This window comes from Aplidium turbinatum, chromosome 4 (assembly GCF_918807975.1).
Source record: "Aplidium turbinatum chromosome 4, kaAplTurb1.1, whole genome shotgun sequence".
In the NCBI taxonomy this organism is placed as follows: Eukaryota; Metazoa; Chordata; class Ascidiacea; order Aplousobranchia; family Polyclinidae; genus Aplidium; species Aplidium turbinatum.
The window spans coordinates 8162999-8234761 of NC_137475.1; the positions used below are offsets into that span (position 1 = coordinate 8162999).

Genomic DNA, 71763 nt, shown 5'->3' on the forward strand with positions numbered 1-71763 from the left:
AATTCACCGTCAGCATTTGGTTGCCCGTAAGCTCATCAGTCCTGAACTGCATGAATCACTGAATATTGCGATAAAATGCGTCAACAACAAGATAAGTGCAGGTCAAAATGTCTTAACTCAGTTTCTCAATTTGAGCGAGAATGTTATTGCAGAAGAACAACGGCAAAAATACTGCTCACATTTAGACGTGCTTCATAAACACATGAAACTTCATTTTCCAGATGTCGTGGACCTCCATGTTCCAAACTGGGTGGTACAACCATTTTCTACCGAACCAACATACATACTGTAGAAGTGGAACTTCAAGAGCAGTTCATTGATATGTAAACAGATGAGTCAAGTGAAATTCAGAAATGATCGATACGATTTGTTTTGGTGCCAGGTTGCTGGCAAATATGAGCTTCTCTGAAAAGAAGCTAAAATGTGGATTTTGTTGTTTCCTACTTCATATATGGTTGAAAAGGGGTTGTCAGCTGTGGCATTGATGCTTTCAAAGCAAAGAAACGCTTGCTAGTTCATAAACGGGATGATCTTCGACTCTATCTTACGAAGATGTCGCCAAACATTTCAAAACTTTGTAAAAGTCGCCAGCTCATTCATCCCATTGAACATTATCATGTATTCATGTAAGTAGTAAATTAGTAGTAGTAAGTAAGTAAGTAGTAAAGTAAGTTAGTAAGTAAGTAAGTAAAGTAAGTAAGTAGTAGTAAATTTCGATGATTAAATTCCTAAAACTAAATTTGTCTATCACTCTATTATCAATGTTTATTTTACTTGACAGAATTATGGGGGCGAAATTTTATTTCAATAAAAAAAAGGGGGCGGTGCACTAAAAAAGTTTGAGAAACACTGGGCTAACATAATATACCTGTACGGCGTGTACGTACAGTATGTTAGCATAATAGCACTGCATACGTCTATTATTTTATCACAGAGGCGAATTACGGAGTAACACTTCTGAAATTTGAATAGCTTCTACTCTTTTTGCCGGCACTGTAGTGTAGTCACCTTTTAGGTACGCTATGTCTGCACGACGAGGTCAAAAAGGAGGTTCCTCAAACGTCTGGCATTTATTTGTTGATAGATTCGTACTTGAACACATCCAGAAGTGTACTGCCGTTGAAACTACGTTGTAGCCTACTACTTTTCCCCTGCTTTGACAAAAAGAAAAAACTGATTCATTACAAAGAACGCAAACAGACAACTTTGCTCACTTTTTGGTGGTAAGCTATGGAACAGGCTGGTAAAGAACAGCATTTGATGTTAACAACCTGAGGCTTCATTACTGTGGATGAACAACTCTTTCCCAGCAAATAAAGATGTCTATTTACACGTTCATGGCATCCAAGCCTGGTCAGAAATTTTGAAGTTTTGACAAGTATGGTCAGAAATTTTGACTAGCTGTCATCAATGGCTTTCCGTATGTTGGTAAAGATGCGAAAGGCTGAATACGGCAAAAAATAACACAACAGAAAACAATTAAAAGTAGACAGAAGGAGGCCGATAAAGTACTGTAACGTTAAGACGAGGTTGTTTCATCCTAGACCTAGAATAACTCATTGAATTGTTGTGGTCTACAAACAAAAAAGGTGAATGTTCGTGTGGGGATAAAAGTTTGCTCGCCAAAACATGGACAGGAGTCAAGGAGTTGCTCTTGGTTCCGGACACTGGATGACTGTAAGAGCTTGAAACATCTTCAGGAGACCAGGAGCTTGACAAAAAATAACGTATGTTTATTTACTACAGCGAGTTAGCATTTAATCCATTTTTCAAATACTAAATACTAACCCTGCTTTTGATGGAAAAATAGCTACTTTTTGCATAGATGACTTTTCTAATTTTTTTTGTTGTTGTCTTCTTCGATTTTTTTTTTCAATTTTTAAGAAATGTGTCTTGTCATTTTTGGAGATGACTTATTTTGAGGATTCGAAGATCTCATTGGTACAGGACCCAACTTATTCTCCCAAAGGTCAAATTATCCTCGCAAAGGCCTTGCTTATGTACTGCAATACTTACAGAATTTAAAAGTTGTGTATGGCTAGTAATAATTTAGGCCTATAGGCTACCAAGGGAGACAAGCTAAGCTAAAGAGAACATTGGTAACTGCTTGAAGCCAAGTTTTCACTCCAAAACAAATGACTCGGTTTTTTGTTGCGTGTTTCACTTTCCTATGGGTTAAATCAGTGTTTCTCAAACTTTTTTAATCCATCGCCCCTTTTCGTTATTGAAATAAAATTTCGCCTCCTAATTCTGTCAAGTAAATTAAACATTGATAATGGAGTGATAAACAAATTTAGTTTTGGGAATTTAATCAACGAAATAGACAGTAACATGATAATGTTCAATGGGATTGGGATGGATGAACTTGGCGACTTTTACAAAGTTATGAAATGTTTGACGACATCTTCGTAAGATAGAGTCGACGATCTCCCCGTTTATGAACTAGCAAGTGATTTCTTTGCTTTGAAAGCATCAACGTCACAGCCGAAAACCCCCTTTCAACCATATATGAAGTAGGAAACGACAAAATCCACATTCTAGCTTTTTTCCAGAGAAGCTAATATTTGCCAGCAACCTGGCACCAAAACAAATCGCATCGATCATTTCTGAATTTAACTCTTGACTCATCATCTGTTTGCATATCAATGAACTGCTCTTGAGGTTTTACTTCTATGTATGTGGGTTCGATAGAAAATGGTTGTACCACCCAGTTTGAAACATGGAGGTCCACGAGATCTGCAAAGTGAAGTTTCATGTCTTTATGAAGCATGTCTAAATGTGAGCAGTAGTTTTGCCGTTGTTCTTCTGTAATAACTTTCTCGCTCAAATTGGGAAACTGAGTTAAGACATTTTGACCCAAACTTTGTTTGAATAAAGATAGCTTTGCAATGAATGAGGTAATCACGCTTTTGCACTTGATGAAAATTATGATTTCTCCCTGAAGCTTTTTGTTTACTTCGTTTAGCCTATGCTATGGCATTGAAAATGTCCGCCAAATATGCGATGTCATTCTTTAAGGATACCACATCTTCAGCTAATGTCGCGTCAGTGCTTGATAGGAATTCGATAACTGAAACAAAAAGGACATAAAAGCGGCTCAAACAAGCTTCTTTTGAAGCCATCTTACCGCGGTATGCAATAAAAGACCTTCAAATTGTTCATCATTTTGGCAACAAAGTGAACAAAATAATCTGTGGTTGAGAGCATGCGCTTTTATCTTGTTGACGCATTTTATCACAATATTCAGTGATTCATGCGGTTCAGGACTGAGATTACGGGCAACCAAAGTAATGCTGACGGTAAATTACACAATGTCAGGAATTTATCTTTTCATCAGTGCAATGAACCCTCGATGCTTTCCAACCATTGCCGGAGCACCATCAGTTGCGCATTGTACAACATTCTTCAAGAAGAAGTGGAATCCCCTTCTCTTCGTAGAAGTCTTTCACTGCATTAAAGATGCTTGATTCCCGAATATGTGTAGGAAGACTAAACGCAAAAATCATTTTTTCTTTTTCTCATATCATGAACAAAACGCACATATCCAAGCAGCAGCGATACATTGTCAGTCAAGGTGGATTCATCTATTTGTAATGAATGGTTTGCGCGTTGGATTGTTATTGGTGGTATGATAAATTCGCCCCCTTCGAGTGTTTTCGCCTCTCGATTGCCCCCTTTGATTTTTTCGCTCCCCTGGCGCTCGAAATCGCCCACGTTGAGAAACGCTGGGTTAGATTGTTATGGCTGCTCGACGCGATTCACGCCCTTGGTTGCAATAAAACACTTCAACATTTTCAAGATATTTTTAAAGCTTTGCCTACAATTTTTTCCGATATCACTTTGACTACAGGGCAATGGCATCATAATTACGCCTAAAGGCAATTACTAATTTTCATTGTTTTATAACAAAACAAACCGACAAAATTGATTCAACATTTTTCACGCTGAAATTTACGTCATTCATTTGTAAATTATCACAGGCAGATCATTCTTTCATTGGGAGCAGCTGACCAGGTAACCAAATGGTCTTTTGCTGGTCTTGGCTAATCAAACTGAGTTGTTCAAAACTAAGCGTACTTAAGCGTTTCTCTATCGTGAAGAAAGGGGCGTTCTTTCCAGCTATCAGCACAAGGCTGAACACTCACTAAGTACAGCGAGCAGTTGCGATTCGTTGACCATAACGGTGTCGCTTCCATGCTAGCCATTCGGACCATCCAATCAACTCTGTTTCTCTATGTTGCAAATTGTATGTTATTGTGATGTAAGCTTATAGTGTGCTGTTATAGAATCTGATTGGCAGATAAAGTTATTTCTCACTTTCTTTTGCCGTTAGTTTGCCGTATCTACATATCTGCATTTTTGTTGTCCCCGTAGTCGTATCCAGGCTTAAGCCCGGTGGTTGAAGATTTAGATTAGTGAACGGGAAGGCAAGGAAGCCAATCTTCCTGTCCACCTTCAGGCATGCCTTTAAGCGTTCTGCCAAAGATAGGCGTAATTACACTGATAACAGTGCTGTGGTAGCAAATTATTTTCGCTAGCCAATTAACAAGCTTTTTTAATTGCATGTTACATAATGCCTGGATTTTGTATGCTTTTTTCTTCTCTATTTAGCTGTACGGTAATGAAAAACTTTCACTGAACTTCTTCAACCATGTAGTGATTATATTGTATAGGCTACGTTGTTCTGTGAATCGGAATTGATTGACATTGAAGCTTAGCAAGAACAGAAAACGCAAAATTTATTTCTCACATCAGTTGTTGTGATCGATATTTCACAAGTGTAGAGTGAAAGTTTTTTTTAGCCAAATGGTGTGTGTTTGCTGTGGTAATACAGTAGCTGTTTTTACGAGCTTTCGAAACACGGTTCCCTAGTCATGTGCAAAACCGCTGTTACCAGACCGAGCGCAAAGCGTTCGGCTGGAAACGAATGTTCAATCTGCACTTTTGCACAATCATGCTGAAGTGAAATTCAATCTATTGCATATTGAAATAGACTTGCATGTAAATCTTGAAATCTAAAAATTTCGGCACCAGTAATACGATTGTTTCTCGTCAGTCGAGTGAGGCAAGAATTCAGCGATAGACACCGTGTTTCGCCCATGAGACTGGGCTCATCAGTATCGCACCACTAATTCATGCCACATAGTCAGGTAGTGGCTAGCGCTGACGCCAGGAAGATCGCTCCTTCTCAACAGTAATACGATTACCAATTGTTCAACTTGTAAGCAATTATCAACCTTCATAGCTGCAGTCGTTTTTTTCAAGGCAAGCATGGCAAGACAGATTAAAGTACAGTACTGCAGGATCTTGCACTTCGTTTGGTGCAATATCAACAGAGCACTCCTGGGTGAGTTTTTTTTCGCGCTGTGTTCCCAAGCTAATGTTGATGTGTAGCAATCATGGCTTGGTAGCAATATGTAACTCGCCCGGTTCAATATCACGCGGCGCAAGTTCGACTCTCGGGGTGTGCGCTTGAGCAACGCATTTTCAGTACTGCTCTCCATTCAGCGGCACCTAGTGAATGGAATTATTTCCCGGAAACAACACTTCAACAATCGGAAAACTTTACTCTGCCAATCTCAGTAACCGGCCCTGTGTTAAAAGCCTCTACAAGTATGCGAAACTACCAGGAATAACCAATCAAGGCTTTGTCAGTACGAGTATAAAGTTTCAAAACCAACCAAACCAAGCAAGCCTTCTACAATAAAAAAGAGTAGCTTGAATTTAGTTGTAGGAAGTTTTGTGGAAGCAAATATTTAGTACAAAAGAACGATAAAATGAGAGCAGCAAAGTTTGAAAAAACTTTTCTTTCAATCAGTCATCACAAATTAAAAATTAAATCTAAAAGATGGGTAGACTACAAACACAATAAAGTGAACTAATTTAAATTTAAGTGAACTTAATCTAAAACAGGTCGTTAATATCTACTTTGTGATGTAATTTATATTCGTTTTATACAAGGCATGTGAGAACACTCTCTCATCGGACTACTACCAATGGTGAGAGAGTTTCCGTGCCTCAGTGACCTCCATATCTGTAGCCTACTGGCGTGAGCTAACTGCTCCTAGAAGGGTCATCCATGCTAGCTTGGTAGAAAGGTAGAGGCCAGACAAGACGTAATCCAAAGTACCCAAATCCCCAACGGCGGAACAGGCGGATGAAGTCAATCAAGCTCAACGACTGTGCAGGCGGATGAAGGATGCAGTATGTCACCAGCTCGAATCGTCTTGGCTTGCCTTGCCATTGGGCAAAGCTGATGGCCTTGTCAAGTTTATGTGTGCTTGTTGAGTGTGCGCCATCAAGTCCACGTTAATCAACACACGCACAGGCGTCTTCGCAAGACTTATTGCGAGGACCACCATCCTCGAAGACGAGGGATAGCCATCATGTGAGAACACATAGAGCCAACATATATCCAAAAATCTAAATTTAAATTATGCTTGGGATTCCGCATAGGCCTAATTGCGTGAGCTCTCTGTAAATGAATGCGTTAAGATTTTTTATAGCTGTTTTTAAAAAACCAAAAACCTATTTAGCTTGCATAGTCTTTATAACATCAAAAACAATGAATCCGATTGATGAATTTTGCAAACTTCTTACTGAAGAAGAGGAAGAATTGATGAGGAAAATGGTTGCAGCAGGTTTTCCAGAAATGAGAGTTGGCGAACAATGGAAAGGATGCACCTTCATGCCTGGGTTTTCGGACGTACCTACCAAGCACATGTACAACAACGTCGAAATTAGGGAGAGTGATGTACTGATCGTGTCTTATCCTAAAACGGGTAAGGGTATTTTCAAGAATAAACTCCGATTTTTGTTTTGCAAACAATTTTATGCACGCTAATTGTTTTCGACAACCGTGTAAACTTGCAGTACTTACTGACTGAAATCGTAATATGCCAGCAAGCAAGTTTCAATATTTAGCTGTCTGAGACCGAGTGGATAAATTCGGGTTTGATTTGGGAAGACCTAGCTTATTTCGATAACAGATAGAAATAAGATCTTCCGCAAAGTAGCCTACTAAGGATAAGGTTAGAATGACTTCCTTTAGTCAGATTACCTAGAGATGTAAAGCGTAAAACTAGCCTAAAATTCCTGAAAAACAAATTTGATTAGCTGTAGACAATAAATAAACAACACTATCAGATTACGTTCGTTACAGTTCTGCACACTTGGAACGAATGAAAAAAAACTACGTCTGCATACGTTGAATCAGTGTAAAACAAAACATGATTTTCTGGCTAGGTATTTACTGTTGGATTCATAGTTACATTCATTTGATTTTTTTGTTTGTTGTATCCAGGCTTACACCAGTTTGTTGAAGATTTAGATTAAGTGGACGGGAAGGCAAGAAAGCCAATCTTTGTGACGACTTTCAGGCATGCCTTTAAGTGTCCTGCCAAAGACACAGCTGCATGCTCTTGAGCGATGTCGAACCAGTGCCCTTTCGATTGCCATTCCAGGGCTCTCACCACTCGGCTATGCACCCGAGATTCATTTGATTGATTGAATATAAAACAATAACTATAAAACAATAATAGCTAGCTGGTATGAAAATAAGCTAAAGTTCATTCGTGTCTTGTACTGACAGGGAATACGTGGATGTCCGAAGTAGTGAGAAAAATACTCTATAAAGACGAATCTTTCCACAACCTTACTCATGTTCTTCCTTTTCCATTCACCTACGTGGAAATAGACCCAGGTGCATACAGTTTTGAAATATTTTTATATATGAATAGTATGAAAGTAACTGTTGCTGTAGCTAGAATACAATAAAGTTTTACTCCAGCATACTGAAATTTTTGTAAAATTTACTTTTTTACTTGATTACTTCAAAGCAAAATTTTTTGATCAAAACTAAATTTGATCAAAATGATATTTATTCTAGAAAAAGTGTTTTTTACACAACTCTTAAAAAAATTGGTTCAAAAAGAACAGAGCTATGACCGACAAATTTTGCGTGGAAACACTACTTTGACACAGTTTTATTTTGAACATTTACTTCTGCTTATATTTAGCGTGTTAACATGCTGAAGATAAACCACTCTTTCATGCAAATCTTTTAGTTGAAAAGTTCAAACTGATCGACAAATTCCCGGTCCCTCGGAGGTTATACTGTACGCACTTACCAATTGAACTAATCAACACGGAAAAATTTGCGAAAGCAAACGCCAAGGTAAGACTTTAAGTTTTGAATGTTGCTATTTGAAGCCTATCCCACCCGTTTTTACCTACAATGTTTTTAACACTGCAGCGTCTTGTGCATTCTTTGTCGTAGCAGCCTATTATAGGGCATTCATCTGGACAAGTATAACCAAGTTTTTATCCGCTTTGTAAGATAGATATTGCATTAATGATTGATACTAAAATAAACTTTTTTGCGTTCTTGTTTACTACATGTATGCTAACGCTGACGACAAGTGGCTCGTCGTGCCCCATCCTGTGAGTAACATCTGCATCCACGCAGATGCCAAACGAAACTTGTCAACAAAGAGCCTCCACCCGGACGGCACAGCTGCAAGGGGCAATGGGCAAGTTAAGACACCCCACCATTATGCAGCTCAACCTAGAAGGCTACACAACAAGCAAGATCAAAGTTGTGGAGCAGCTTGCCCACACCAACCGGGCACTCGTCATCCTCCACCAGGAGACCCACTGCACCTCTGCAGATAGGCTAGCTATTCCCAACTACACGCTAATCGGGTCTACCTTAAGCAGGAAGCACGGCATTGCCACGTTTTTGCATGAGAGCTTGAAGTGGATATTATCGACCAATCTCCACCTGATGCCGAGATTGAGTGGGTATACATTTGTATCTCAGACTACAACATCGTCAACATTTACAGCCCCTCTCGAATCTTTCCACCATCCCTCCCACCGTTTCCTTCCCTCAGTCTCTACGCTGGCGATTTCAACTGCCAGCACATCGACTGGGGCTAGAACAACACAAGCAGCGACGGGGAATTTCTGGCTGACTGGGCCTCTACAAACCATATTGCCCTCCTATTCAATCAAAAGGTACCAGGTAGTTTCCACTTCGGCCGCTGGGGAACAGGGACAAACCCTGACTTGGCCTTCGCGAGTGTCGACAGCTCTCTTCCAGACAGACGTGTGCTGGAGAAGTTCCCGCGATCCCAACACCGGCCGTCCCTCATCATCGCCCCAAAACGTATGGCTCCTGTCCGGAGTTCACCGGTGAAGCGATGGAAGTTCAAAAAATCCGATTGGAATCAATACAGCCTCCTGACCAATGAGTCTGCTGCAAAGTTACTATCGTCTGTCTGAAGCATGCAACGTAGACGAGGCATACCAGGAATTCTGCAATGCCATATGGAGGACTAACTGCGGCAAGGGCCACAATACCACGTGGCCATCGGACCAGCTATACACCATGCTGACTGCTGAGACTCTGTGTGTGAGGCTCCCTATCGCTCCTATCTAGGCGCCGCACCTGGTACTGCTTCTAACACCGCCGCCACCAGTCTATTTGAGCGGCTGGACACAAAAAAGCTTGAGCGATGGAACGAAGCTGTCAAAACCATCGACTTCTCACACTCAGCCGCAAAGCATAGAGCATCATCAACAACCTCACCAGGCGCTCAGCAAACTCCCCCGCCAGTGCCCCGTTTCTGCTAATGCCATCGCTTCCCAGCTAGTGCAGAACGGGGTCTACAAGACAAAGGACCGCAAGGCATCTCGCCTTGTTGCCAAGGAAGTACCTGCCCTGTGGCGAGTGGAAACATCACAAGAAGAAACAATCTCTGGAGATTTTACTCCAGAGGAATTTGTCACCGCCCTCCGCCTAGTGAAACCACACAAGTCTCCAGGGCCGGATAAGATCTGCCCTGAGCTTGCACTCCATGCTGGCCCTGCCCTAAAGTCCTGGTTACGTAGATTCCTCTCTTCTCGCCTGCACCACCTCACAATCTCAAAAATCTGGAGAAGAGTTTTAGTAGTTGCGATCCCTAGACCCCACAAGCAACCAGAGGATCCAAGGAGTTATTGTCCAATATCCCTCCTCTGTGTTCCTTTCAAGATCCTCGAAAGACTGATCTATGCCCGCGTCAACCCAATCATCGATCCGCTCCTTCCAAAAGAGCAAGCTGGGTCTCGGTGCGGAAAATCTACCGTAGATCAGGTCACACTTTTGACCCAAAACATCGAGGATTGCTTTGAAGCAAAAAAATAAGGCCGGCGCTGTCTTTCTAGATCTCACAGCTGCCTATGACACCGTATGGCATCGTGGCCTTACTTGCAAGCTGCTTCGCCTGCTTCCTGACCGACAATATGGTTCATATGATTATGGAACTTGTCAGAAATCGAAGCTTCACCCTCACCACCGGCAACTCAAGGCAAAGCAGACTGAGACGTCTAAAAAAAGGCGTCCAACAGGGATCGGTCCTGGCTCCACTTCTTTTCAACATCTACACTCACGACCTGCCAACTACTGTCTCCGCAAAACACGCTTATGCGGACGACCTGGCAATTCTCCACTCCACAAAGTCGTGGGAAAATCTAGAACACACCTTGAGCCAGGACATGAAAACTCTCTCAGCTTATCTTCAGAACTGGCGACTGAAACTCAGCGAAACCAAAACTGTGGCAGCAGCTTTCCACCTCCATAATCGGGAAGCTGATCGTGAGCTACACGTCCAGAACAACGGAAAAGCTGTGTCCTTCTGCCCCGAGCCAAAGTATCTTTGGCTGATACTGGACAGATCACTCACATACCGCCACCATTTGGTGTCACTGCGCAAGAAACTGACATCCCATGCTGCGGTGCTCAAGCGCCTGGCAGGCTCTAGCTGAGGGGCAAGGGCTGGCAGTAGTTAATCATGCATGTCTATTGCCTCATCGGTATCACCGGAAGTAGCACCAAAGGTGGACCCAAGGGTATTGACGGAAGTGGTATCCCCGGGTATCACAACAGACAGGGTATCACCATCTGATTTCGGCGCGTGACATCATTCTATGAAAGTATTTTTTTAAATATGATAAATAATAATTGTTTTTGAAATGAGTACCTTTCTTATTTTTCGAATCTGTTAAGAGTGATATTAATGAAACCGTTTTGTTCTTCACAGCTGTTGGTGGTTAGGCGTAAAACTCTCATAAGCAGTTTTGTTGTGGATGCACGAACTCAACCTGCTTCCTGAAGTAGACTTTTATAAACTAGCCTAGCAAGCAGCTGGTACAATGCACTCTTAGTCAGTTAACATTATCTAGTTTTTCTTGTGTTGTTAGATTGTCAGAGTATGTTAGTAAAGTTTAGATGTGATAATTTGTACTGAAATATGTTAGCAAAGTTTAATATTGAGTTGGATATGGAATAATTAAAGCTGAAACATAGCCCCAAAGTTGATTTTAATTAGATGTTGAATTGGTATAAAAACGTCAAGAAGGTTAGAAAGAATAGCGATTTTGAAAGAATAGCGGTTTTAGTTGAGTGGTTTGTATTAAAAAGTTGATTTTAATTAGATGTTGAATTGGTATAAAAACGTCAAGAAGGTTAGAAAGAATAGCGATTTTGAAAGAATAGCGGTTTTAGTTGAGTGGTTTGTATTAAAAAGTTGATTTTGATTAGACGTTGAATCAGTGCAGAAAGAAGGTTAGAAAGAAAAACAGTTTTGGTTTAACGGATTACATTCAAATTACGTATGAGCGTTTGTAAATGACCTGATTTTAATTATTTTTCATCTTTGCAGGAAATAATCTATTGTTAAGTTGCGGGAAATGTAGGGCCTATTAATAATAGGCTACTTATATTTGATTTTAACACGAAAAATTAACATCAACACTCCAAAGCGAAATGCGAAATGTTATATATGGACTACGCTACTCTACAATGCAGAAACATGGACACTGTCATCACAAATGGTTAAACAAGGAGGCTGCTCCGCCAGACCGACACTGATTGCAATAGCGAACAGCTCATCTTAAATTGGATACAAAATATAGCCTAATTCGAGGAAATTCTGAAGTTCGTTCAAACGCCAATGAAACTAGATTTTTTTTTTCATTTAGCTACTTCTTCTACTGAAAGAAATATACAAAGACTTTTTAAATCAAAATAAAATACATGGTCAGTACGGGGATCGAACCCGCGACATTCGCGTTATTAGCACGACGCTCTAACCAACTGAGCTAACCGACCAGTTTTTTACTGGAAATCTTGTTGTTTAATAAAACCTATGTGCTGACGGACAATAGGTCTATTGGTTCGATTCCAGGTCTTTCCGAATACTGTGTTGCATTCTTATGGGGAGTGGATCTTTCGAGTTTCATAACTTGTCATTGATTGGTGGGATCTTTTGGTGATTTTATTGGTATATGAGGTTTCACTGTTGTTTGGAATGTTTAGGTTGATTGAACATTTCGTTGTACTTTGATGAATCTTTTAATCAGTGGAATTGTTTTAGTTCATTGTAAGGCAAAACCCATGACTTGACCGAAAAAACTTAATAAATACTGCATTTAATTATATTGAACACTAATAAATACTGCATTTAATCATCTTGAACACTAATAAATATTGCATTTTATCATCTTTTCAGTTAATGTTGGTTTCAGTAAACCTTTATTTCACCAGGTCTTCGTTTCGCTGTAACAGCGGCTTCAGCTAAAACTTTATGGTAAGGTTTGATAAATGTAACTAGCCTGGAGTAATAGCTTGGTCAAAACAACATAACTTTAGGCTTATCATGCAGGAATAAATTTTACACTTTTATTTTAGATGATGCTAATACCAGCTAAACAATCAACATTTCTTTTAAACAACGAGAACACCCAAATGAACAGCTATAGAACAAATTGTTGCAACGTATACTTCTACAATCTGAGGACTGGAAAAAAATCAACAAACCTAGCGCAATCTACATCACAAATTGTTACCTCAAGATAAGCATAAAAAAATACAAACTCCAGCAGAATGAGAGCACAAATTTTGCAACACGTAATGACACCTGCTGATAAAAACACACAAACAAATATCCAAACACAGATTTTAACATTACAAATTTTGCAACACGTAATGACACCTGCTGATAAAAACATACAAACAAATCTCCAAACACAGATTTTAACGTTACAAATTATACAACAGAAACTTGTGATATTTTGTTATAGTTTTTTAAGCTTGTAAAAATAAAATTGCAATTTGTTGAAAATATTTTTTAAGTTTGTAAAAGAAAACTTAAGTTTGTCACTTAACATAATTTTGCATGTGTATGTTTTCATGTGTTAAACTTTCAGATTATAATTTGTTAAAACTATTTTTTTATGTTCAGTTTGTAAGTTATGGAACTTATAAGTTTGTAGTTTGTTAAAACTATTTTTTTTAAGTTGTAAATTATGGAACTTAAACGTTTGTTAAAACTAATTTTCAGTTGTAAATTATGGAACATAAAGTTTGCATCTCGTTAGTTAATGTTTTTTTTTTAAATTTATCAATCATACAAACTGAAAGTTTGTAGCTTGTTAAAAATATTTTTGGTTGTTGGTTTGTGCAATTAAAAGTTTGTGATTTGTTAAAACTATTTTTCAGTTTAATAAAAGTTGAGTTTGTGATTAATTTTCGTGTTTATGTTATTAGAATAAAAGTTTTAGTTTACGATTTGTCAAAACTACTTTTTAGTTTGTAAAACAAAACTTAACTATTTTTTTTTTATTTAAAATAATTTTTCATGTTTATGTTATTAGAATAAAACTTTTAGTTTACGATTTGTAAAAACTACTTTCTAGTTTGTAAAATAAAACTTAACTATTTTTTTATTTAAATTAATTTTTCGTGTGTATCTTATTAGAATAAAACTTTATGATTTATTAAAATTATTTTTTTTTTAGTTTTGTAAGTTGCAGAACTAACATTTTTAATTTCTTAAAATTTTTATCGTGTTAATGTTTTAAAAAGTTTTAGTGTACAGTTTGTTGAAATAATTTTTTTTTTATTTCTCTCAAGAATAATACATCCGCTTATTTACTCTTTTCTTTTTAAGATAAAGTATTTCCAGCAACCATAAGCTTACTCCCAGCAACCTTAAGCGTATTTCCAGCAACTTAAAGCACACTTATGATTTGCAAACTCTTAAATTGTTTTTATAATCTTAATCTAAAAATCATAAAACACTTTGGATGTGTCTCATGAGACTTTTAAATGACAACACTGTTTACTTAGGGTTTCACCTCCATTCGGTTCTGAAGGTTTTGTTGTTGAGCTGTTGGATCCGTGATCGATCCCACGCTTACATTTTTAAAACGGATTAGTGTCTTGTTTATACTATGGTCACAAGTATTTTTTTTTCACATTTTCAACCCCTGTTATTTTTGTTAAACACACGCATGGTTTACTTTGTAGATGATAAAATTTTATACTAGTAGCCTAGTTTTATGAAGCATAATACTTTAAGTGATTTATATTTTCTACCTGCTACAACTACAATTTAATTTCACATTCATTCTTAGCGATTTAGAGATTACTTATGTATATTCTTCCTATTCCATAAGTACAATTCATCTGTAAAGATAATAATTACCTATAACTAACTGTTTTGAAATAACAACACATTATTTTTGAATGGTGGTAAGTTGTATTGCATAAATCAGTCTTAATGCTGTTTTATTAAAAACGTCTTTGGTAGGCTTCATATGCGTTGCATTTTACAAACTCCAGAACCACTCCACAAGATTGTTTAAGAAACAGAAGAAGTCACGGAGTTGCATTGTTTTGATGAAATGCTTTGACGGGTAAAAATTTTGTAGTATTGACGTAAATTTACCATTCAAGGGTTGGTAGTTTATAAGTTTATAACACAAGATTCACTTTAGTTATAACTTAAGATTCACTTTAGTTTCCTTGCTGACTTGCATAAGTAACTAATCAATGTTGTTTTATGAACTTTCATGACAGGTTGCTGTTTCGTTAGGGTTCTTCAGTTTTATAACGCTCAGTGCTTAAACTGTTTTGTAATTATATCTTACCTAATATGTAACCTCTAACAAATATACCAAACTATTTTATCACATTGAAAGATGTTTTTCTAGTAACCCATTGTTTTATACGTTCTATATGCCTCTAACTTTATGTAATGATTTTTCCACATCTACTTATAACCTAATTTCAGTGAGGTAGGTACATTTAAGCCAACAACTTTCTATGAGTATCAATCCACAACTAAATTTTTTCACTTCAATTCATTGCTGGGTGAAAGCACACAAGCAGATCTCGGAAACAAAAGATTATTTTATACCAGTCCTAATACATTGTCTTGTATTACATCCAAACTTCAAAATTTATCTGTTACACTGATTGATTTGTATAAAAACGAACCCATAGTTCCTTAATTCCTATCAAATTCGTCTAACGAAGTGGATCTTACAACTTAATCGCTTCCCTTAATTGGATGACACCCTTTAATAAACTGCTAGCATCTCCTGTTTGAAAAGCTTAGGCACCTGCTATAGCACATAATTTCATGATCACGAGTTTTCACAGTTGAATTATGACTTTAAACGTCTTTGTTTTATCACAGTCAAAACATTTTTTAAATGAAATTGCAATAAACTGTTTTATGTTGTTTAAAACAGACGTAATATAACAATTTTTAGTTTGGTCATGCGTACTGAACACTAAGTTAAGGTGTTGATCTTAAGAATCAATGAACTAAAGTCCGCGTGGGATCGAAATCCCACATCTAGTATTTCGATTTTTGGGTTAATGTTTAGCACTTAATTCTGTTTGTTTTGTTTCTTAACCTCACGTCAGTTGCTTGTACACACGGTTGTGGTTTTTCTTAATCACAACAAGATTCACTTTTTCACATAAAAAGCATAGACATCTAAAAATTTGCCAATAAGTCCCTTTTGTTTGCTCAGATTCCGACATAAATAGATGAAAAATCGCTTTACCTTTGATCTATTTTACTATTTTCTGACAAACAATCAGGTTTTAGCAACACTTTTGCAACAACTTATTAGGTTTTTACGTGTTTTCTAGCTACAATCTACTTATCACGAGTTTACTTATAATAAAAACGGTGGATAAAAATAAAGAAACTCAAGTTAGAATGATGTAACCTTCGTGATTTGCGATAATTTTGTGCCTACAAAATGTCAATGTTGAAACTGAATCAAAGTTAAACACATATAACGAATAACATTTTACTTGTTTGTATACAGAAATACCAAAAGTATTAATTATTTCCAACCATATAACGCCATCCATTCGTTTAGAATCGACATAACCCATTTTTTTAAAACAAGTCTGAACACGATTTATATGAAATTAGCGGTTTATTTTAAATCGATTACAATATCGTTTCAAATTGATTTTGTGGCAAAAATGTTTATTTATTTACATCACGTAAAAGTACGATTTTTTTTTTCATTGTGATATTGTTTGGTAAATTTTTGTTAATATCTCCGCCTCTTGTGTAACTTTAAGTGTTTTACAAGATCTAAACAAAAATCAAGCAGTCTGATGCATTTCATGGTAACTTTTGAACAGGTCTAAACCGGTTTTGATAAAAATATGCTTGAAAACACATGATGATGCTTTATTAAATGATCCACGTTTATCACCACGAGCCAAACCAGTTGCAATAATTTTGTTTCACAACATCAAAAAACTTTGTGTTCGTAGATTTTAACAATTGTTTGGTCTGTAATCGACTTTACCGGTTTGTTTACCATCAACTTACGTTTAAACATAAAAAAATTACTTGAACGTTCTACTTGAATACATAGTACCATAGCATTTACGCGTGATGATTACTTTTAACAACTGCAAACCAATGACGCCAATTTATTCAACAGACCCATTAAGCAAAGATTTGTTTATCATTATCCGCAACTATTTCTATTGTCTTTTCACCATTGAATCAGCTCCTCAGACTTTCTTTTGTCGTATGTTGTGTAATGTTTATTTCTTAAAAATATGTTATTTGAACAATTTTCCGCTTTTATGCTTATCCTCATCTCAAACAGATTGCTTGTGAAGACCGTATATTTTAATAGTTTCCATATTTTAGTAAAGATTTCCATGTTTCATTTAACTCTTTTATCTTACCCCTACATCTAAACTTATTGTTTGGTTCCTCTTGAACTGTCTTTTGGTCACATGTTCCTGGTGCTTCATCTTTATTACCTTATCTCACTTAGAATACACTGGTTTGTGGTTAGTCTATGTAATTCCGACATATACACTTGGTACTAATTATTACTTCCAGACAGTAGATTCATCCTCTTTATCTTCAATTAATCTTACAGTACAACGGCTTTAATCTCTTCCAAACTCCTCTTCTTTAGTCTTTCTCTGATCTTATTGGCTCAAAACGTAATAAGTTTACCAACTAGTCTTTCTGTTTTTACATATTCATGGTATTTTACCGCCACTCGTGTGTTTTTCAGATATAAATCCAAAGGTAAAGCTTTAATTTTGTGTAACATTTTCAAAATAACGTCAAACGATTTTTTAAGACATGTACAAAATATCATAAAATTGTGTTTGAACCTAGAAACAAATAGAAAAAAAAAATGTATATCTACGTAATACTTTTCACTAAACACAGATGCAAAATTGTTAAATCACTCAGTTTTGATGATCACTGTCTGTTACACAACAACAATCTATCTTTTGCTTGAGTAAACGTTTTTTTCTTTTCTTTTAGATAAGTCACAATATCTGTACACACCTTTCCACAGTGATTGTCTACCAAAGTGGTGCTCCTTCCACAACACTTGTTCGAAATGTTTGTGGTGACGTACTTGTATTTAATATGATTGTGATATGCTAACTGTAAGCTATCAAACAAAATCTAAGACACTGTAAAATATATACCAAAGAGTATTTGCAGAAAAACATATTATAACTAGATTATCCTATAAAATTATACCTCTCTATTATATTTTTTATTATATATATATATATATATATATATATATATCATATTATACCTATTAAAAATTATATAGAATATGTTAAAGTAGTTTTCTATTATAGTATATTCTAGTTTTTCTTGACAAATGCTCTTTGGTATATATTTTACAGTGTCTTAGATTTTGTTTGATAGCTTACAGTTAGCATATCACAATCATATTAAATACAAGTACGTCACCACAAACATTTCGAACAAGTGTTGTGGAAGGAGCACCACTTTGGTAGACAATCACTGTGGAAAGGTGTGTACAGATATTGTGACTTATCTAAAAGAAAAGAAAAAAACGTTTACTCAAGCAAAAGATAGATTGTTGTTGTGTAACAGACAGTGATCATCAAAACTGAGTGATTTAACAATTTTGCATCTGTGTTTAGTGAAAAGTATTACGTAGATATACATTTTTTTTTTCTATTTGTTTCTAGGTTCAAACACAATTTTATGATATTTTGTACATGTCTTAAAAAATCGTTTGACGTTATTTTGAAAATGTTACACAAAATTAAAGCTTTACCTTTGGATTTATATCTGAAAAACACACGAGTGGCGGTAAAATACCATGAATATGTAAAAACAGAAAGACTAGTTGGTAAACTTATTACGTTTTGAGCCAATAAGATCAGAGAAAGACTAAAGAAGAGGAGTTTGGAAGAGATTAAAGCCGTTGTACTGTAAGATTAATTGAAGATAAAGAGGATGAATCTACTGTCTGGAAGTAATAATTAGTACCAAGTGTATATGTCGGAATTACATAGACTAACCACAAACCAGTGTATTCTAAGTGAGATAAGGTAATAAAGATGAAGCACCAGGAACATGTGACCAAAAGACAGTTCAAGAGGAACCAAACAATAAGTTTAGATGTAGGGGTAAGATAAAAGAGTTAAATGAAACATGGAAATCTTTACTAAAATATGGAAACTATTAAAATATACGGTCTTCACAAGCAATCTGTTTGAGATGAGGATAAGCATAAAAGCGGAAAATTGTTCAAATAACATATTTTTAAGAAATAAACATTACACAACATACGACAAAAGAAAGTCTGAGGAGCTGATTCAATGGTGAAAAGACAATAGAAATAGTTGCGGATAATGATAAACAAATCTTTGCTTAATGGGTCTGTTGAATAAATTGGCGTCATTGGTTTGCAGTTGTTAAAAGTAATCATCACGCGTAAATGCTATGGTACTATGTATTCAAGTAGAACGTTCAAGTAATTTTTTTATGTTTAAACGTAAGTTGATGGTAAACAAACCGGTAAAGTCGATTACAGACCAAACAATTGTTAAAATCTACGAACACAAAGTTTTTTGATGTTGTGAAACAAAATTATTGCAACTGGTTTGGCTCGTGGTGATAAACGTGGATCATTTAATAAAGCATCATCATGTGTTTTCAAGCATATTTTTATCAAAACCGGTTTAGACCTGTTCAAAAGTTACCATGAAATGCATCAGACTGCTTGATTTTTGTTTAGATCTTGTAAAACACTTAAAGTTACACAAGAGGCGGAGATATTAACAAAAATTTACCAAACAATATCACAATGAAAAAAAAAATCGTACTTTTACGTGATGTAAATAAATAAACATTTTTGCCACAAAATCAATTTGAAACGATATTGTAATCGATTTAAAATAAACCGCTAATTTCATATAAATCGTGTTCAGACTTGTTTTAAAAAAATGGGTTATGTCGATTCTAAACGAATGGATGGCGTTATATGGTTGGAAATAATTAATACTTTTGGTATTTCTGTATACAAACAAGTAAAATGTTATTCGTTATATGTGTTTAACTTTGATTCAGTTTCAAAATTGACATTTTGTAGGCACAAAATTATCGCAAATCACGAAGGTTACATCATTCTAACTTGAGTTTCTTTATTTTTATCCACCGTTTTTATTATAAGTAAACTCGTGATAAGTAGATTGTAGCTAGAAAACACGTAAAAACCTAATAAGTTGTTGCAAAAGTGTTGCTAAAACCTGATTGTTTGTCAGAAAATAGTAAAATAGATCAAAGGTAAAGCGATTTTTCATCTATTTATGTCGGAATCTGAGCAAACAAAAGGGACTTATTGGCAAATTTTTAGATGTCTATGCTTTTTATGTGAAAAAGTGAATCTTGTTGTGATTAAGAAAAACCACAACCGTGTGTACAAGCAACTGACGTGAGGTTAAGAAACAAAACAAACAGAATTAAGTGCTAAACATTAACCCAAAAATCGAAATACTAGATGTGGGATTTCGATCCCACGCGGACTTTAGTTCATTGATTCTTAAGATCAACACCTTAACTTAGTGTTCAGTACGCATGACCAAACTAAAAATTGTTATATTACGTCTGTTTTAAACAACATAAAACAGTTTATTGCAATTTCATTTAAAAAATGTTTTGACTGTGATAAAACAAAGACGTTTAAAGTCATAATTCAACTGTGAAAACTCGTGATCATGAAATTATGTGCTATAGCAGGTGCCTAAGCTTTTCAAACAGGAGATGCTAGCAGTTTATTAAAGGGTGTCATCCAATTAAGGGAAGCGATTAAGTTGTAAGATCCACTTCGTTAGACGAATTTGATAGGAATTAAGGAACTATGGGTTCGTTTTTATACAAATCAATCAGTGTAACAGATAAATTTTGAAGTTTGGATGTAATACAAGACAATGTATTAGGACTGGTATAAAATAATCTTTTGTTTCCGAGATCTGCTTGTGTGCTTTCACCCAGCAATGAATTGAAGTGAAAAAATTTAGTTGTGGATTGATACTCATAGAAAGTTGTTGGCTTAAATGTACCTACCTCACTGAAATTAGGTTATAAGTAGATGTGGAAAAATCATTACATAAAGTTAGAGGCATATAGAACGTATAAAACAATGGGTTACTAGAAAAACATCTTTCAATGTGATAAAATAGTTTGGTATATTTGTTAGAGGTTACATATTAGGTAAGATATAATTACAAAACAGTTTAAGCACTGAGCGTTATAAAACTGAAGAACCCTAACGAAACAGCAACCTGTCATGAAAGTTCATAAAACAACATTGATTAGTTACTTATGCAAGTCAGCAAGGAAACTAAAGTGAATCTTAAGTTATAACTAAAGTGAATCTTGTGTTATAAACTTATAAACTACCAACCCTTGAATGGTAAATTTACGTCAATACTACAAAATTTTTACCCGTCAAAGCATTTCATCAAAACAATGCAACTCCGTGACTTCTTCTGTTTCTTAAACAATCTTGTGGAGTGGTTCTGGAGTTTGTAAAATGCAACGCATATGAAGCCTACCAAAGACGTTTTTAATAAAACAGCATTAAGACTGATTTATGCAATACAACTTACCACCATTCAAAAATAATGTGTTGTTATTTCAAAACAGTTAGTTATAGGTAATTATTATCTTTACAGATGAATTGTACTTATGGAATAGGAAGAATATACATAAGTAATCTCTAAATCGCTAAGAATGAATGTGAAATTAAATTGTAGTTGTAGCAGGTAGAAAATATAAATCACTTAAAGTATTATGCTTCATAAAACTAGGCTACTAGTATAAAATTTTATCATCTACAAAGTAAACCATGCGTGTGTTTAACAAAAATAACAGGGGTTGAAAATGTGAAAAAAAAATACTTGTGACCATAGTATAAACAAGACACTAATCCGTTTTAAAAATGTAAGCGTGGGATCGATCACGGATCCAACAGCTCAACAACAAAACCTTCAGAACCGAATGGAGGTGAAACCCTAAGTAAACAGTGTTGTCATTTAAAAGTCTCATGAGACACATCCAAAGTGTTTTATGATTTTTAGATTAAGATTATAAAAACAATTTAAGAGTTTGCAAATCATAAGTGTGCTTTAAGTTGCTGGAAATACGCTTAAGGTTGCTGGGAGTAAGCTTATGGTTGCTGGAAATACTTTATCTTAAAAAGAAAAGAGTAAATAAGCGGATGTATTATTCTTGAGAGAAATAAAAAAAAAATTATTTCAACAAACTGTACACTAAAACTTTTTAAAACATTAACACGATAAAAATTTTAAGAAATTAAAAATGTTAGTTCTGCAACTTACAAAACTAAAAAAAAAATAATTTTAATAAATCATAAAGTTTTATTCTAATAAGATACACACGAAAAATTAATTTAAATAAAAAAATAGTTAAGTTTTATTTTACAAACTAGAAAGTAGTTTTTACAAATCGTAAACTAAAAGTTTTATTCTAATAACATAAACATGAAAAATTATTTTAAATAAAAAAAAAAATAGTTAAGTTTTGTTTTACAAACTAAAAAGTAGTTTTGACAAATCGTAAACTAAAACTTTTATTCTAATAACATAAACACGAAAATTAATCACAAACTCAACTTTTATTAAACTGAAAAATAGTTTTAACAAATCACAAACTTTTAATTGCACAAACCAACAACCAAAAATATTTTTAACAAGCTACAAACTTTCAGTTTGTATGATTGATAAATTTAAAAAAAAAACATTAACTAACGAGATGCAAACTTTATGTTCCATAATTTACAACTGAAAATTAGTTTTAACAAACGTTTAAGTTCCATAATTTACAACTTAAAAAAAATAGTTTTAACAAACTACAAACTTATAAGTTCCATAACTTACAAACTGAACATAAAAAAATAGTTTTAACAAATTATAATCTGAAAGTTTAACACATGAAAACATACACATGCAAAATTATGTTAAGTGACAAACTTAAGTTTTCTTTTACAAACTTAAAAAATATTTTCAACAAATTGCAATTTTATTTTTACAAGCTTAAAAAACTATAACAAAATATCACAAGTTTCTGTTGTATAATTTGTAACGTTAAAATCTGTGTTTGGAGATTTGTTTGTATGTTTTTATCAGCAGGTGTCATTACGTGTTGCAAAATTTGTAATGTTAAAATCTGTGTTTGGATATTTGTTTGTGTGTTTTTATCAGCAGGTGTCATTACGTGTTGCAAAATTTGTGCTCTCATTCTGCTGGAGTTTGTATTTTTTTATGCTTATCTTGAGGTAACAATTTGTGATGTAGATTGCGCTAGGTTTGTTGATTTTTTTCCAGTCCTCAGATTTGAGAAGTATACGTTGCAACAATTTGTTCTATAGCTGTTCATTTGGGTGTTCTCGTTGTTTAAAAGAAATGTTGATTGTTTAGCTGGTATTAGCATCATCTAAAATAAAAGTGTAAAATTTATTCCTGCATGATAAGCCTAAAGTTATGTTGTTTTGACCAAGCTATTACTCCAGGCTAGTTACATTTATCAAACCTTACCATAAAGTTTTAGCTGAAGCCGCTGTTACAGCGAAACGAAGACCTGGTGAAATAAAGGTTTACTGAAACCAACATTAACTGAAAAGATGATAAAATGCAATATTTATTAGTGTTCAAGATGATTAAATGCAGTATTTATTAGTGTTCAATATAATTAAATGCAGTATTTATTAAGTTTTTTCGGTCAAGTCATGGGTTTTGCCTTACAATGAACTAAAACAATTCCACTGATTAAAAGATTCATCAAAGTACAACGAAATGTTCAATCAACCTAAACATTCCAAACAACAGTGAAACCTCATATACCAATAAAATCACCAAAAGATCCCACCAATCAATGACAAGTTATGAAACTCGAAAGATCCACTCCCCATAAGAATGCAACACAGTATTCGGAAAGACCTGGAATCGAACCAATAGACCTATTGTCCGTCAGCACATAGGTTTTATTAAACAACAAGATTTCCAGTAAAAAACTGGTCGGTTAGCTCAGTTGGTTAGAGCGTCGTGCTAATAACGCGAATGTCGCGGGTTCGATCCCCGTACTGACCATGTATTTTATTTTGATTTAAAAAGTCTTTGTATATTTCTTTCAGTAGAAGAAGTAGCTAAATGAAAAAAAAAAATCTAGTTTCATTGGCGTTTGAACGAACTTCAGAATTTCCTCGAATTAGGCTATATTTTGTATCCAATTTAAGATGAGCTGTTCGCTATTGCAATCAGTGTCGGTCTGGCGGAGCAGCCTCCTTGTTTAACCATTTGTGATGACAGTGTCCATGTTTCTGCATTGTAGAGTAGCGTAGTCCATATATAACATTTCGCATTTCGCTTTGGAGTGTTGATGTTAATTTTTCGTGTTAAAATCAAATATAAGTAGCCTATTATTAATAGGCCCTACATTTCCCGCAACTTAACAATAGATTATTTCCTGCAAAGATGAAAAATAATTAAAATCAGGTCATTTACAAACGCTCATACGTAATTTGAATGTAATCCGTTAAACCAAAACTGTTTTTCTTTCTAACCTTCTTTCTGCACTGATTCAACGTCTAATCAAAATCAACTTTTTAATACAAACCACTCAACTAAAACCGCTATTCTTTCAAAATCGCTATTCTTTCTAACCTTCTTGACGTTTTTATACCAATTCAACATCTAATTAAAATCAACTTTTTAATACAAACCACTCAACTAAAACCGCTATTCTTTCAAAATCGCTATTCTTTCTAACCTTCTTGACGTTTTTATACCAATTCAACATCTAATTAAAATCAACTTTGGGGCTATGTTTCAGCTTTAATTATTCCATATCCAACTCAATATTAAACTTTGCTAACATATTTCAGTACAAATTATCACATCTAAACTTTACTAACATACTCTGACAATCTAACAACACAAGAAAAACTAGATAATGTTAACTGACTAAGAGTGCATTGTACCAGCTGCTTGCTAGGCTAGTTTATAAAAGTCTACTTCAGGAAGCAGGTTGAGTTCGTGCATCCACAACAAAACTGCTTATGAGAGTTTTACGCCTAACCACCAACAGCTGTGAAGAACAAAACGGTTTCATTAATATCACTCTTAACAGATTCGAAAAATAAGAAAGGTACTCATTTCAAAAACAATTATTATTTATCATATTTAAAAAAATACTTTCATAGAATGATGTCACGCGCCGAAATCAGATGGTGATACCCTGTCTGTGGTGATACCCGGGGATACCACTTCCGTCAATACCCTTGGGTCCACCTTTGGTGCTACTTCCGGTGATACCGATGAGGCAATAGACATGCATGATTAACTACTGCTGGCACTTTGCGTATAGCAGCCTTAGCCCTTGTCTACTCTTCAGCAGAGTACCGTGCACCTGTTTGGTGCCGCAGTACTCACTGCCGTAGCATCGACACTGCTATAAACAGCGCCCTGCGCACTGTGATCGGATGCCTGCGTCCCACACCATTGGACAATCACCCCATTCTCGCTGGCATCCAACCCGCTGAGCTTCGTCGCGAAGAAGCCACTCTGTCTCTCGGTCGACGGGCACTGGAGCTTAACCACCTTCTCCACCACAAAATCTCTGCTCTCCAAAACGAGCACCCACGTCGACTGAAATCAAGACACCCATTCGTGCCAGCCGCTCAACTTCTGATCAACAAAGCTGATGAACAAGATATCTGCGGCTACTTGGGTGGACCATAAATCGAATTCTGAATGGAAGTCAAGCGCCGACTCCATTCGTTCATCCTCGACGCCGACACACGCCCCATCGGCCTGACACTACCAAGACAGGCATGGGTGCGCCTCAACCGTCTCCATGTGGGCGTCGGGCTTTTTCACTCAACCATGCACCAATGGGGAACGGTCTCTTCCTCCTCCTGTGAATGCGGTGCCGAGGACCGCAGATCACATCAGCAATGACTGTACCATCTTCAAGCCACCTAACGGAGTGGAAAGTCTGCGTGTCTTGGATGATGAAACCAAAAACTGGCTGCTCTCTAGTAGGGGAAAGTGGTGTAAATTGGACCCTCGTGTAAAATGGACCCCGGCTGATTTGAGACTAATAGCGGTAGGTGACGTCATGAAGATCACGTGACATGGAAGAGGTTAGCAAGACCACGTGGTAGCAGCTGCGTTTGATCTCATTTCTTTTGTGGCGTAGTTACGAAAACGCAAGTAAACTATTAGGGGTGCTTGATCTTATTTTGGTTCATGCGTTATCTCGATATAATCGGAGGCCAGAGGCAGGTAGGAAAATAATTTAAACGTTTCGAGACAACTCCAACATTCACAGATACTCTACCATGACAGTATTAGACTCTCAGTTTGAGATGTTAGTGACGAGCCTGAATGAAATTTTAACTTAGGGTTGTGTAAAATGGACCCCGATAAAATGTGTAATTTGGACCCAGGGGTCCAAATTACACGTGGAGGCAGATAACATGAACTATTTTTTTGGGGTATTAAACTTTAGGTAGCCTATGTTAGCAGATGTATATCTGTAACAGATGTATCTGTAACATATATGTATCTGTAACAGATATCAGCCCTCTACCAAAGCGATTCCGATGTGTAAATCCTGATACTAAACGGCGAAAATCATCAAAAGCTACAATTTTGACAAGTTCTCCTCATAATAAACCAGGGACCTCAGAATACTTCAGAGATCCCTGATAAAAACACTCTGAAAACAAGAGATAGTGATATGACAATTGCAACACCTAAAAGGAAAAGAGGCGGTGCGCAAAAAACTGAACAGAAGAGGGGATGAAAAACAGACAACAAACAAAATTCCATCTGCCTGGTGTGTGGAGATTCCACAGATGAAGACTGGATTCAGTGTAAAAAATGCAAGGAATGGGCCCATGAAGCGTGTGGTGATATTCGAGATTCCAAGTAGGCTAGCCTATTAATTACTGCGACAACTGTTCATAAATGTGTGTTTCTGTTTTTGTAACAAAAACTTGTGCATGGGATGTTCTATTTTTGTGAGTTATCGATGGGTCCAGTTTGCACAATCACACTGTGTAAATTGGACCCCTTATTTGAAAAAGATGAAATTGACTATTTACCTGCAAGTGCCATTGAATTAGAAACTTATAGAGTGATGTTAGGTGCTATCCGAATAAAATTGTATATTAAGTTGTATGTTTTGGCCAGGTATGGAAGGGGTCCATTTTACCCAACCGTTGTGTAAATTGGACCCTCACATGAAAAAATTAAATTTGGCAGTGCTACCTGCAGTTTAAATGATTTAAACCCGATACTTCGTTATGTTGTACCTTTCATGTATGTAAATAAACAAGTGAAGTTTGGAAGAAATTGATCAAGGATTTTCGTTATTATCACAGATTTTGCTTAAGGGGTCTAAATTACACGAGTTTCCCCTAGCCTTCCAGTGTAGTCTGGGAACATCGTGAATCTGAGATGACAAAAGGATAGACCCTCGGCCCGAGAGGCTCACGCGACGACGACGACGCTATCGCTTTTATAGAATTTACAAAGGAACACTAAAAGCTTAAAGGGTTATACCTATCAGTTATAACAACTTTACAATTAATTGAAAAAATGTGAGACAATTCTTCAAACGAAATATGAAGCCTTCTAGGCTAAAAAATCCGATTACTAAATCAAATTTGCTTGCATTCATTTAATTTTACACCAAGTGTGGTATAAAAAACTTTACGTATAGCCTATTTAAAATTTCTAAACTCACTCAAACCACTGTACCCTTAGCATTAGCTCACCATCGTGTGAGCTTCTGGAGACAAGTTTCTACCCCTATAACATCCGGGAAGTCGATTACACCTCCAACCACATCGAAAAGCCACCTGAGAAAATCCAATCTCCGTCCTCCATCCAGGGCAACCCCTCTCCTCCACTCGGTAGACTAAAGCTGGCGAAACTTCCAGGCATGCTGAAAACCTTAATTATCATGAATTTTTGTCATTAACAAAAATTTAAACCGTTTATACTGTACTTGCAGATAATTTATGTCATCCGCAATCCTAAAGACCAAATTGTGTCTTGGTATAAGTTTGCACAGGCAATTCCACAGGGAAAGATAGAACCTATTAAGTCTATGGTCAACGGAGGATGGAATAAATACTTTGAGCACGTCGTCGCAGGTAAGCGGTTAGTTATTTGCAATTTGTTGAAGAATAATTTCAGCCATTTGCTCGACTGCTGTAGCTAGAGCTAGTAAAGACATCCCAAGAGATATAAAAAAACACATGGGCGAAACACGTGTCTATCGCTGTCAATTCTTGCTACAAATCGTCTGCCGAGAAACATGTGTTTACTAGTTGATATTAATAGTGTGCTGTTTCAATTTACGTCTGAGCCGTTGTAGTTTCAATTTTACGTACGGTAATATAAAGTTGGTGCTGTCGGCTGCATAGCCAAGTGGTGAGAGCCCTAGAACGGCAATCGAAAAGGCGCCGGTTCGACACCGCTCAAGAGCATGCGGCTGTGTCTTTAGCAGGACACTTAAATGCATGCCTGAAGGTGGACATGAAGATTGCCTTTCTTGCCTTCCCGTCCACTTAATCTAAATCTTCAACCACCGGGTCTAAGCCTGGATACGACAAACAAAAAAAAAGTTGATGCTAATTTTCAAAGGTGATTTTCCTGTGTTTATGAAACCTGGAGAATGGTATCCTGACCACATAAGGTCATGGTCGTCTCGTCAGAAAGACAAGAATGTCTGTTTTGTCTTTTTTGAAGACATGAAAAAGGTAAGATTCTGAATCTTTTTTATTTGCTGAAACAACCCGATAATTTCACAACTTACTTTGAAAATGATAGTCTGAGGTATGACAGACAAAACAAGCAAATTTGGTGAAAGAAATTGTTGAAGAAAGTAGCCCGCACTTCGAACTTTTTTTTCAATGTTCAAGCGGGTTTAAATAACGGTGTCGAAAGCGACATATTGTAAAAAGAAATAAAAGGCACAAAGCACCAGCCTAAATATTTTAGCTTTATTAATTTTCGTCTCAATTTTTGCTTTGGCCCCCTTGACAAAGAGTGTCATTGGGAGAAAGGTTTTAACATATTCTTTAGACACACACCGGCACATTTTAGCGTGTTATTGTCTAGTAAACCTTGATGAGGAATCCTTAAGCTCATTCATCCTCTTTCGCACTTGTTTCTTTAAGTTTATGTAATCGATTCGTTAGGTTTTGTAGCCTATATAAATCTTTGCAACACATTTTTGATGATTTGGTGATTGTATGAATATGTTCAATTGTTCATCTTTAACATAGGCCTACCCTGTATATTTTAGGACCTTTCAGAGCAAGTTAAACTGTTAGCTGCTTTTATGGAAGAATCAATCACAGAAGAAAGAATTGAAGAGATCTGCCAAGCCTGTGGGTTTGACAACATGAAAAAAGACATGAATAAACGCAGAGGATTTGCCCCAAATTCTGCTAATTTTCAAATGCGTAAAGGTGAACACTTGTATTAAAAGCTAAGGAAGAGTAGCCTACTGGTACGAGATTTTGTGTAAAATAAAGGCATTGATGCTATATGTGTTCATTGGCGGCTTGCTTAGTTTTGTTATTTCCATTATTCAATAATAATAATACTTGGTCTACTGTAATAATAACGATAAACATACTTTATTTTGCGCTCATTGTGACAACATTCAGTACAGGCTTACATTGTTACATGTAACTTACAATTTGTACATATTACACGCTCACACATGCAACGCAACATAAGACTTCCTCTTTTTCTTGTTTTACTTCGTTTTAACCTTTTTTCATCGCCATTTCAAGGGTCGAGGGCTTCTGCTTTTTATTACCCTTCAGTGGCGGTGACTCGGGCTAGATATTTGGGCAAATGTCGAGCAGCCATTGAATTGAGTCGGCAGCAGTGGCCGAGTGGTTAGCGCGTTGGCTCGCAGTCGAGAGCCTGTATGTTCGACTTCAGCCACCCTCACTTGCTGTTGTTTCTCTGGGCAAGAAACTTTACGATAATTTCCTCTACCCAGTGATCGATTTCGAGTAATGGGTAATTGGGTAGTACCAAATTTAAGTTATAAGTAGAGTAGACAACCGGAAACAGACATTGCCGTCGGCTGCAGCGTAGGTCAGGTGTACGTCGGAAGGCGTACACCGATGTATAGCGCTCAAGTCCGCTTTCCCACAATGCAGGATAAAGATATGAAAAACAAACAAACAAAAATTGATCGATCATCCAGTTCACGCAGACCATTTGCACAGTTTGGCTCATGATAAATGGCGAAGTTTCTGATGGCGTAGTTGCAGTATGATCCTCCTTGTCGCACTCGAAAGCAGCGAAGGAAGATATAGACAATAGACATCGAGTCAGCTGCTTCCATTATTTAGGCATCCCTTAAGTATCTTGTCGGAGACACAGATGAGTGCTAAAGCAGTGTCGAACCGACGTCCTTCCGAGAGTCGAGCAGACGTTTTCACCACACAACCAGGCGGCGGACTTCCAGCTATTTTTATGCAAGTGCTGACCAAACCACTGTTTTTTATTTCAAATTGGTGAAAGACTTTAGTTCTTCGGAAATATGACGGTAATAGAAATTATTTCTAAGCGGGGTATTTCTGAGATTTAGAAGACGACAACATAGAGACAGGGTTGTGAATTCTGAACTAAGTAGATTTTTGAATTAATTATAGCAAGTCACGTGCTAATGAAACCAATGAGTTTGAGAGCATATAGGCTTGCCAAGGGAAGAATAAGCACAAAAACCAAATACCTACATTGATGAAGTTGCTAATTTAGCGCTCAAAGTTTAGACGCTAATTTATAGATCTTAGTTATTTCAGACCATACTGGAATTGACTTGCTTATAGGCCAGGGACGGGCAACATACGGCCAGCGGGCCGGATCCGGCCCGCGACGGGATTTTGAGCGGCCCGCAGACAGTTCCCGGTCTTTACATGATAATGTGGCCCGCGGCCACACTCTGCCGCAATCACCCACTACTTGCTTACTACGTCAAATAATACTGACTGTTAGTTATTCTTTAGTTGTTTGTGTTCTTTGACTCTTTGTTTTCGGTTTTTAGTCAAGTGACAAGCATGTTATGTTAAGTCATAAACGGGCCCTTCCATTCTTTTTCTTTGTCCCTTGTAAGAATCTCCTTCAGTCTCAAACCTCGCCTCAAGCCGGAAAAATAGATCAAAGTGAAATTTGGCTAATTAGTGTAATAATTAAACGGGGAACGTATGCAAATAATAGTGAGTGTTAGTTATTCTTCAGTTCTTTGTGTTTTTAGCTTCTTTGTTTTCGGTTAAAATTAGATTATGAATTTACAATAAATATTTTCTCATGGATTTTGCCAAGAAACGTAATGTTTGCTTTGCAATGAAAGTGTTACCGAAATCGACCGCAGATGTCTCACTGACTTCAGCAGCTATTGAAGTACATTACGCTAATTGTTAATCAATTCGTTAAATATATACTGTTTTTGATCTCTATGCTTTAAACTTCAAGTTTACATTACATACGATTTATTCCTTGTCTAAGTAGATAAATACGCGATTTATGTAGCAATTCATGAATCCGGCCCGCCAAGTACTTCATTTTCCCATATCTGGCCCGCCGACTGGAGAAGTTGCCCGCCCCTGTTATAGGCAGTACCAGCAAAGAAATAAGAGCTCACACTTTTGCACATTAACTAATTAATGTATGAATTTATTTTTTGCTGTTCGTGAAATTACTTTTTGCTTCGATTTTAAATTATTTAATTATTTGTAAAAAATTATGATCGGCAGGTTTTCTCATCTTCTTGTGGCCCAGGTCTAGATTTGACAAAGCGACATGAATATTTCGTAAAAACAAAGAGTTCAACGACTTGTTATCATTTTGTAGGTGAGGTCGGAGGATGGAAAGATTACTTTACAGTCAGCCAATCAGAACGCATCGATGGTATAATGGAGGATAAGCTTGGAAACACTGACATCAGATTTACGTATGAACTGTGAGTTCTAGCTCAGTCAACTGCTACGATTTCTTGTATTTGTACTGTACAATAGAATAACAAGAATCTAGGTCAATTGTACATATATTTCACTGTTGCATAATTGCTCAATGCATCATGAGAACGTTTCAAATACGTAGCCTGTGAGAACAAAGATGTAACATTGTAAAGTACAGTAGCTTGCATAATTTAGCTGATGATATTATAAATTGGACGTTCTAGCCGTTAATCATTGTAATTATGCTCTGGGAGGCTTTTAACTTGTCATGTTTGTTTGCAAAAATTGTAAGTTTTCACGATGACCCTATTTACTGTTAATCGTAGGCTATAGCAATGTGAAGCATTGATTGTTTTAATTTTTTTTGTATAACCCGTAATTATATACCGTTGTTTTCTTATGGTGCTTTTTCTCTATATATCCTGTTTTTATGCGCAGGCCGGCTCTTAAGCACTACAAAGCGCTCAAGTGCTAGCATTTTATTTAAATTAAATGCTAGCCTATGCACTAGCTATCATTTTAATCTAATCAATGAAATATGAACTAAATCGCGTTTTAATTGCAATAAACTGAAGTATTGTAGCCTGCAGCATTGTGTTTTCAATTTCTACCAAAAGTGAGTAAATTGAGAAATCAAAGTAAACTAATCAAATCTTTGCTGACAACCGCACTCCCAGCAACCGCTTTACTCTTGCTGCTATAGTAAAGCTGACTTCTCGTCAAAAATTAAGTAGGCAACAGTTTCCATGGATTGAAAGTAATCTGCAAACCTTTAATTAATGTTGAAAAAGAACTTAATTGTCGACTAGGTTATGCTACAAGCCTAATGCTCAACTCTGTTGTATGTTGTGTCTTGCCTGTCTTTAGTACAAAAAAAATTCTCTTAGTTTTTGGAATTCGTCAAATAAGTTTTTAATAAATTTTCTTACTATTCGTACAATCAGACAACCTCCTCATAACGATATGACTACAAAACATGCAGGTCTGATTAACGTTGTCTGCCTGAACACATTTATACTTAACAGACATTTTTTTTATTCCCGCAAAATAAGTCTAGGACTCTAGGTACGCTAATTTATTAGAAAGTTTATTTTTCAACAGCTAATTCGTCAGGCTCCAGTAGACTATGTTCACAAATAAAGCAGGCTATTCGGAGGCTGACATCATCAGCTCATTCTTCATTGTTGATATGCTACTAACCACAACACTAAAGAATGTAACGAATATTGCCTACCACGTTATCAGCAACAGCATTGTACAAAAACAACTACGCGATATGGTTGAAATGAATCTTTTGTTAGGGAACATTGCACAACATTATTGTCAACATCAGCATAGGCCTACAACGCGACCGCATTACACCAAAATACCATCAAGAGAAATTGGAAGATACCACAGATACCAAGCAATAAAATCATGCAAGTAAACATTGGTGGACTTAGGTCACACTAATTGTTAAACGAACTTTATATCAGTGTCTTTCAATTTTTTTTCAATGATTTCGTCAATGTGTTCTGACTGGATGACTGTGAAGTAATGCTTCCATTTCCCAATGTACTCTGCAATGTGAAAACGTGGTTATATTAGTGGGTAAATGTTTTCTTTTATATCTTTTGTTTCTTGGTCGAAATGCCATGGAGAAACTCAAAGCACCAACAACCGCACAAACTAAATGATGAAAATAATGTTACAATGCTCAAAGAGGTGCCGGTTCGACACTGTTCAAGAGCGTACGGCTTGTTCTTGACATGGCACCTAATAGCTTGCCTGAAAGTGGACGCAAAAATTTGGCTTCCTAGCCTTTCAGTCAAAATTCAAAATCTTCAAACCACCCGGCGTAAATTAGCGTTACTGAAAATTATCTCTAAGTACCTTAATATGCATGTGCACAAAATTGCAATGTAGGTTTTATATGCAGCCCAAAAGCACTTGCCTACAAATAAGAAGCAGAAACGAAGGTTTGTGAGAGAGAGCAAGCTTAGCTATTGATGAACAGGAATACTGAAATCTCTTGACCAAGACATTTTGTTTATTCTAAAGACTAAACAACGATATCATAAAGCAAAAGCAATTGTGTTTAGGTTTGTTTAGGTTCATATGGTACATTGGAAGTTGTAATGCAAAAGCCTACAAGCGAAACGCTTTGGTGCCCTAGGGATTAAGCAATTTAAGACACTATCTCTACCTGAATTAGGTTGTAAAAGACGATCCAGTATTGGAAGGACATCGGTTAAACTCATGAGACTTCCAGCTCTCTGCCTTTCATATTTTGATGTGGTAGCAACCTTTGTATTCTGAGTGATGTTGTTTAGTCTTTCGTCGCTTAATGAAACGTTTAAAAAATTTGCCAGAGATCTGGTTTGATTCGAAAGATCCTGAAGAAAGTATTTTGTTTTAAAGATTGTGATGAAATATAAAATTTGGCTTCAATTGTCTTCAAGAGTAACAAGAATACAAACAACGGCTGCATAGCCAAAAGATGAAAGTAGTAGCCTATACGAGGTTTGAAGGGCTGCTGGTTCGACACAGTGCCGGTCTCTGGGGTGTGCAAACCGTGCGATCGCACAGGACCCGCAAATTAGGGGGCCCGAAATTTGCTCAGAAAATGCAGTAATTTTGTGATTTTCAATGGAAAAATTCAACAAGTGAATAGCCACAGAAAAATTCAACAAGTGAATAGCCACAAGAAAACATAGCGACTCAACGGGTGCAACTTATTTCGTACCCTGAAAAGATCAAGAAAAAAACAACAGAGCCGAAGTCGCTAATCGGAGTTGCCGCAAATATTTCTAAATTTCTCTCGATCTTTTCAGGGGACGAAATAGGTCGAAATTTGATTTTGTTACTTCGATTTCAGAGTACGAATTTTGCAGGGGACGAAATAGGTTGCATCCAGACTCAACATAGAGACATAGCTTTATTTTCGAAAAATGCCAAAGAAAGCATGATCTTATTCTTTTGCTATGCCACCGGACAGCACCATTTTACAGTGACATTCATACCCATATTTTTGTTGAACATGCTCTCAGAATGCCCCAAATTCAAAGTAATGTTTCAAAAATTTCTGGAGAAGGCCCCCCAGACCCCCGCTCGCTGGGTGTCGCCTTTGGCGATCACGCCGTCAGGCTTCGCCCGCCGACCGTCAAACCACCCCCCTCCCTTTCAAAATACCTACCTACGCTACTGAATTGGATCATTGTCATTGGGGCCCGCAAAGCATATTCCGCACAGGGCCCGAAATACAGGGCCGGAAAAATAAGACCGGCACTGGTTCGATACAGCTCAAAAGCATGTGGCTGTGTCTCTGACACGACACCTAATGACATGTCTGAGGGAAGCCAAAAAGATTTGGCTTTCTTGGCTGCCTTTCACTTTACCCAAACCACCAGACTATCCAGCATTATCTATTCCAGCGCTACTGCTGAGGATTATCTTCAGGCGCCTGAGTTGCTACAAACAAACAACAACACATACACTAGCGTACGCAGGGGGGGGGGGCCATTGGGCCATGGCCCCCCCTTAAGATGTTGTGTGACGTCACGATATTGAGAATGATGCTTTCAGTCTCTTTATGCTTGGGAATGATGCTTTCTGTCTAAAAAAAACTTGCCTAATTGTAAACAAAACTGAATTAAAAGAGCGAGTTTTGCCAATACCAAACATTCAAACATCTCAGCCAGGAATTAGCAACAAGAAAACGTAGAGACTTAGCTTTATTTCCGAAAAAAGCCGAAGAAAACATGATCTTATCCTTTTGCTATGCCACCTGACACCACCATTTTACAGGAATATTCATACCCACATTGTTGTTGAAAATGCTCTCAGAATGCACCAAATTCAAAGTAATTTTTCAAAATTTTCTGGGGGAGGCCCCCCAGACCCCCCACCGCTGGGTGTCGTCTGAGGCGAAAACACCGTCGGGCTTCGCCCGCCGGTCGTCAAACCCACCTTTCCAAATTTCCTGGCTACGCTACCGTTAATGGCCCCCCCCCTTGAGAAAATCCTGCGTACGCCACTGAACACATACCTTTGAACATAGCACTTTACGTTGTTATATGTGTTTTAAGGTATGAAAATGAGGAATAAATGATAACGACGTTAATGTCAACCAAACTTTTTCAATAAATTCTTTTTAATTTGTTAAAAACAAAGATTGGTACAGTTAATTGATATCTAGAAACAAGAGCAAAGCAATAGATGCAAATCAATGTCAAGAAAGCACATTCGCAAAACGTTTCTCAATCTATAGGCTAAGCTGCAAAGAGTAGGCTGCAATCACACACCCTCAATCACACACCCTCAAGTATTTTGTTTGGTCTATTCGTGTTAGCTTAATAAGGTAGTCCAATTAAACATTTAACATAAAAAGAATGGGCGAAGTAGTCTAATCCATACTTGGAAATCGCTTCTGACATTCGACACAGCCAATAGTAAGCATAGCCTACAAAGATTTCAAATAAGGTTTCATGAGGTTTGACCTTATTTAATTAATAGGCTATTAGGCTATTTGGTTATAGGCGAATTCTTCGTAAACAATTCTTCGTAAAGCAATTCTTCGTAAACAATTCTTCGTAAAGCAATTCTTCGTAAACAATTCTTCGTAAAGCAATTCTTCGTAAGCAATTCTTCGTAAAACAATTGTTCGTAAACAGTTGTTGGTGAAATGAAATCCGTAAAAGAATTTTTCGTAAAGCGTTTCTTCGTATACATCAAATCTCCATTGCATGCACGAATAAATGCTTTGGGAAGAATTGTTTTACAAAGAATTAACTTTACGAAGAATTGTTTTACGAAAAATTGCTTACGAAGAATTGCTTTACGAAGAACTGTTTACGAAGAAAACGTCGGACACCAGGCTATTTATAGATGTTTTTCCACAATTGTCTTTTCCTTACCACTTTCTCAAGATTTTTAAAGAAGCTGATACTGCAACAGGCAAACAATGTGAAAATGGTAAACCAGCTTTTTAAGCATAAAATTAATAGGCTGTTAGTAACTGGGCATTTGGATAAAACTCAATTTCATTGTACAACCAAAGTAGTAATTTCGGAAGTCGGTAGTTTATCCAACAACTACTGCTCCAGACACTTAGTTTACATACCAACTAAACATTAACAGAAGGCAACAACACAGATACTTGTGCAAAGCATTCGTTATTCTATTTTGGTTTATAACGATGGCTTACTTTGTTTAAGTCTTCGTAATAGACAAAGCGAACATTTACATCATCTCGATGGGGGTACCATGAAAGTATGTGGTCTGGAAACCATTGCCCTGGGATCATGCTCACAGGAATGTCACCTTTACAAACAAAAGATTAAGATGCATCAGGCAAATCTTTTGCCGACATCTTGGAAATTAAACAAAAGCTTCTTGATTTTCAGATATCAATCTACGTAAAGAACAAACTTTTAAAGCACAGCTTCAGGTTAATTAAAGTGGTTTGGGTTTTTGTCATATATTGTTACAAAACCATGACTTTCAATGGGAATTATAGGCCTATATGTAAAAAAAATTTAGTCTATATACTATAACGTCGTTAGCCATAATTTACATCAAAAACAAACAGGAAACAAGCCCGTAAGGTAACACTTGGGCTGAATTACCAGTCCTGGGAAGATTTTAAAGCAGGATCATGTTTTTCTGAGTATATTTTTTCATTTAAAAGTATGGCACGTGCATTAAAAATAACAGACTATGGACCAATTTTGGTTTTATTAGCCCCCCTGTCTGCCTCCCTCAAATCCCTTGTTCCGCCATTTCCTGTTGCATATTCTCCTGGTACAAAAGTCATGGATTGTATGAGCCCACCTGCGATGACATGGTCAAAGTACTTATCCCATCCTCCGTACACCATGGCTTTTACAGATTGGATCTCTGAGCGCAGGTGCGAACGAAGAAATTTGTACAAAGACAGCATTTGATCTTTTGGGTTACGAAGAACGTACACCACCTTTAGATAAAAAAAGCTATTTAAACACGCAATCAAAACATTATGATTAAATTTCAAAGCTTGTGTTGTTGCAGAGAACATAATAGTGTTGCCCATCTGCTTTTTTTTTCAATTTCAGAAAGTTTTCTTTGACTACATTGCTGAAAATACGCAATAAGCTATTGTACACTTACTCGTACAGTCGTACAGAAGCTTCAGTAAGTAAGATGTTTTTAGATACAGATATTACAAAGAATGTTCAACAAATTAGTAAGCTTATTACCTTTGCATTTGCTTTCTTGATCTTTTCAACATTAATAAGTTCTGCTGGAAGATAGGAAGAAAATATTCGTCGCGATATTGGAAACTTATCGGCAATGGAAAACTTTTCGCCTGAAACGTATTAAACGCTTTTCAATACATTGAGAGTTCTTGCGGGTTTAGGTACACCAAAGGTCTCACATGGAAGGCGTCATTGATCTAACATTGCCTAAAATTTTGCGTAAAAGTATACAATGTGTAACCAGGGACATAACTATGGAGAGGTTGGGGGTAATCCCATAATTTTATTTAGCCCCCAAAAAATTCGGTTTTTAATGCAATTACAACGTTTTAAATACATTGTATTACATGTTGAATTATGTTTCATGAATGTTTTAACTGCATTCAGTAGCTATATTTTCAAACAAACTCTTTATTTCAAATATTAAAATGTTTGGCCACATCAGTTGCATTTGCTCCCTTAAAACTTTCTTTCTGGCTAGATCACTGTGTGTAGCCACTGCGTTCTTCTTGAGCTATCACTCACAAGGTTCCACTTCAAAATATTTGAAGGGGGTGGGAAGATTGCGTGAAAATTCAGCTGTTTCTTCCTCTGCGTATAAGATTTTTCGTATGAGTTCCGTAGTCCAAAGCATGCCTGTAATGAAAAGATGTTTTGGGTTATATTCTAAATAAGATTAACTTAGACCAAATTGCTATTAGCTTATTGCATACAAAGATTAACATTTTTAGAAACACTAAAAATTGCTTGTCAAGCCTGGTCTATGTGTCGTTACCCAACCGATGGGACAACAACTATTCTTTATCCCTACAATAAAATCTGTTTTAGTATAAGAATTTTAATTAGTTTAAATGTAATTGAAACAAGAAATCGCTTTTTATCTGATTTAAACTTTAAAATAAATTGCTGATTAACGTAGCCAACCAATCAAAAGCATTACTTCTCTTGGCCTCTTTTTCCCATCAGACTAGAAAAGACTAAATTGCAAGCAGAGTTCAACTACATCTAAAAACTTGGTGGAATATCTGGTAGGCTTTTACTAATACTATCGACTAGCAGGAAGTTGCAGATCACATTTAGAAAATGTCATGCGCTTCTTCCTACCAATAGCCTACTTGATTGTAGGCTATTTGCATGTTGACGTTGAATCCATGTAAAAAATGGTTGATTTGCTGTCTGGAAGTAGACTGTGCAGGATTACAAATGTTATTTTCTAGTCTCAAACGTCAGAATTCAATGTTAAATCTCATTCCAAATGAGTGTACAAAATATGAGACACAATACGAAACAACAAATAGGGTCAGGATTGTATGAAATAGTTAACAGTGGGTTACTCACTTGATTCGGGGTAAGATATTACAAATACATCTCCAGATTTCGGGTTCCAGTTATCGTAGCAATACTTGGCAACCGCAGTAGAAGTTTTGGCAATGAAATTAAAGTCTTTTCTTTTAACTGACCTATGGTCTTTCAGAATTCGGTTTAATGTTGATATTTCTTCAGATGAAAGAAAATCAATGCAGGCATCCAAGTCCACCATTTTCACAAGCTTAAGTTCTAGATTTTGTTATATAAATATCAGCTTATCGGCTATCGGTTAGGCCTACCCGATAATAGGTTACAGTTTTAGCCCAAGCAAAAAAATTGTTAAATAGCTTCAAAAATAAATTTTGATTTGAGAATAGCCTAGCGTTTTAGATGGTTTTAGTCTTATCCAGACTTATACCCGATAGTTGAAGAATTAGATTTTACAGTGTAAATTAAGTGAACGGTAAGGCAAGGAGATCAGTCTTTGTATCCACCTCCAGGCATGACAGTATGTAAAACCTCTTTAGAAGCTTATTTGTGACAGCTTTGCATGTCTGTAGAGGCTTTAAACACGCAGTCTCGGTCACACAAACTGACGGAGTGATGTTCCAGCTTGTTGTAGTATCATTATTTGTATATTATTCCATCGACGAAGCGCCGCTGAATGGTAACCTCTTTAAAGTGATTTTGTCAGCTACGAAGGACCCTTGTAGGCTATCTGCTACTATAATTTTCTGGTTTTTTTAGTTTGGCCAACAGTAACCTGTTCTACAGCAAATCGAACAAAAATCCTACCCTTCAAATGCAAATCAGGTCCTCAAACTGTCAAAGTTCTGCACAGAGATAACAGAACTAAATTAAGACTTCTTCTGGTTGCAAACCCTACATCAGCTAACATATAACGTGCTTTAAATCATACAATAAGTGTTTACAGTGAAATCCCATATGTTCTTTTGCAAGGACATAAAGATAAGTAGCCTATGTCAACTGCAGCATAAGGTCAAAATTTATGTTTTTCTCGGTTGATTGCTTTTATGATCGATTGTTTGGAAATCACTTTATTTGATTGCTTTTTACATAATTACATTTTTCTTTTTTTTTAAATTTACGCACCTTCATCGATTACAAACTAATCAAAATGAGATTGAAACCGACAATGTATTCCGACTACAATCTCTAGGGCAGCGGTTCTCAACCGGGAGTCCGTGAAAGTTTCCGAGTTTGCAGCATGATTGATAAATTATGAAATTTAAAAATTGGTTGTGCTTTAGCCTATTTGTGTATTACAATGATTTTCAAACTGTATATCGCAACGCACTGGTGCGTAGTATTGAAATTTTAAATGACATCGCACTGAAGTTTGGTTTCTTAACAAAAAAATTATATATATGAGTTAAATCTTTTAATAAGGCCACGTTCAACTTAATTTTTTTGAGACAACAGATTGATTAATTATTGATCAATGCTTAACTTAGACTGCTGAGTAACGTTTGCATTTTTAACAGCACTCACAGTTTTGCCATTCCATGACTGTGATTACAACGAATTAATATTAATTAAACATGAAAAAAGGAAGAAATTCTTCGCAACGGTCACAAAAATCCAATTAGTTTTTAATAAAATTTATAGAAAAACATTAAATCAACATATAGATTACTGAGTTTTGATCCTGTGTGGTGTGTGTCAACATCAGCTACTGCTCATAACATTAACTTCGTCAATGTCATCATGTAGCCACCAGATTGATGATATCGTTTTACATCGTCAACGTTTTGAAAACTAGACTCTTTCATTTTCAGTGTTAGGCTATATTATTAGGGCTAAATGTTGACGAAGATAGTCTAGTTATCAAAATCTTTGCTAAACATGAGTTTAGTACAGTATCTACATTTTGGGCTCTAATGTTTCAATCAGACTAACTAGCAGTGGCGACTGGTGCTGTTTGTGAGCAGTGGGGTTGCAAACGACTTCGCGGAGGTGTGGGGGATCTCTCCCCCAGAAAAATTGCATTAAATTTGGAGCGTTCTGAGCATGTTTTTACCCCAAATTTTAAAAAAATGCATTCAAACTTGTTGAAAAGTTGATGTATTCCCAAGCTGTATTTTAAAAAAACTAACAGTAGGCTATTTTATGAAAAAGACAATGAAGTTGCATATCAGAAATCTTTTCAAGATTATGCACGGAGTAGAATAAAGATATGAGTCAAAAAATTTACGGACATTCAGCTTCGAAAACTGTATTCTTGAGGTCAATTATCTTTCTGAGCAAAAAAGCACGATTTCTCAAATGGGTAGACAAGAGCCGTGGCGAGTTGACGAGAAACCAGATGTGCGTATGAAGCAGCTTAAACGTTTTAGGAAAATATATGAAGACAAGCTGATTTTATTTAAACAAAGAGAATGTTTGTAACAGCTCTACTTCAACGAACGAAGACACGGCAAGACGAACTGGAAGCCACTTTAGGGAACGTTCAAATATTACGTAACGCCTTCGAGGGGGAGGGGGATTTATGCAAAGCGTTACGTTAGCGTCACATCGGGGGGGAGGGGGTTCAAGCAAAACGTTACGTAACGTTTTCGAGTACGAAATGGTAGTTTTTTGTGCTGAATTCGTAGTGAAAAAGCGTTACATGGGGGAGGGGGGATTGAAAAAAGCGTTACGTTGGCGTTACATGGGGGAGGGGGGGGTCAAAAATTCGGAAAAAAAGCGTTACGTAATATTTGAACGTTCCCTTAACATGAATAAATTCTGCCACAGCAACTGAAACCTCGAACCAACCAGAAGCTACGTTGTTCGTGACGTGGAGTGGCTATACCGTCATTGTGACCCTTTTGGCACTCAGACTGAGTTAATCTTTGTTTTGAACTTTTTTTGGTTTAATTTAATTACAGAAGAAAAAATAAAGTATGGCAGGGGTGGGAATCGATACCACATCATCGAAAGAACTACTATACCCTCACCCGTGACGCCATGCTGTCGACGGCGAAACCTTCACTTTAATTAACTTTCCATCATCTGCTTTTCACGTCAAAAAAAACGCAGCTCACGATTGGTTCGAGGTTTCAATGGCTGTGGCAGAATGTTTTCATGTAAAAGTGGCTTCCCATTGGAGCAACGCACTTCTACCCATTTAGCGAATGTAATGATTTGTTTATTGTCTGACAACAATCCTTCAACGGAAAGTGAATATAACGCACTGACAACATCGGTGGATTAGCTTCGGCATCCAGAAGTATGGTTTGTGAAGCCAGCAAGATTTAGTTTCCAACTACAGGGGCTCTATCCACTTTTAGAATTCGGGGGGGGGTGATTTTTGGACAGTGGGCTAAAATCGTCATAGGCTAGTCATTTCAACTTCTGGGGGCTACGCCCCCCAGACCCCCCATTGCAGCATCAGCTTCTTTCTGATCGAAGCATAGGGTTTCCAAATCGTTTCACAAAGTATGTTTCGGAAAGGGCATTTTTGGGTAAGCAAACTGGTAGTCACTTAACAAGAAATATTTCTCGCACTGCAAATGAAAACTCGAACCAATCATAAACTACGTTTTTCGTGACGTGAAAAAGGGCGAAAAGAAGATGATACAAAGCAAATCAAGTGCTGGATTTTCTATCAGCTGTTTGTTTGTTTGTTTATTTGTTTTTCATATTTTTACCCTGCATTGCGAGAAAGCGGACTTGAGCGCTATGCATCGGCGTAGGCCTTCTGACGTATACCTGACCCACGCTGCAGCCGACGGCAATGTCTGTTTCCGGTTGTCTACTCTACTTATGACTTAAATTTGGTACTACATTACTCGAAATCGATCACTGAGTAGCCTAGAGGCAATTATACTCATAGTGAAGTTTCTTCCCCAGAGAAACAACAGCAAGTGCGGGGGGGGGGGGGGGGGGGTGGAGTCGAACATGCAGGCTCTCGACTGCGAGCCCAACGCGCTAACCACTCGGCCACTGCTGCCGACTAAGTTGGCAACTGGTTGGCTTTTTAGGGGTTAGGGTTAGAAAGTAGTCATTTCATTGACGTGGGTTCGACTGCTATTGCTCTTTTTTCTTCTGTAATTACCAAATAAATTTCAAAGCAAAGATTAACTCTCTGGCTAAGTGCGAGGAAGTCACAATTGGACGGTAGCCTCTTATAACATGTTCTGATTGGTTGGCGGTGTCATTCTAGTCATTTGCAGTGGCAGAATTTTTTCTTGTTAAAGTGGCTACCAAGCAAGCTAAGTTAAAACACAATGTAAACGCCTGGCTTGTAGTTCAGGGTTGCCAAACCAAAAAATCATATTGAAATGAAATATCTATTCATATTGATAAAAAATTCAAAATGTGCCAACAACGAAAATATATTTTTCAAAATTTGATTAATAAAATAGCACAAAACCTTTTCAAAGCCAAATGAGTGGGGGGGTGATTTTGCATTGATCACCCCCCCACTGCAATTAGTGGGGGGGGTGATCACCCCCCTCACCCCCCCTTGGATAGAGCCCATGTCCAACTAGACTTTCGCGTTCAAAACATAACAATTTCAGTTAACAAAGATTTGCAATGCACCAAAAATGAAACTGATCAATGCAATTATCTCTAGTAGTCAAAGAAAATTAAAACTAGAAATACTTTTACTGATTTAGACATTGTAATTTGTTTACTTGCTGCAGCATTGGCATTCTATCAACGAAGAAGATAGAATGTTCTCTGAATGATAGAAGAATCTCCATTCAGCGGCACCTAATGGATGGAATAATTTCCTGGCAACAAGACTTCAACAATCGGAAACTTCACTCTGCCAATCTCGGTGACCGGGCCTGCGTCAGTGATTCCAAGCCTCTACAAGTATGCGAAACTGCCATGATTAAGCTCTGCAAGAAGATTTCCCAGTCCGAGTATAAAGATTCAATCAATCAAGATCGTCAAAAATCGGAAGGACTTTGGTATTTACGGAGTCCGTGCTAAGTTTTGCAAAGCTGGGTAGCTCATTACTCTCGGGGTGTGCGCTTGGGCAACGCATTTTCAGGACTGCTCTCCATTCAGCGGCACCTAGTGAATGGAATAATTCCCCAGGAACAACACTTCAACAATCGGAAAAATTCACTCTACCAATCTCGGTAACCGATCCTGCGTCGAGCCTCTACATCAAGTATGCGAAACTACCGGGAATAACCAATCAAGGCTTTGTCAGTCCGAGGATAAAGATTCAAAACCAACTAACCAAGTTTTGATCCTACTGCGCAGTTCTGTTTTAACCAATGCCTCAGATGAGACTTTAGAGTATGGGTTTTACTGCTTCCTTCTTCGGCGACCCTCTATTCCTAATAATAATAAGTCAGTAACCTCTCATCTGCCAAAGTGAACAAAAGGTGGACAATTATAGAGCATGTGGAATCACTTTTGGGGACCCCGTTAAGAACCACTGGTTTTAAATTTAATCTTACATACAAACTTTTTCAAAACAGTCTTTATGATAAAAAAAAAACTTATGAAACGCTAGTCAGATAAAGATTAGGTGCGTTTTTACCATGTTTTTTTTCTACAGGGATCCACGTTTGTCAGACCCACATAAAATTAAATTGTCGGCTAAGAGCTTTAAAATAGCAATGACTTCCAAGGCTTCTTATTTAATCTAGAAGCTCAAATCACAAAGTTAGGAGTTTCGGTAGAAGCTTCCACTAGAATTAGGCTAAGCTCTGTTTTCTACACAGCATAGCAAGCAGCCATTTGTAAAGCATGATCGTTTAATGCATTATTTCATCCAATTGCACATGATGGTTTGCAATCAAACGTTTTAGCATATACTTGGGTGTGCGAGAGACAGGCTGCATATGATTCAGTTCAGTATGCATATGATACGACAAACGAAATAGCTTCAATGTTAAAGGACAATCGTTCAACTCTTGAGGTGCACGACGATGGAAGTAGGTTCGATACCATTTGAGAGAACGTAGCTGCGCCTTGTCCAGATAGTTAATGGCATGCCAATAAAGTGCAATAAAATGTACCAATATTCAATGACATGCCAAAATGAAAAAATGCTAGCATTTTGGTAGCAGCTGACCCGGTGACAGTGGTTTTTAGGTTCCAGCTGTCGGTTATGCGGCATAAGATTACGTTGTAACATACTTGCACTGCAGCCTATTCACATTGTACGGAAGTTTCCACAATACAAATACACAATGTTACTACAGTTGACATTAGATATATGTTGTTGCATTTGAAAGCGCACTTCATTAAGAGCGCGTTAACTGGGAGTCCCCTAACGAAGTACTAACGAGCGATGTAAGCAGACAGCAAAGATTAAATTGATTAACTTTGGCAGTCTCGGTGACCCGGTCTGCGCCAGCGCACAGCAGTAATTTAAAGCCTTTGGAAATATTGTATGCGAAACTACCTGGGTTCACCTTCCAGATTAGAGAGTCTTTTGTAGGCTAAGAAAAAAGATTCGTGAAACAAAATCAAAATTCCTATAACAGAAAACTGTTTCAAATACCATTTCATCGTTACAAAATTGAGTTAATTAAAGCGACTTAAATTTTGGGACTGAATGTCGAATATCTTTACCACAACGATTTTGGCCGTTTTTCTATCCAAGCAGCGATGTTTGGACGCTTTGCAACTCTCTCTTCTAATTCCTTCAACTTCGGATATGGGGCCATAAAATCGGGCTTGAATTGTTCAAACCTTTTCGCAAAGTTCATTACAGCAATGTCGCCGTAAGAGAATTTCTAAAAGAAAATCAAATATTAACACCTTTGATACTTAAACAACATCGGAACAACAACCAATCAGTATTATTAACCGAAGAAAATTTTAAGTAGAAAAACCTAAATTGCAGTAGCCTTTATTTCTTTGAAAATGAGAGGAAGAATTTATACTAGTTGTGTGAGATCTGCAATGCTATACGGAAGTGAGACATGGTGCTTACGGGAAAACGAATTAGCGAATTTAAGATAACTGAGAGAGCGATGGTGAGAGCAATGTGTGGTGTGAAGCTGATGGACAAAAGAAATACTGAAGAACTTATGAACTTGCTTGGGTTGAATGAGAATGTTGATAAGTTGGCGAAAGCGAATGGAGTAAGGTGGTATAGGCATGTTTTGGGAAGGGATGAAGATGAAGTTTTGAGAAGAGCGCTGGAGTTGCAAGCGGAGGGTCGTAGAAAACAAGGAAGACCCAAGAAAACGTGGAAAAAACAAGTTAATGAGAAAAGCAGTAAGGTGGGCTTGAAAAGAGAGGACGCGTTAGACAGATCGATGTGGAGGCAGGGTGTGAAGGCGATTGCGGCACTTGGAGGTGAATCCGGCCATCCTCGGTAACGAGGACATCACCGGATTAAAACTGGACTACTACTACTAAGCTAAATTAAAAGAATTTAACAGCGCGTGGTTCACTTCAATTGAAGTTCTTTCACGTCACCAAGCTTGAATGCATGCTGTGGCGATTATCTCACCTTTCCGGCCAAATATGGTTCCGCTTCTGTCTTCTCAGCAAACTTTTTTTCAAACTTGGCAAATGCTGGACATACTTTTGTTTCAAATCGCTGAAAAGCATCATCAGTAAGGAAAGTTAGGTAACATAACAAGATATATATAACATTTATTTAAAAATGAAACAAAACACAAACAAAATTAAACGGAAGTTTTTTATTTCTATAGAACAATTAATTGATCTCCTTACAAAAAGTTTCTCAAATATATACGATATGACGAGGGAGGTGATGAACACATCTTTCGTTCACTAAATGGTTTGTGTCTTGATTAGAAGAGTAGTAGTAGTAGTCCAGTTTTAATCCGGTGATGTCCCCGTTACCGAGGGTGGCCGGATTCACCTCCAAATGCCGCAATCGCCTTCACATCCTGCCTCCACATCGATCTGTCTAACGCGTCCTCTCTTGTTAAGCCCACCTTGCTGCTTTCTTCCTCAACTTGCCTTTTCCACGTTTTCTTGGGTCTTCCTTGTTTTCTACGACCCTCCACTCGCAACTCCAGCGCTCTTCTCAAAACATCATCCTCATCCCTTCTCAAAACATGCCCATACCACCTTACTCCATTTGCTTTCGCCAACTTTTTCATCAACATTTCAATTAACCCAAGAAAGTTCATAAGTTCTTCAGTATTTCTTTTGTCCATCAGCTTCACACCAGACATTGCTCTCACCATCGCTCTCTCAGTTCTTCTTAAAATCGCCAAATCGTTTTCCCGTAAGCACCATGTCTCACTTCCGTACAGCATTGCAGATCTCACACAACTAGTATAAATTCTTCCTCTTCAAGAACAAAATTAAAACACAATTTCCGACCACTAATGGTCGGAACAGTTTCACAGCCCAAGATATCGATACGTCTGATGTGAGATGATAGCAGTACATGGTTCCAGAATACAACAGTCAAAAAATACTTCACGAGTGGTCGTGGTCGCTTAAAAATGTTCCACAATGGAAGTTACATAGTTTTGCCAACACCAAAATTAAATTTAATCTTTCTCACCAGTTTCCAAACCAAGCACCTTTCTCATATTAACCATTCTGTGTCAAAATTGGTTTACGCATTCAATGCAACGGAGTTTATGTACGCTAATGTATAATAATAGTCTACGACTCGTCTATACCACAAAGCACTGGCCTATAAAGTAAATCAAGCAGCAGAGTTAAAACTAAATGGAAAAACATGAAGAACATCTACTTGATTATATTTTTTAAAACATTCCCTGTAGCTCCATGTCAGCTAGCGAAATTTTGTTGAATTTAGGTCAGTTTTGATTGAAAGGATAGAAGATGCCCCTTTAAACAAACTAGGCTACTGTACGCTTATACGTAAAAATTCTACGATAGCTGTGCAGTTTGGTGTATAAGAGGAAATTATTTTTCATTCGGCCTTGATTGATAGTAGACTAGTTGAGGTGGTTGTAACTAGAAAGGCAGCGCAACAATGAGGCCCAACAGGCCAAAACATTACAAAGTGATCGATATTCATTCTGGTCAACTTCCAAATTCCAACGCATATTTTTATTTTACAACTTTGAAAATTCTGAGATTTGTTCGGTTGATCATCGCTTCTTTATGCCAATGGTACTGCTAATTTGCATTCATCAAATGCTGGCATTTGCACAACAATCTAACCTCTTAGTGTAATTTATTAAGTTAAGAATCGATTTCGCTATAGTAATAGTTAACGAATGTAAATGGTTAACTTTATATTATGCTAATTAAGGAAACTTTTTAGACTTACCTCTTTTCTTTCTTCTTCAGTTAAACGGGGAAAGCGAGCAGCCACTTCTGTTAATGTCTCCAGCACCATGTCGGCATAAGCTTTCTCTAGAGATGTTTCTGGTTCTAAATTGAACTCCCTAGCCAAGTAACGCACAATGGAACAAGACTGTGGCAAAGGATTTCCATCTATTTCCAAGACTGGAATCTGACCAAATGGAGTGTCTGTAATAAAACATTTTATCGATTTATTTCTGTGATGTGCTATTTTGTTGCTAAACAAGTCGTTTTAGCCAATTGATCAAGTCAGTCGAGCTTACTGACAAAATGTTGGAAATCAAGCTGACTGTAATTGGTAACATCTTGTGGTAGCCTAGCATGTAATCACCAGAAGAACGCAGGTTTTTTTAATATAAGTAATCCACATTCACATAGTGCTTCCATTTTCAATGGAAGATGATATACTATATGAAGCAGCACTTTGGTCTTGAAAATCACTGAAAAGCAGATGGAAAGATGACAAAATAAACATTAAATGACAGGGAGTTGAGCAGCAATCTTTTGGATTCGACGTCCAATGTTCTATCACTAGTTCACAAAACCAAAACAATTAAAATTGCTGAACTAAAACAACAAATTTATGTAGCCATGATCTGGATAATATTATGCTGAAAAAATTTGCTAACTTTTTTCATTTCAATAAAGAGGAGATTCAGTTTTAAGCGTTTTTAAATAAAAAGTCAAAAACAGATGCATAAACTACTTTACTTGGTTTATATGCTGGCCAGTTGTCCATCTCAATTCTGAAATCTTCGTACTCAATTCCACCTTCAGCAAACATGTAGCGGATAAGCTCTGCACGGCCAATTGCATTGAAGTAAATCAATTTGTAAGATGGCATGTTGCAATATTTCCAGCTACTACGTTGTTTATAAAAAAAATAAGCAATGATAGTTTAATCTACACCAAAAATTGATAAAAATATTTCACAGGGCTTCTGAAAGTCAAACTGCAAGTAGGCTACCATAAAAAAAATGCTTAAATTTTAATCAAATATTTCTTCAAAAAAAAACCTTCATTATTATGTTTATTTTGTACTGACGTGTGAGATAATTACACAGTAAACGAAAGTTTTTATTTTTCAGAGATGTTTCAATAATTTTAGGGCACTAAATATGAATATGGCAGTATTTTGTCAAACTTGCTAAAGTTTTTGAGATTCTGTATTTATATATGTTTTATTATATTATAAATAGCCTGCCTGATAACCGCATAGATAATGGTTTAAGAGTAAAAAAACCGACATATCCTATAGGTAGTGAAGTAGCTACAACACAAAGCTGTATCTTGTTACCTCAATAACTAAGTCTATTGGAACAATCCCATTATATGCCAGAATGTAACAATCATTATGTAAAGTGTAATGGACGTTGCTCGTTAGCATGCCTGCTCATATACAGTCGTCGATGGGACGACAACACTTCTGGGCGTGATTAATATGATTATGGGCCATAATTTATGGCTAGAGGTGATCAGGACACATTAGTCCTCGCTATTGATTTTTTTATGGCAGTGGCTATTTGACCGGCGCCGGTCTTTGAATCTGAAACACTATTTGACCGGTCATGACGTCACTCTATAGGCACTTCTTTCTTTTTCTCTTTCAAAGCAAAAGACGAGAAGAGTGCGTATATAACTTGTAAACTTGACGATTATCTTCAACTGATTGGATGGCGCGTGGGTTACGTCTCTGGTTGGTGTTTCAGAGGGTATGAGTTCGATACTTCGCGGAAGCGTCTTTTTTTAATTTTTAACTAAATTTTGACCCGAAGTGACTCAATCGTTAGGCTGCTGCATTTTTGTGGTCAATTTTTATTTTCGGAAGCCTACAGCCCAATTTTTTATGTTTTTTCAACTATGAGTAATAAAGTCAGAGTTTTTTAATTTTCTTGAATTTGAGAATTTCTCTGGATAATTTTCCGATCGTCATAAGAGGATGTGACCGTGTTTTCCGATCACGGAAAACATCGTGTTCGGAAAACATCGTTTTTCCGAACGACGCATTACATTTTTGCGTCGTTCGGCAAACACGGTCACATCCTCTTATGACGAACGGAAAATTATCCAGAGAAATTCTCAAAAGACATAAAAAATTGGGCTGTAGGCTTCCGAAAATAAAAATTGACTACAAAAATGCAGCAGCCTAACGATTGAGTCACTTCGGGTCAAAATTTAGTTAAAAATTAAAAAAAAAACGCTTCCGCGAAGTATCGAACTCATTCCCTCTGAAACACCAACCAGAGACGTAACCCACGCGCCATCTAATCAGTTGAAGATAATCGTCAAGTTTACAAGTTATATACGCACTCTTCTCGTCTTTTGCTTTGAAAGAGAAAAAGAAAGAAGTGCCTATAGAGTGACGTCATGACCGGTCAAATAGTGTTTCAGATTCAAAGACCGGCGCCGGTCAAATAGCCACTGCCTTTTTTTATTGATTCAAACATAACAAACTTGACGTTGGATCGAATCCAGGTAACAGGAGCACCAAATGACAAACACCGGAATGACTGACAATCCCACCACCAGAATTAACACAATGCTCTGTCATCCTACATTGCCAACTTAACTTTAATCAATCAAGTTTATTTCGGCATAGCTCCACATTCATTTTCAATGTACACATCAGGAGATATAACAAATAGCCAGAGATGTACGTATGCGCCGCAAATTCTACGCCGCATACATGCGGCGTAGACTTTTGTTTGCGCTAACGCTTGCGGCCACATTTTTTTGGATAGTTTGCGCTTGAGGATGCGCCGTAAAGTTTTCGCGGTTTTTTAGCGCATAGCGTCAACGCATACTTTTTAATGTCTTAGTTGTTGTTTGCAATTTTTTTTGTCAAACTGTGAAATGTTGACGTCTTGCAATTGCCCATTGTTCTAGTGTTGTGTCACAGTGTCATCTATTGTTCAGTCAGCTGGAGTTTGTTTGTATATCGCACTACTGCCTTTGATGCTAGAGTCCCACGTGGAGACTGAAGTCTTGCAAAAAAAAAGAAAGAATTAGTCAAAACAACTTAGGCCTACTGCGAAATTACTTAGTAAATTACGGGTCAGAACAAGAATGTAATGTAAGCAAGCAAGTAGGTAGGTTGGTAATGTCGCTCCATGTAAAATGTAAACAATGACTTGGCTTCGTAGTGTGAAGTTTTTTTAGTAAAGCAGTGTTGAAGGCGTTTGTAAGCAATTGTGAGCACTTTAATTTATATTAGTTAAGTCTTGCATTTTGGGGCAAATCAGAAACTTCTCAGGCAATGAGCAGTGCAGCCTATGTATCTAAACAAACTCAAATATTTGGTTTCCGACCGTGATTGCTTGCATGATGTTGTACTCTGTATGTTATATGTAGTACATTACTTTGCCTTTGCCGGTTATTCTTGTTGTAGGCTATGTAGCGTAGTAATGTGTAGGCCTACATACAGTAGGCTATCAAGCTAAGGTAATTTTTACTTGACAATTTATACATTCTGATGAGTATAATAAGTATGTAATTATAGCCTATATGTTTTGTAACTTGATGAGCAGTTTAGCAAAACATGCATCCAGGGGCCAATTGTGAGAGGCTTTTGAGTAGCCTACTGCTAATAACACTAGTAATGCTAACTATCCCTGAATGCTAATAACAAAGAGTTGTGCAGTTCAGAATCTAAACTTGCTTATGTCCGGCAGTTTTGTCTTCCATTAACCCACTTTTTAAAAATCTTATCAAAAAAAAGCATAGAGCTTACTGAGAGAATTATGGCATTAAAAGCAACATTAGTCTTATTCAAACGGAATCATTTTAAAAATAGTGTTTTTTATAATGGATTTTTAGGGAGCGACAGTTAGTATATTACTAGGAGCGACAGTCAGTATAATACTGGAATTTTCTTGATAGGCATATGGTACAGTTTCTTACACTACACTATTATATTCAGGAAATAAATTATGGTAATACTAATCTCCAAGTGAAATGGAGCATAATACAAATCCATGGCCCTACATGGAAAAGTATTTTAAGCTCTCTTCTTCGAAAGGCAAAAACTTATATTTTCAATGCCAGATGTGCCTTGCGGCCAAAAAGATAATTTCTTGTAACGAGAAATCGCGAAGTGGCTTGAAAAGTGTGTTGTTTCGAGTGGTTTATACCGTGTGAATGTTTGGCACCTAGCAAACAAAATGAGTTTGCGCTAGAGTATGCGCTAACGCTGGCGCCGCCAACTTTTTTTACAAGTTGCGTTGACGCATGCGGCGTATAGTGTTTCGAACGTTTGCGTTTGCGCTGACGGCGTCAATATTTTTTGTATGTGCGTACATCACTGCAAATAGCTTTTTTTTATATGGAAACTACACCATGGAGACACCGAAAAAAACCATGCGGTTATCTAAGTTCACACATTAAGAGTTCTTTTTGAGTGAGAAAAAGACCAAAAAAATGAGTCAGAAATCATGGTTGTAGTTACTCAAAAAGGGCCCTAGTCTTGGTTGAAAGTCCAAATGCTTACAGTATGTTTTGGGGTTTCAACTTTTCACTATAGTTCTTTTCAGTTGCAGCAATTGAAACATTGCTTACCCTTAAATGCTTAGAAATAAAGCCGAACTGGCGAGCCCAGCCTCATGGGCGAAACACGGCGTCTATCGCTGTCATTTCTTGCTGCAATGGGCGGCCGAGAAACATATGAATCACTTCTGTTGCTGAAGGTGGATGCTGCAAAGTGCAATTTGGCAAAGCAACTGCAATTCTGCAAAATTATGCAAACTGGTGTTGCCAGACGCCAATAAATTTCCAAAAATCTCAAAATAAATCTACCTACTGCTATCACTCAAATTCTCAAGGAAACTTCATTTCACCAGCACTTTTCAACACAAATCGGTTTTAATAATTTTTTTTTGTTAAATTTTAAATGATTTTAAAAATTTTTTACATGATTTTCAAATAATTTTTAACCAATTTATGCATGGTTCAAGGTGAACAGCAAAGTTTTTGCTCTCCAGGTCTAAATATATAAGTTGGAATCAAGAAAAAATTAGGCCTGGAGAATAGCTAGATTTGTACAAATTGAGAAAGGAATTTAATTGTAGTCATTTTAGTCCAAAAATTTTAAAATCGATAAAGGACTCGCGGAGAAGGGACAATTCAAAGAAACCTTGATTTAGCCTAGCTTAAGCGGTTCTCAACCAGTGGACCATGGCTCACTGGTGGACCATAGAAGCATTTTGAGGTAGTCCACAGACATATTTAAAAAATTGAAAGATTTATTGACACATTTTGATTCATTTTTGTCACTATAGTCAATTTTACACTTGTGTGTTTGTTTAGTTACAATGAATGATGCTGCTGTTTTTAGTTACAAAGTGGCATACAGTTTTACATACAGTTTTACATCAACTCAGATTTTACAACATTTTATGATGTAATAGACTAATTTGTGATTACAATTAAGCCATCTTTATAAGTGTTCCCGACAATGGTTCATCAAATCAAACGTCATATAAAACCGTTCAGGTCTACTGAATCTTATAGCGTATTACGTCATGGAATTTTTCCTAAAAAATGAGCCAAGATTGCACCATCGTTCGTAAGACTTTTATCACACCTGTTGAGAATTACTTCACAATGTTTCACTATGACGTCACAGTAACTGCGTACGTGAGTTTGAGATATAGCAATGTATTATAGTCATTCGTAAAATGGTTGCTTGAAAGTTGGTAGCATATTTAACTGTTTGCTTAGTGCTTGCCAGCTGGACGAAAATTCCGTCTTTATCTAAGTAGTTTGGATTGTAGTGACAGGTTTTTAGTGGTGTGTCGCGTTGCCCCTCATTTTCGATAACTGCGGGCTAATTTTACAGAAATACACTTTTTGAATAGACGTTTCAGAAGAGCGTTTCTTTTTCGGTCATTACATGCAGACGAACGGATCCGCGAATCTTATGTTACAATTTTCCCACGAAGAGATTATGGTTTACCGCTGTGACCAATCAGCGGTAGCTTTGTTGAACTTCTGTAGATCCGCTTTTTAGTAGCCTACGTGCAGCATTTTATTTTGTGGATTATTTTGGGAAGGAATTGACAATACTGGAAGCTTTAAGTTTGATGAAAATTACATTCAGTATGTAGGCTACATCAATTTTTGAAAACAGAGAAGACAAAGGACAATGTGTATTAGGCCTATGTTGTAAAGTTCTTTGTCATCATTCATTGAGGCCATCAAAACTGAAACTTCACCTGGAAAAAGTTCATCCAAATTACAAGCATTAAGATGTGAACTTTTTTTTAACGAAAAGAAGATAGTGTGAAGCGTCAGCGCCTGGATTCAACAAGGGGATTCTAGCAACATTCCAAAGGCAATGTTCTGCTGCTTTTTTTTAATAAATCTTTTTGTAATTTTTTTTCTTACATAAAAACTGAATGGGCCACATAAGTTTTATGCAAACAAAAATGGGTCACGGAAGAAAAAAGGTTGAGAACCACTGGCCTAGCTAGTAGCTACAGCAGGCCCGTAGCCAGGGGGGGTTCTCAGGGTTCCCGGGAACCCCCCTTGAGCCAAAAAGGTCCACATTTTTGGAGAAGGTGCAGAGTACATACAATCACAGGATAAGTTGAAACCTTCCAGATAGTTCTGAATAAAATATTTCTGGAAGATAAATGGAAGATTGTACAAAGTAATGTCTTAAACTTTCTTCACAATGTAGATTTTAACGACCTGTTTTAGCCTGATGCTGCGAGTTTGCTGTAGTGATAGCGAATTGCACTAGCTTTCGGAACATAGTTCCCTAGTCATGTTCTATGACAAATGGTGTTGAAGTCAGTGAGTGGTTCTTTAATGTGGCTCTTTTGTTTGGCTTGAGGCTGCTGAGTTCCTGTGTGGTTAGGCGTTTTTGCTGTGAAATTTTATTGCGCGTAAATTGTATTATGATGATCTTCCAGCACCTGAGGTGATGCAGCAAGAGTTTTGTCGCTGGCAATATTGCTGGAAAAAAGAAACCCGCCGCCCTATATAGTAGCCTGCTTGTGCAAATGCACTCAAGAAAAGTGCTCAGTAGGGCTATCCAAATATTGCCAAATTACTAAGGATATCAGCAACAACTCTATAGTCACTTCATGTGAGTGCGAGAGGGCAGAAAGCGTTCTTCTGCGGTTTCATGCCTTCAACAGATCTACCATGAAAGAAGAAGAACGCTTGACCTGGCTTGTCCTGCTTCATATTCACTACAACCGAAACATCGACCTGAATGAAGTCATAACAGTGTTTTCACAGCAATACCTGAGGAAAATGGAATTGGGCAACATTCTTTGATCATAGCTGCTGCCTGCTTGTGATGTTTTATTAAGTGCTTTTTTGATTACGTGGAATCTTTGTTGATGACCACATCGGTTTCCAGGGGCGCCGGAACGATTTTTGACTGAGAGGCAGGATTATTAAAAAGATACAGCGATAATGCTGGGAAATTCGATAATTGTTTTCCCCCTATTAGCCATTGGCTTACAGTTTAAATCGAAATGTGAGACTAAATGAATGAAATATATTGAAACATCTTGAACAAGAAGAAACAAAAGATAAATTTCACTTTCATACAACCTGCTGCAAAGTATAAAAGGTGTCCACGGGATAATTTGTATACTGTAGGCTATATAGACAAATATCAAACCAATCCAAAGTGTATTTTACGCGCGTCGGTTGCTCGAATGAGCTCATTTGCAACAGCTTCTAAGTCAATGGTGTCCATCACCTGTTTGTGAATAGTCGCAAACATTCGGTTGTTTAAACTGTTGTCTGTCATTATGGTACGAAGCCACGTTTTTGCTTGCCTCATAGCGCTAAAACTGCGTTCAGCATTGACCGAGACGAGCGCGATTGTTTGATAAATGCACAAAAATTGGTGTATTTTTGAAAGACAGTCTTTGTTGTTGCCTGTTTAGAACCTCGCATATCGTAGACAATTTTGTTATCTTCGACAATTTAGGCTAAAAGCGAATAGCAGAAAATGTTATGTTGCAAAATGTGCAGAAGCTTACATGACCTTAAAAGGGCATCCGCCCCCTGGGCCCTCGCTTCCGGGGCCCCTGTCGGTTCCACTGTAGATGAGCTATTATAATAATAATAATTTATTTGCATCAGACAAAGCTGTCCATATCCAAAACAAAACAACGAAATAATACACAAACTGCAAATGCACAAATAACGAACAACAACAACGAAATAACAACGAAGTAATACACAAACTGCAAATGCACAAAATCTCACTAATAGGCTATCTACTGTTACAAGTTTACAGACGGTATAATGGTACGGTAGTGTTACAAGTTAGAAGAACTGAAAGTATTCAGAACGATAAAGACAATCAGATGACATGGCAGCCATCAAAACTAGATAATAGCATACATAGAATTATTATAATGAAGACGGTAATTTGATATACGATGGCAATCAGACCTCATCAGGGAGGCAACAATAGAGTTAAATGATACTTCACATCTTCCAACAAAAGAAAAAATATATTTCCGAAGTAATGCATCAAATGTTAAATATAATATTGTTAATGTGAAAATTGTTTGTATTTATTTATTTCGTTTTTGTGATGTTGACAATTTGAAGTTTGTTGGCCTATATATTACGTAGCCTACCGTACTGTCACTTCTTATGTTTTTATTGCTTGTTTGTGGACACGCCAAGAAGAAAGTGTTTTCAAAAGGTCCATATTTTTAGATTTGGGAACCCCCCCTTGAGAATGTCTGGCTACGGGCCTGAGCTACAGTATAAAGGCCTACCAGTGAATTCAGCAGCCATTTTGCTATTTGCATATTCTGAGTTGGATCGCTAATGGATAGCCACTTTTATTATTGAATATTGAAGACAAAGTAAAGAGAAGTCACAAGAAATGTTTTTGTCCTTTTTATATTCCACCCAACCGTAGTCAACCTTCATTTTCACTCAACCAAGTTCAAACCCTACCCAGGCTTGGTGCTGCAATCATCGACTCAAAAGAATGTTGTTTATGGTTACCCAATCAAATTTGGAGATGAAATTTAGCACCAGGTTTTAGCCTTTGTACTCAGAGAAATTCCCAGCTGCAGTGAATATTTCGTCCTACACTGTAGCCTACATGTAGCCTACACTTAGTTTCATCCATGTGAAACATGTCAACTATATCAACATATCTCACATATCAACATGTCAACTATATCAAGAAATGGAAGCTACAGCTCAGCAAGGCAAAGACAGTGTCGGCGGCCTTCCATCTAAACAACAAGGAAGCAAAACGTGAGATTAACATTACCACCGATGACGAACACCTCCCCTACTGCGCCGAACCCACATACCTCGGCGTAACCCTGGACAGGTCACTCACGTACCGACGACACCTGGAGTCACTGCGCAAAAAACTATCTCCGCGCGTTGCACTTTTGAGGCGGCTGGCGGGTTCCGGCTGGGAGCTGATGCGAAAACCCTTCGCACAGCTACCTTGGCCCTCGTCCATTTTACCGCCGAGTACTGCGCACCAGTGTGGTGCCGCAGCTCTCATACCCACCACATTGACACCGCCATCAGTGACGCACTACGCACTGTGACTGGATGCCTGCGTCCCACTCTAACGACATGCCTTCCCATCCTTGCAGGCATCCAACCTTCTGAGCTTCGCCGTAAAGGAGCCATGATTTCCCTTGCTCGTCGCGCGCTGGACCCCGGCCACCTCCTCCACAGTACACTCCAGCGCCTACCTGGAGGACAGCAGCGACTGAAATCAAGACGCCCATTTGTGCCCGCCGCACGACAGCTTCTGAACAACGTTGAAGATCTTGGAATAAGTGCGGCACACTGGACGAACTACACATGGAACATGGAATGGCAAAACAACACCTCCCGACTCCGTAATTTCCTACCCGACGTCGATCCCCACCCTCCGGGAATGTCCCTCGTAAGACTTGCGTGGGTCCGGCTTAACCGCCTACGAACCGGCGTTGGTCGCTTTCGTTCAGACATGTGCAGATGGGGCCTGACTCCCTCACCGGGATGCGAGTGTGGCGCCACAGACCAGACAGTAGATCATGTCGTCCATGACTGCCCAATCCATCAACCACCACATGGAATGCTTGGACTGAAGGCCCTGGATGACGAGACTGTCGAGTGGCTGATGACATCATGCCCAAACATATAGTCCGGAAGAACAGCTCATACGAGGAAGAAGAAGAACCCAATCAAATTTTTAAAGAAATGAATCTGGACTGTTCATTGTACCGTATGTTACAACCCCGTTTTTGTTTGATTTTGTTTTGTTGGCCAATAGTTTGTAGTTCTGCGCAATTTTTAATTTATAGGAATGTAATCAGCTCGGTCTGACTGATTTTATAATTTTTGCCTAATTTTCATATTTTATGACGCAACAATAATATTTTTGAAATTTGACCTGTCGAGCTGTTTCTTCTCTTGTTTTTTCTATTTTTGTTTCCCCATGTTACAGTAGGCCTAATTGATGTCTTAATTAGGCTACTTGATCCATTAACTGCAACAGACCACATTTTGTTTTCAAACCTGCATATGTTTAATTGCGTAGCATTTTAACCTAATTCATTTGTTTTAATACCACCGGTGTTAGAAACTCGACTCCCTTTCTTAAAGGATTAAATTGTTTCACGCTCGGTTGATTTTCGAGCGCACGATATTCGCATTTTGCTGGTAGCTCTTTCTTTTTGCTTCGTCTATTGTGAAGGTAAGAGCTGCCATTTTTATTGTAATTGTTTCTCATAGTTTGTGTGTGTGTCTTATTGTGTCTTTAGTTGTGTCATTATACTTTTGCTAACCTAGTGGTATTTGAAGTAGAGTGGAGTATAGGGCAACTAGCACTTAAGCGACCAGACTTTGAGAAGTGATCTGCAATTCAGTTCAGGCAGTAGACGAAAACTTTGGCCACTTGTTGGCAACACGTGGAGTTAACCTGTAGTTAGGGTTTAAACTCTACATCATTACAATAAAATTTGAAGCTTTTCCCTTTGGTGTAGTATGGTTTTGTGTAGCCTACTGCATAAAGTGATTTTGTTGACATAAATTTACAAAACTTTTTTATTTAGTACCGTAACTTTAGCTTGGTACCGTATTTGACATTCACCTGGTCTGTTAGTAAAAGGTAAGTTTTGTATGTGCTAAGTATTTGGATTGCACTAAGCAATTGTGTGTCAGTCCATACCATTGTCATTTGTTTATCTATTGTTAGTTGGTTACGCTAACTAGTAACACCTTATTTACGGTAATATTGATCAGGTGCCAATTAACGTCGCTTTTTAATTGCTTGTTTTATGACCATGGAGATTTCACTTTACATCACAACCACGTTTGATGTTGGGTGAAGCATATCTGCGTAGTATCTCATGTCAGTTTTCTTGTTTTGCTACCTTGGCCTTGTGTTAACTGATGAGCATCACAACTGATGAAGTAACATTTGCTGGTACCTGTACGTCCTCAGGTTGGTACGCTCATTGATGAATTTTTTGGCCACCATTCTCGGCTGTGTCATGCGCTGCTTTTGCATGCTCGGACACAGGTGAGAATGGTCGCATAATGTGCATGCTTGCGTCGTTTGTGTCATGACCTCATGTAGGTTAGAAACTTGTGTTGTATTTTCGTATTACGGTTGTGTGGTATTGGTTTTAACTGGATTGTCACTCATGCCTATTCAGGATTCGATTGCTAACTAGTTTCTGTAATGTGACTTAGTACCAAAAATCTGTTTAAAATCTATTTTAATAATTTGTTATTGCTTTCGAGAACGCTTCATTCAGTTAACCTGGCTAATTACTTCTGACATTATCTGTAGTAGGCTATTTGGTTTCGGTGGTGGTGGTGGCTTTAATAGTGTTTCACCTGATGTTTATTCCCGTATATGTCAGCTATTGTTTATCTCTGGCTTTGTGGCTGACTTAAGCGCTACAGTGTTTCTCAGTCGTAGTGTGACTGAAGGCTTCACTCAACATTAGAATGACGTTTTAATCTTGAGTGAAACGACTACGTAGTATTATATTCCAGTCACTGTTGCATGCCTGTATTGGTGTTTATTTGTGTGGAAGCTCGTTGTCGATTCAGCTCGACGTTGCTGTGGCATGTGAGAATTTCGTATACTGATAGCCAATGTGTAATGTGCTGGTCTCTATTTTCCACTGTATCAATCGCTGTCTCGGCATGCTCTGATACCGCTGACAATGGTGACAAGTCATGCGTGTTTTCAATTTTATGTCTTCAGCCAAAGTGGCTTAAGTTTGTTACATGTAGCCTACTTTACCTTGAAGTTGTGCATTGTGACATTGAAGTCTAGCGTCAGCTTTCCAATCCGTCGATGTCGTTACTCCTTAGAGCCTTATTGTGTATAGAATTGTAACATGATTCCTTGTGTATTTCATTCTATTCATACGCATTTTTCTGTTAGTTGACCGCTTTGGTCAGGCTTGAATTTCTAATGTCAGGATATGTAAACATGTTACGATCACCCAGTACATTATGTTTAGTCTCGTCTACCTCACAAAGTAGAAAATGTCATTCGCATTTTCGGGGCCGGTATGTTAGAAACTCGACTCCCTTTCTTAAAGGATTAAATTGTTTCACGCTCGGTTGATTTTCGAGCGCACGATATTCGCATTTTGCTGGTAGCTCTTTCTTTTTGCTTCGTCTATTGTGAAGGTAAGAGCTGCCATTTTTATTGTAATTGTTTCTCATAGTTTGTGTGTGTGTCTTATTGTGTCTTTAGTTGTGTCATTATACTTTTGCTAACCTAGTGGTATTTAAAGTAGAGTGGAGTATAGGGCAACTAGCACTTAAGCGACCAGACTTTGAGAAGTGATCTGCAATTCAGTTCAGGCAGTAGACGAAAACTTTGGCCACTTGTTGGCAACACGTGGAGTTAACCTGTAGTTAGGGTTTAAACTCTACAACCGGTTTAAACTGAAATTAAATGATTAAAGTTTGTCTGAATAAAAAGTAGTAGGCCTACATCATTTACATATAGGCTAATATTCACTAATCACCTTATATGTTATTGCGCTCAATTGTGTCTTTGTTTTTTCTACAAGTCGTGCGGTCACGCTGAACCGGTTTCCTTAATTTTTTATCTTTCGGGGGTCTTCTGTGACATCACAATTTATTTTTTAACTTGCCTATGAAGACTCAAAGTAAAAAGTTTAGGAAACTTGTAATTTTTTTTTAATTTCTTTTCAATTTTATTTTTAATTGTTGGCGCAAACACGTAGTGAACGGCAAACTAACAAAAGGGAAACCGCAAAAATAACTAAAACGTAATTTACCGATGCTTGACATTTGTCACATTAAGAACGGGGAAGCAGCTGACTGGATGACTGATATAGTCTTTCGCTGCTTCCTGTCTGTTGTGGTACCTAGATGGCTATGGCAGGGGCGCCGGAACGATTTTTGACTGGGGGGGCAAGATTACAAAAAAGGGCACTTTTGTTTACTAAAAGGCCGATTTTTTTTTCAAGTTTTAAGATAAGATATAGCGATAATGCTAATCTATAAGCTCACTATGTATTGAGTAATGATAGCCTACAAGTGTCCGGTATACAAACAAGGGCATCATGCTATGTTATAATGATGTAACCTACTGTCAAGCCTTAAAGCAGCCTGCGGCCATGGCCGCTAAGTAGTGCTTGAATGACCGCCGGTGCTACCTCCTCAATCGGCCATGTAGCATCAAAGAGTGATGCAGAATTAGGTCAACGCGTCATAATCACCACTGTTGCATTGTGCGGGAATATTTGTTATTGATGGAATATATCCATCTGCAATCACCAGCACTGTAAGTCTTGTTTGTAATTCCCGACGTTTATTTTAACAAAGTCTTAATCCAAAGTGCTAATTTTCATCGGCTGGCAATATTGTCGTTTTTATGTCGATTCGATGTTGTCGAACATTGAATCGTTGTTAAAAAGGAGAACTAGGTTAGTTGACATCCAAAGGGAAAACATTTTTTGATCATATTTTGCAAAAATCATGCTTCGTCGTTTAGTAATGTTCTTCACATCATTGAAATACTTATTTTATTACCTTGCCGTCATCATCAACACATGTCGAACGTTAAAACAATGAAAACTATTAATACTACAAAAAGTGCTCAATGCCAAGCAAAAAGGCAAAGCAGAGCGAATTAAATCAAATATAGTTATTACTATTTGAAGTCTTTACAAATTGTTTCACCTAACGGATCATCAGAAGGTCTGAAAAAAACATGCAAACAGTAAAGAATCGATAATTCTGAAAAGATATTAAATATTACAACTGTAATTTAATCTGCCAAAAAATCTCTAAACCTGTACTTCCTGAGAAGATATTAAATATTGCAACTGTAATTTAATTTGCAAAAAAACCTCTAAACTTGAATTCCTGAAAAGATCGTTGCTAAACAGAATTCTAGGAGAGTGGCGAACTTCTTTAAAATCAGCCACATTGGAGACACTCGTGCGAGTGTCGTTAAATGGTCCGGCAGTAGCCTACTGGATTACAATCCGGATAAAGCAGTTATTGCGTGGTGCAACGATTCTGTTGTAGGACGTCACCCAGGCCCAGACTTCAACAACGTTAAGTGATCATTTTAGCATTGTTGCAAGTTTACTTCCATTTACTTGTGCTATCGTTATTTTTATATTGGCCTCCAAGCACGCAGATTTGGCCGCCGAGAAGGAGCTCCCGGTAGGCCACGATGGCTGCAGAAAAAAAAACGATTTTTAAGGCCTGTACTGTGTTGCAAAATTTTGTGCCGTAAATATTATTTTGAGGCAAAAATAAAAGATTATAATTAGGCTAAAAGCGAATAGCAGAAATTGTTACCGTATATTGCAAAATGTGCAGTAACTTACATGACTTTAAAAGGGCACCATTGCCCCCCCTGCCCCTCCATTTGCAGAAAAATTGAGGGCAAGGGGCATCCGCCCCCCTTGCCCCCCCCCCCCGCTTCCGGCGCCCCTGGGCTATGGTGCTATTCTATTCATGTTGTGTATAATTGTACCGTGCTATTGTTGCAACAGACAAAATAAAAGTTTTCTCTCTCTCTGGTTGTAAAAAAGTCCCTCACCTACAGTATACAAGGGCTATGGTAGGTGAAATAGAGCTACTGAGTAAATCTCTGATTGAGTAAGTTAGCTTACGTGATCTTATCTGACTCCATATAATACTTATACTACACATGTTATTGAATTTGTATTACGAAGCAGTTCAGTTTGCTTTTATTTTTGACTACGGTATCACTGGTCACAGCGGTAAACCATAATCTCTTCGTGGAAAAATTGTAACATAAGATTCGTGGATCCGTTCGTCTGTATGTAATGACCGAAAAAAAAACACTCTTCTGAAACGTCTATTCAAAAAGTGTATTTCTGTAAAATTAGCCCGCGGCTATCGAAAATGGGGGGCAACGCGATACACCACTAAAAACCTGTCACTACAATCCAAACTACTTAGATAAAGACGGAATTTTCTTATTCAGTAGTAGGCTTATTCAGTAGGCCTATATAAAACTTATTTGTGTTTTATCCCCTCAAATGGTGAACATTCCTTATTTATAAGAAGGCAGTTTTATGGAAGAAAATGCACAATAACTGTGTCGTCATATTTTGGCTGAGGTTGCTTTAAAATCCCACAATTCCGAACTGCAAATTCTGCCATTGCTGGTCAGGCTAGCTACTTTTGCAAGTATACTTCATCGTTTTCAAGCACGATATTAGGTGGCTGCTACTGATGCTATTAAATGGTTAGACTAGTGTGCTTTGCTTTCCGTACAAAAAGATAAAACTTAGCCTACACTAGGTTATTATTATTGTTGTTGCTTAATTAAATTTAACCTAGGTTCATTGTTAACTTACGATAATAAGTTAGGCCAAAGATCACATGCTAAAAAAGCCTATTTTAACTTGTTGAACATCAGGAATTTAAGTGTTAAAATAGCCTCAGAATGCACGAAATACCACTAAAATAAGGTAATATTTTATGGGGGCATGCCTCTAGACCCTTCTGGCTTGGCATCGCAATTTTGACGCTCGCTCTTTCACGTATAGCCTATCTCCGGTTGCAGCACCCCCTGTTATAATTACCACGAGCAGCCACTGGATAGCCATTGTTTAGTGGTTCGCAACAATTCAACTCGGTTGTGAATCTTTATCCTCGGACGTGCAAAGCCTCTGATAGGTAATTCCTGGCAGGTTCGCATATTTGTAAATGCTTTGAACCACTAACACATTATGACACCGATTCCTACCGAAATTGACAAAGTGAAGTTATTGTTGAAGTGTTGTTGTCAGAGAGGTAGTCTATTCCATTCATCCGGAGCCACTGAAAAGAGGAGTCCTGAAATGCGTTGCTCAAGCTCACACCCCGAGAGCCGAACCAGCGCCGCTTGATCTTGAGTCGGGCGCGTAACCACTGAACTGATTGGCTCGAGGATATCACTGGTAGGCTACCGGTACCTGGCCCAAATTATCCACCCAATGGCCCTGTGTATCAAGACCAGATTGCGATCCAACTGTAGCACAGCTGCATTAAGAATCAGTGACTCCATTTCTACATCTTAGTAGCACTATAGACTACAAAGTGCAATTTTAGTTGGTTAGTTTTCCGAAATCCAGTCTGAATTGGTTTCACAGCCCCGCCTAACCACACAAGTCTCCATATATGGTCATGGAACTTATCAGGAATAGAAGCTTCACCTTCACCACCAGAAACTCACAGCGAAGCAGACTGAGACGCCTGAAAAACGGTGTCACACAAGCATCGGTCCTGGCTCTACTTCTTTTCAACATCTACAGTTTCTACACCCACGATCTGCCAACCACGGTCTCAGTAAAGTAAGCTTATGCAAACGACCTGGCAACTCTCCGCTCCACAAAGTCCTGGAAAAACCTAGAAGACACCTTGAGCCAGGATATGAAAAACCTCTCACCTTATCTGCAGAACTGGCGGCTGAAACTCACCGAAACCAAACCGGTATCGAAGCTTTCTACATACACAATTGGGAAGCTGATCGTAAGCCTCATGTCCAAAATAATGGAAAACCCCCGTTCTTCTTCCTCGAACCAAACTACCTTGAGATGACACTGGACAGATCGCTCACATAGCCTACCTCTACCATTTGGTGTCACTGCGCAAGAAACCGACATCCCCGCTGCGCTACTCAAGGGCCTGGCAGGCTCCAGCTGAGGGGCGAGGGCTGACACTTTGCCTATAGCAGCCTTAGTCCTTGTCTACTCTTCAGCAGAGTAGCCTACTGTGCATCTGTTTGGTGCCGCAGTGCTCACTACCACAAGCATCGACACTACAATAAACTGCGCCCAGCGTACAGTGACTGGATGCCTGCGTCCCACACCATTGGACAATCTCCCCATTCTCGCTGGCATCCAACCTACTGAGTGTCGCTAAAAGGTCACTCTATCTCTCGGCAGAACGGCGCTGGAACCTAACCATCTTCTCTATGACAAGATTTATGCTCCCACAAACGAGCAATCCTGTCGACTAAAATCAAGACGCCCATTTGTGCCAGCCGCTCAGCTAATTAACGAAGCTGATGAACAAATTCTGAATGGAAGTTAAGTACCAACAGACCCAATTCGTTCATTTCCGGCGCCGACACGCGTCCCATTGGCCTGACACCAAACGAAAGACAGGCATGGGTGCGCCTCAACCGTCTCCGTACGGGCGTCAGGGTTTTGCGCTCAACCATGTACCAATGGCCTCTTCTTCCTCCTGTGAATGCGGTGCCGAGGAACGGACCGCAGACCACATCATCAATGACTGTACCATCTTCAAGTCACCTAACGGAGTAGAAGGTCTGCGCGTCTTGGATGATGAAACCAAAGAATGGCTAGGCTCACACAACGACGACGAATTGGGTGCGAAAAAGATTGTTTGCTGTAATAAGGGGTTTCTATTTTGGCTGCCAAAAAGAAGCTCTGGTGAGCCATGCTTGATTACCGGAAAAATAAAAGTTTCTAGGCCTGCAATCCCTTTCTCCGGTGTAAATTTGCTTAGACTTAGGCCTCTATATAAAATGGGATATGCGTGCTGTTAATTTGCTGAAAAAGCGTTATGTTCTAAACGTGCTTTGCAAATGACGAAATTGTGAAAAACACCAAGGTTTATTTTAAAAATCTTAATTTATGTAAAATTTCAATTGAGTTAGTTACATTAACTTGTTCAGCCTTTTAAAAACAATCACTTTTGGCTGAGTGAAGCTGTTAACTGTCTTTAAAACTGTGCTTCTGGACGCTTCTTTATCCAAGCAGCAATTCTTGGTCTTTTTGCAACTCTCTCCACCAATTGCTTCAACTTTGGATATGCAACCAGCAAGTCAGGTTTATATCTACTGAATAGTGTTCCAAAGTTCAAAATGACAATGTCAGCGTAGGAAAATTTCTATAAACAAAACAAGTGTTTTCAAACTTTTGCGAAATTATAGCCTACAAGTAGCCTATTTCACGAAATAGGCTACGGACAAGTAGCCCTATCCGCCCCGGTAGCTCAACTGGATACCGCGTGACTTCGTAAACGAAGAAGCTTCAAGATCAAGCGACGTTGGGTCAACCCTCGAAGTGTGCGCTTCAGCAACGCATTCTGAGGACTGCTCTCCACTCAGCGGCACCTATCGGATGGAATAATTCTCCAGCAACAACACTTCAACAATTTCGAAAACTTCACTCTGTCAATGTCAGTAACCGACTAACCTGCCCTGCGTCAAAAGCTTCTACAAGTAAGCTTATGCAAGACCAATAAGCTATGTCTCTATGTTGAGTCTGGATGCAACCTATTTCGTCCCCTGAAAAATTCGTACCCCGATGTCGTACCCTGAAATCGGAGTAACAATATCAAATTTCGACCTATTTCGTCCCCTGAAAAAATCGAGAGAAATTTTGAAATGTTTGCGGCAACTCCGATCAGCGACTTCGGCTCTGTTGTTTTTTCTCGATCTTTTCAGGGTACAAAATGTTCAGGGGACGAAATAGGTTGCACCCGTTGAGTCTCTATGTTTTCTTGTTGCTAATTCCTTTGTTGAATTCACTTGTTAAATTTTTCCATTGGAAATGACAAAATTACTGCATTTTCTGAGTAAATTGCGGGCCTCTTAATTTGCGGGCCCTGTGCGATCGCACGGTTTGCACACCTCAAAAACCGGCTCTGTGCAAGACTATCAGAAATAAACTATCAAGGCTGTGTTAGTCCGACGATAAGGATTCAAAACCAAACCAAGCCACTGGTGTTTTATAGCACTGTTGAGTGCCTCAAGGCAATATTGAGCGTGCCACAGGAAAAGATGTCTTCACCATGTATTTGTTTTCTTACTTTTAATGTAGAGTTTAAGTATGAGTTTGGTTGTTGGTTTGTTAGTTTGAATTCTTATCCTCGGACTGACAAGCTATTGAAATGTTATTCCAGGTAGTTCTGCATAATTGTACAGTAAAGGCCTTGAACCGCTAATGACGCTTGGCCGGTTACCGAGATTGACAGGGTGAAGTTTCCTCTGGTTGAAATGTTGTTATGTTTGAATCTACCCTTTCACCAGCTGAATGGAAAGCTGTCTTGAAATGCATTGCTCAAATGCATAGGCTACCCCAAGAACCGAACCAGCGCAGCTTGATTTTGAAGTTTTCGCGCAGAAATTTAGGCACTTGCTGATCACTCAGCTCATGGGGCGGATATTAACATCATTAGTAAGCTAACAAGACATAAAAACAATGCTTTTGTGCCTATGACTCTATTGCTTGTAGTCAATCTCTATGCGCTGTACCTTGCCAATGAAGTGCGGTTCCTTTTCTTCTTTCTCTGCGAACTTTTTTTCAAATTTTTCAAATGCTGGCATCACTTTAGTCTCGAGTCGCTAAAAATAAAAGTAAAATTGCTCGTGTAATAACAATAGGTATTAATGTTGGTCATGCTTCATCATAAAATTACTATTGCATTAAAATCTTGATGGGCTGCAATCCAATCGCATGTGGACTTACCTCTTTTCGCTGTTCTTCAGACATGCGGGGAAGGCCAGCCGAGGCTTCCATCAATGTTTCAAGTATCATGTCGGCATAAGCTTTTTGTAGTGATGTTTCTGGTTCCAAATTGAACTCCCTAGCCAAGTAGCGCACAATGGAACAAGACTGTGGCAAAGGATTTCCATCTATTTCCAGAATTGGAACCTGGCCAAATGGTGTTTCTGCGATAAGAGGTTGCTGTAACTTACAACGATTTTCAACCAAATGGGACCGACATTTTTATAACTATAGCCTACTGTAGAACGTGAAAAACATAAGTTTTGTGAAATGGTGATGAATTGAAACACTCACAAGAGTGAATTTTCTGCGCTTTTTTAATATTAGGCTTTTGCAACCAAGAGCAGCATTGGGCTATGATTGAGCTAGAAAGCTAGATGAAAACACCATTTGAGATGAAAATTTTAAGAACATTTTTTTACTTCGTAAACTTGTTGCTCAAAAAGTATTTTTGATAGGCTACAATACTTCGAAAAATCGTTACGTCGACGTACTGTAAGTTACAATCAACACAGCCATTGCTGGAGCATTTGCTTAAACCTTAAATCGTCTGTGCTTGCATTATACTTTTTTATGTCAAGGAAAAAGTACTGTTCATCGAAATAACAAAATCAAAAGTAGCCTACTTAGTTTGTATGCTGGCCAGTTTTCCCGTTCAATTCTAAAATCTTCGTATTCAGTTTCACTTTCAGCAAACATGTAGCGCATGATCTCTGCGCGTCCTTGGGCGTTGAAGTAAATCAATTTGTATGAAGGCATTGTGAAATCAGCAAATATGATTTGAGATCTAAGAATAGCAGTTGTAGTCTAATTTGAAAGAATAATAATCATTTATCATTCGCTATCTCCGCTTGCAGCAGATTGCACATCAAAATGGGTTACTTGACAGGGTTCCATGTGATTTTATGAGCCGTACTGCTTCCATGCTGGCTCAAGGCAGATTGGAAGAGGGTGATATGTCACCAGATTATTACCCGATTTATCATCACTGTGTTATGCAAGAAAGAACACAATCGGTACCCTTTTTAAAGTCTTTGGTATGACCCGACCTGGAATCGACCCCAGGGCTGAAAGAATAGAGGGCTACTAATTATAATTAGGACTCTTGAAAACAAAACTATTTAGATTTGCACTTGATCTTCAACAGTTGAGTACGCTGAACAGATTTTCGCCTTACGATACTAAAGTATGCGTAGAAGACAACTTAATTGTTTGAGATTTCACTTGCATTGAAGTAGCCATTGAAACTGAGTGCTATGAGTCCGATACTCCGACCGGTGATATTATAGACCTTATGAAACTAGCGCTAATTCTTTCGTGCTTAGCCACAGCATTGAAGCAATAAATTTAAAATGATAATGTACTGTATTTGGCTATGCTGCCACATGCCACTGCGCTGACACTTTCAGAAAACAGTTTTCTGCTAAATACTGGTTGCTTGGCATTATCTTGCATCACAGCAGCGTAGCCTATGTATGTAGTGTGCTTCTACCTTGAGCAAATTAAAAGTTTGTTGGAAGGTTTTTTTCTGATTCATTCGATATAAAAGATTATTTTGTTAATAATTAACCTCATTCTTTCACCAGCCCCAAACTTTATCCTTTAGAAATCAGGTTGTTTTTAAAATATCTGTACGTAATGCAAGTCCAAACTAGTTAGTTCGCTTACTTTCGACAGACCTGCACTTTTTACTTTGAGGTGGTCTTTTATCACGCCTCTTCCATCCATTAGGCTGCTCTTCCAAAGCAATTTTTAGGCTATTTTTTACACTGAGGAATTAAAGTCTAAACGAAATTATTAGGCTACAAGTAAAATATTAGCCTACACCAAAAATTACTTTCTACATATCTCTGCTGAAACATCCCCCAAGCTACTTAGCTATCTGACCCTTAACATACTTTCTACTATTTTTTCTTCCACACCTAAGCTATAGATAGGTCTTACTATTACGAACTTATTCTGATTTTCATAGCACCATAACTAATTCTCTTCAAAAGACATAATCTCATAAAGTTCTGATAAAAAGTCATCTTCATCTTTTACAGAATACGCAGCCTACAAAATTTCGAAAATCCAACCAACTAAAGCTGTCCGTCGTGATTCAAGCATATTGAGTTTTTTATTTGAATCTGGTTCATAATGACAATGTCAGCAGAGGCAAAGTTGCACATGCAAAACAAGTGTTGTCTGGTTTTCAAGCATTTTAAGAAAGAAGGTAGGCTACCGAGAGTTTGAAAAGCAATAAAATACAATATTTATGGTTCAATCGCTTGAGACGTGATTGTTTGCAGGAGCAGCAAATATTGAATTTTATCACGGACCGGTAAAAGATTAAGGTTAACTATTAACAAAACTAATTTATTGTGTACAAGTGAAAACAACCTCTTAAAACGCATAGATAAAATTATCACACAAATATATTAACTATATAGCCTATAGCATAGGCTACTAGTTCAAACTACACTTGCTTTTAATTTTGCTTTTGTGACTAAGCAGCGTGTTATATCTTATCTCAGCCATACACAAGTAGGCTACAGTAGCCTGTAGCTACTACCGTGACCCGACAGTTCATCGAAAGACAATTTATCGAACGACAGTTCATCGAACGACAGTTTATCGAAAGACAGTTTATCGAACGACAATTCATCGAAACGACAGTTTTTCGAAACGACAGTTCATCGAAACGACAGTTCATCGAACGACAGTTTATCGAAACGACAGTTCATCGAACGACAATTCATCGAAGGGGCTAGGGGCTAGAGGTTAAGAGTTAAGGTTAGAATTAGGGGTTAGTGGTTGGGAGTTGGAGTTTAAGGGTTAGGGATAGGGGTTAAGGGTAGGGTTAGGGGTTGGGGGTTAAGGGGTAGGGTTAAGGTTAGGGGTTAGGGGTTAGTGGTTAGGAGTTAGTGGTTAGGAGTTAGGGGTTGGGGGTTAAGGGTTAGGGGTAGGGTTACGGTTAGGGGTTAGTGGTTAGTGGTTAGGGGTTAGGGGTTGGGGGTTAGGGGTTAGGGTTAGGTTTTAGGGGTTAGGTTTTCGATTAACTGTTGTTCCAGGCCCCTAGCCAGCAGGGAGCCAGGGAGGCCTCGCCCCCCTTAAAAACAAATCCGCCCCCCCTGGCAAAATCCAAACATTCAAGAGCAACAGCTACATTTATAATGATTTTGCACATTTAAATTTTTTCGGCCCCCCTTAAAAAAAGTTGGCCCCCCTTGCTCTGCGGTCTGGCTACGGCCCTGTGTTCGTTCGATAAATTGTCGTTCGATAAACTGTCGTTTCGATAAACTGTCGTTCGATGA

At 37.8% G+C, this 71763-nt stretch overlaps 4 protein-coding genes and 2 non-coding genes across 8 annotated transcripts; 2 read left to right on the forward strand and 4 right to left on the reverse strand.

The window, feature by feature from the left end:
* Positions 1-6556: 6556 nt before the first annotated feature.
* LOC145769416 (amine sulfotransferase-like) lies at positions 6557-32273 on the forward strand. Its single transcript, XM_082581054.1, has 7 exons — positions 6557-6782; positions 7592-7702; positions 8067-8176; positions 27717-27858; positions 28352-28467; positions 29016-29181; positions 31586-32273. The coding sequence occupies exons 1-7, from the start codon at positions 6566-6568 to the stop codon at positions 31696-31698; spliced, it is 975 nt and encodes a 324-aa protein (XP_082437180.1). The 5' UTR covers positions 6557-6565; the 3' UTR covers positions 31699-32273.
* On the reverse strand, positions 12081-12154 carry Trnai-aau (transfer RNA isoleucine (anticodon AAU)). The gene has a single exon. It is a non-coding gene; the product is annotated as a tRNA-Ile (tRNA).
* Positions 23709-23782, forward strand: Trnai-aau (transfer RNA isoleucine (anticodon AAU)). The gene has a single exon. It is a non-coding gene; the product is annotated as a tRNA-Ile (tRNA).
* Positions 32274-33147: 874 nt separating the features above from the next.
* On the reverse strand, positions 33148-39447 carry LOC145768870 (amine sulfotransferase-like). The gene is made up of 7 exons (XM_082580477.1): positions 39246-39447; positions 38433-38543; positions 37908-38017; positions 37504-37645; positions 36878-36993; positions 33878-34067; positions 33148-33251 (listed from the first exon to the last, which is right to left on the reverse strand). The coding sequence occupies exons 1-7, from the start codon at positions 39445-39447 to the stop codon at positions 33148-33150; spliced, it is 975 nt and encodes a 324-aa protein (XP_082436603.1).
* Positions 39448-44934: 5487 nt separating this feature from the next.
* On the reverse strand, positions 44935-53154 carry LOC145768838 (hematopoietic prostaglandin D synthase-like). 3 transcript variants are annotated; one of them, XM_082580443.1, is made up of 5 exons: positions 53019-53154; positions 49176-49262; positions 48430-48632; positions 46654-46743; positions 44935-45928 (listed from the first exon to the last, which is right to left on the reverse strand). In XM_082580443.1, the coding sequence occupies exons 2-5, from the start codon at positions 49246-49248 to the stop codon at positions 45761-45763; spliced, it is 534 nt and encodes a 177-aa protein (XP_082436569.1). In that variant the 5' UTR covers positions 49249-49262; positions 53019-53154; the 3' UTR covers positions 44935-45760. The 3 variants fall into 3 exon arrangements, with proteins under 3 accessions (XP_082436569.1, XP_082436568.1, XP_082436567.1); XM_082580442.1 differs by having other exon boundaries at positions 49176-49327; positions 53019-53038; XM_082580441.1 differs by lacking the exon at positions 53019-53154 and having other exon boundaries at positions 49176-49362.
* A 13393-nt stretch (positions 53155-66547) lies between these two features.
* On the reverse strand, positions 66548-69273 carry LOC145769606 (hematopoietic prostaglandin D synthase-like). Its single transcript, XM_082581271.1, has 4 exons — positions 69094-69273; positions 68429-68631; positions 68215-68304; positions 66548-66845 (listed from the first exon to the last, which is right to left on the reverse strand). The coding sequence occupies exons 1-4, from the start codon at positions 69224-69226 to the stop codon at positions 66678-66680; spliced, it is 594 nt and encodes a 197-aa protein (XP_082437397.1). The 5' UTR covers positions 69227-69273; the 3' UTR covers positions 66548-66677.
* Positions 69274-71763: the final 2490 nt, after the last annotated feature.

Coding starts and splice junctions, on each gene's coding strand:
- LOC145768838 (XM_082580442.1), bottom strand. CDS start 49,308: ATGCCATCTTACAAATTGATTTACTTCAATGCAATTGGCCGTGCAGAG. Junction 48,633..49,175: donor CTGGCCAGCATATAAACCAA/GTAAAGTAGTTT, acceptor GTTTTATTACAG/ACACTCCATTTGGTCAGATT. Junction 46,744..48,429: donor CTGAAGAAGAAAGAAAAGAG/GTAAGTCTAAAA, acceptor GATGCTTTTCAG/CGATTTGAAACAAAAGTATG.
- LOC145768870 (XM_082580477.1), bottom strand. CDS start 39,447: ATGGTGGACTTGGATGCCTGCATTGATTTTCTTTCATCTGAAGAAATA. Junction 37,646..37,907: donor TCAAGAAAGCAAATGCAAAG/GTAATAAGCTTA, acceptor TTTTATCTAAAG/GTGGTGTACGTTCTTCGTAA. Junction 33,252..33,877: donor TCTTTTACAACCTAATTCAG/GTAGAGATAGTG, acceptor TTCACATTGCAG/AGTACATTGGGAAATGGAAG.
- LOC145769606 (XM_082581271.1), bottom strand. CDS start 69,226: ATGCCTTCATACAAATTGATTTACTTCAACGCCCAAGGACGCGCAGAG. Junction 68,305..68,428: donor CTGAAGAACAGCGAAAAGAG/GTAAGTCCACAT, acceptor TTTTATTTTTAG/CGACTCGAGACTAAAGTGAT. Junction 66,846..68,214: donor AACCGCACTTCATTGGCAAG/GTACAGCGCATA, acceptor TTTTGTTTATAG/AAATTTTCCTACGCTGACAT.
- LOC145769416 (XM_082581054.1), top strand. CDS start 6,566: ATGAATCCGATTGATGAATTTTGCAAACTTCTTACTGAAGAAGAGGAA. Junction 7,703..8,066: donor CTACGTGGAAATAGACCCAG/GTGCATACAGTT, acceptor CAAATCTTTTAG/TTGAAAAGTTCAAACTGATC. Junction 28,468..29,015: donor TTTTTGAAGACATGAAAAAG/GTAAGATTCTGA, acceptor TGTATATTTTAG/GACCTTTCAGAGCAAGTTAA.